Genomic DNA, 58,221 nt, shown 5'->3' with positions numbered 1-58,221 from the left:
TAAGATTTCATACTTCATAACCCGTAACTCTTAATTCATGCACTTATGAGCCAAAAAAAAGTAATTAGTTACAACAGTGAGAGCGCTCATCCTTCCTCCTCCATCATGGCGTAGACATCCCTTGTATCAAACTGGGAAGCATGAAAGCCTCAGCAGTCCAGCTAGTGTTGGATCCACTTCAAAACCTTTTGGGGCAAGCTGATATTCCAGCTTGGAGGTTTGGTCCTTACTGCTTCCACGAGTGAGCAGGTTCTGAGGAAACTGCCAGACAAAAGATGATGGCTGCAGGAGACAGCAACCCACAGGTGATAATGGCTGCATAATGGCCCTTTAGCTCTTTCTGGCCACCTGGCCTGCCTACACAGCACTCTCACTTTGACCTAATGGCGCTGCTCCCAGCATACATCAGGCCTTAGCACGAGCTGTGTTAGCCAAAATCTGAGCAGGAGTTGAGCGAACAGTCACATGAAGGCAGAACTGAGTTGTCCAGGCTCCAGTGTGTTTTTCCCCCAAGTTTCTTTGGCACAGGAAGATCATCAAAGTAGCTGCCCCAAGGACAGCACCCGGGTAGGCTTTCTCGTGCAGCTCATCTTGCCACTTCAGACACGATGGTGGCAGCAAAGCTTTCAAAGTGGTACCAATTCCATGGCACTTATGCATCCTGCCACGGGTGGCACTGTGCATAGGACTCTGTGGCTTTAATGGCCCAGCTTCCCTCAGCCTTCTCACATGCTCCATCTGTCGTCTCCACCCAACTGACAGCTGGTGCTCTTTTCTTGCTGGGAATCGCTTTGCTGTGCATGGATCTGTTATTCCCAGTTACTACTCTGGCAGCAACTCTGCTTGTTCCTCTGTGCTTACATCTCCTTGCTGCTAGCTCTGATATTCTTTAATTGCCTTGAACTAATGGCTTCTAACTCATACTGAACCTGCTTCTTCCAAGCCATCTCATTAACAGACATCCTCAGTTATTGCCTCTGCCAGTGAATAAGCTCCACGTGTCACCCCCTCCAGAAATAGTTTGAGGGGAGACTAGACAAGCATTTGGACAAGACCTCTATTAGGCATCCCTGAACAAACAAACTACAACAGCCTCAGGAAATCCCTGGCATGCAAATCGTTAAAATCTGGGAGAGCATTACAAAGGAGGAATTATACACACTCATGGCAAATGTGACTTTCCAGTTTTCATAGGATCTCAGTGCCCCCTCTTCTCTCTTTCCCTGTGAAATCACCCCATCACACCCAGAGTCTTCCTTTCTCCCCCCAGTTCATCCCTCTTTATCATGTTCCCAAAGTCCACAAGACATCAGTCACCGTTCTCTACCTATACTTTCTCTGCAACCCTTCAACTGACTTCTTCAGCCTGCTACATCACTGACCTCTACTTACTGCAATTTTCTAGCCTCCTTCTGCTAGTGAGTCTTCACACTTTGACTGACATCCATCCCCTATACTCACAGCCTTCCTAGATGTTGTCTGCCTTTTCACTTCTGCTTAATTTTCTCCAACATGAGACCCTGGCCTATCTAATTATCTCATCCAAATAAACTTCCACACTGGGTTAGCTCTCAGTCCTTCATCCACCCACCAATCCCTTCACCCCTTTCCACCTCTCCTTACCCACAGCACTTACTTTTCTCTCTCATCCTTTTTTGTCTATCATCTATCTCCCCTTCAATTCCCTAGAAGTATCTTGCCACATAAATTACTTTATATGACAAGTCATAGAATCATAGAATCATAGAATGGCTTGGGTTGGAAGGGACCTTAAAGATCATCTAGTTCCACCCCCCCCTGCCATGGGCAGGGAAACCTTCCACTAGAAGGACTAGAAGTCCTTATAAATCAGTTCATACAGACTCCAAGATTTGCAGTGTCAGTCTTTGTATTTCATGGAAGGGAAAACTTTCAAAATAATCTGTTAAAATTTTGCTTTTACCAACCATAAATTGTCAAAGGGACATGAAACTTTGAGCACATGTTGGACTCCTCTCCATGTATGGAGGAACAGCTTGCTAAAGCTATTTTCTTTCATCTATGTTGACAGCCTCGTTCTCTCTTTGATGAGGACTTAGCTTGTATGGCTACTATGAAAAAAACCAGGAGTGACTCATCTGATCCCTCTCCAGATACCTGCAGTGTAGGTGTCCATATTTGCTAATTGTCCTGTATAGCCAGTCTAGAAAAACAGCCTGTTTTCAAGTTTTGTTCCTCTGATCTATTTTAGACACCCATTTAAAGATTAACTCAGGCACAGTTAATCTTAATGTTAATGGTCATTAGAGTTAATGGTCAGCAGAAACCTTGGGTGAGATGGAGGCTGACCTCTAATTTAGGACCGCAGAGCTAGGCTTTTGCGTTTAGTCAGACTTTAAGAAAACCCTCGGGTATGGACTAAAGCTCTCAGTGGCATGAAATACAACCTGCTTCATGTCAGCCCAAATCCCATCTTCCCAATGCTTCAGCTGCTTCACCGGCTCCCAGACAAAAAGCTAACAATCACTAGCATTGCCAAACATGGTACTTGATGTCGTATTATCAGTGAAGATGTTAAAAAACTACTTTAGAGGTTCTTGTTACTGATTTTGAAATTCTTTGGGAATGGACTGAAAGACCCTCTTGTATTCTGTCCTCTTGCTCTGTGACCATAATCTGCCATTACTTCCCTCCACCCTGAGCAATAGAATGAGTCAAAACTGTCTGGATTTGTGAATCAGATGGCAAAATTTCCCCTGGCACTACTGTAGGCATCCAGATTGTGGTAGCAGGAGGGCTGCAGGGGTGGAGGACCTGATGCGGGAGCAGGTGGATGTTTCCTGAAGAAACCACAGCCTGTGGAGGACCCACGCTGGAGCAGGAGAGAAGTGTGAGGAGGAAGGAGTGGCAGAGAGGAGCTGTTATGGACTGACCACAACCCACCATTCCCCATCACCTCTGCGCTGCTCAGGGCAGAGGGTAGGTAGAGGAGCTGGGGATGAAGAAGTGAAGTTAAGCCTGGGAAAAAAGGGTGGGTGAAGGGAAGATGGTGGTTTAATTCTTGTCTTTATTTCTCACCATCCAAATCTATTTTAATTTGCAATAAACTAAATTAATTTTCCTGAAGTGTTTTGCCTATGATACTAATTAGTAAGTGATCTCCCTGTCTTTAGCTCAACGAATGAACTTTTTCATCTTCTTTTCTCTCCCTGTGCTGTTGAGGAGGGGGAGTGAGAGAGCAGCTCAGTGGGCATCTGGCAGCCAGCCATGGTCAACCCACCACAATCACATTTGTGAGGGCTCATCTGGAGCACTGCATCCACTTTTGCGTGTCTTCCCCACCCTACTGTACAAAAAAGACATCGACCAACTGGCAAGAGTCCAGTGGAGAGCCACAAAGATTGTCCAGGGCTGGAGCACATGATGTATGAGGGGAGACTGAGAAACCTGGGTTTGCTTAGCCTTGAGGAGAGAAGGTAAGGAGGACCTAAGGGCTGTCTTCAGCCACCTAACTGAGGGTCAGTAGAGAAGACAGAGCCAGACTCTTCTTGGAGGTGCAGTGAAAGGGCAAGAGGCACAAGTTGTAGCAAAGGAAATTCTGGCTGGATAGAAGAAAAATATTTTACTACATAGGTGGCTAAGCACACGTATGGGGGCCCAGAGACGTCATGGGATCTCTTTCCTAGGAAATATTCCAGACTTAACTTACTAAAGCTCTGAACAACATGGCCTGCCTTTGATGTTGGCTGTGCTTTGAGGAAGGGTTGGGTGTTCAACTTAAACTATTCTATTATTTTGTTAGAATGACCATGAGCAGCATCACCTTTAGCTCAGAATGGAAAGTTCCCTTCTCTGACTTACTGACTCCCAAAGCAATACAAGCAACCTGCCAAGGGGTTGGAAAATGAAAGAAGTAACCTTTGTGGTAATATTTTATTTTTAATTATGAATAAACACTCCTCTCTTCCCTCCCTCTTGTCTGGGATAGCTCAAGGCACATCGCCACAGAGGTTTAGACCATCTTCTGATCTGTATGATTCCTGATAGACCTGAGAAATTATAATCTTTAAAAATTATTATTTCTTTATAACATAAGACTGACTTTGCAACCTGCCATGATTGTATACATGAAAGCAGTGATGTGCTTACATGGAGAGATGCGGTATGGGGACACTTGAGGATAGAGACTTTCTGGAATCGCTCTGGCAGGTGAAGCCAGGCAGAGGCACCATGACTGGTCACAGTCTATCTATATCACCTCTCTGAGAAGGACCTGCACCGATCTAACCTCTGAACTGCTTCAGGAGATTGTCTGGAGAAAGACCTCGTCATTTCAGCCCAGAAGGGAGCCTGGCATGTATACTTCTTGACCAGCAACTCCTGAACGGGATTTGCTTATACCACAGCTGGTGCTTGTGAATCTCTTTCAATTTTTCTACAAGACCTATAATCTTTACTGAGTTCATTTTCTTTAAAGCTCCAGAAGCCATATCATTACAGCTGATTTTTCACTTCAAAAGTTAATTTTGAGTCTTCCTGTTTTCTGAGGATGACCTGAGAGTATAAACTATGATTGTTACAATTGTATAAGGTTACAATTATAATTGAAATAAAAGCAAGAAATAACTTCATGCTATTGGGGGATTTGCTTTTTACAATACTGATGATGTAGTTCATTCACTGCTCAGAGACAGTGAAATAACTATCACTTCAGGAGACCAAAGAAGATGACCTAGACAGAATAAATTTTCTAGTTCCAAATTCATCAGCAATGCTATTCACTGGAGGCTGGAAGCCAGAAAAAAAAAAACAAAAGTGAAAAGAAAAAAGTTGTCTTGGACACAGATCTTTCCACGGGCCACCTTGTAAAATTTGAAGAGGAACTTGGTGTGTTTAGAGAAACAATCAGTGCACAATTCTGTATTAATTTATAATTAATACAAGTGCTGTCCTGCAAATTCACCTAATCCATAAAGTTGATTTTCTACCCTAATGAAAGTAACCCAAATTGATCCCAAACTTACATCATCTATTCAAGCTGAAGTGGAAATACCCCCACATCTGAATATATTTAATGGGATGGATGTATTCTGACCCAAAGAAGGGGCAAAGCTCATGGCTCTTCCTGTCCTGCCATGCCATACAAATAGCAGAACTTCACCTGAAGCTACTTGCAGTGATTCCTACATGCCTGTATGTCCCCATACAAGAGTTTGGCGAATGTCTAATCGCCAATGGGTTCACCAGAAGTCACCACTCCACCCAGTCAAAAGCTTTTTCTCCTCCTTTCCCTCCCTTCCCACCTGGGTATCCTAATGAATGAGGTTTGGCATCTGACTGAATTGGAAATATTGCATCTGACATGTTCTAGATATTATCTGTGCCAGGCCAGCCAGGTAAAATCTCTGTGTATAAGTTTTTACTATTTCACAGCAGACTGGTGATGTTCTGGGCAGTACATTGAAATCACACATTTAGACAGAAACTGGCTTCTAATCTAGAATATATCAAAGACACACAGTGTTAGGACTAACTCCATTTTTTAAAAGCAAATGAAGCTAGTCTCTCGAAAAGTGATTTAAAATTTACCAATCAATCCAGTAGCCTCAGTGCCCTGCAGATACTTTGTTCAATTGGATGGGAGCTGATCCAAGTCACTTGTTTTCTCTGCGGTACAATTCTTGCCACAGCAGGATCACCATTTCCAAGCAATATTTACTGTACAGTTTTTATTGCAAGAGGATGCCAGCTGGGCTTCTGGGAAATTTGGGTTCCTTCAGATTTGGGCAATTCTTGTCAAGCCTTTCAAGCTCCCTTTGAATTGGCAAAGTACTCCAGCCTCTGTTAGTGGCAAGGTAGATCTTTGCCTTTTTCATTTATAAGCTAGACTAAAAATTTCTCTAATATTTTTTCTTAGTCATAACTTTTTCCTCATGTTAAATTCAAACATGTTGAGTGAGATTGTGAGAGACTGGAAGAGTTAATGTCTCAAACATTGTGGTGGGGCAAGTTCTGCTTAAAGACAAACCCTGCGCAGCAAGGAACCAAGATAAAAAGCCCATCAGCTCAGACATCAGCAACAGGAGGGGGAGGGCATGCTGGACAGGGGCGTGCAGCTCCCTGTTCTTATAAGCTGTTCTGATACAAAGATCAAACAATGGCCACATCTGCAGGGAAGAAGTTACTCCACAAACGACCCCCAAGCCCAAAGGCTCACAAACTGGTCATTAGCCTGACGAGTTCGGGTGCCCGCCTGCAAGAGGGGCAAGGATGATAAAAGGACACAAACTGAAGCCCCGGGCGCGCAAGCCCACCGGAACTGGACCCCTTGGCTGACTGAACCAACACTGGACCCAGGACCAGTGAAATCTTTCTCTCTCTGTCTTCTTCTCTCTTTCCTTTTCCTTTTCCACAATCCCTACACCTCATCCATTTCAAGATATAAACCGTTGACCAAGTCTGAGACTAAGAGTGGGTCCAGCCGCCCCTAGGCCCTTCTCTGAGGAGGAGTCTGGAAAGCAAAGGGGTCTGCTCTGAACCTCATGACTCAACGGGAGGGATCTCCTTATTCCCTGAATTGATGTATACGGTTACCCTGGGTTACACGGTTTACAGAAGTAGTTATGCCAATTCCTGTTGTGAGAAACCCTGCCATCTACTACCATGCCTCCCCAGTTCAGTTTGCTTCTGTCACGAATAAAATCTTGAACTGATAGTTTGGTGTTGTTTCACCTTAATTTAGCCCCAGGGGATTTCGAATTAAACATGACTCCCTGGTCTGTCCAGTCTGGGTCGTGACAGAGATGTAACTCAGCTTCCTCTAAATTGCAAACCAGACACATAAAGTTCACACGAACATCAATTTTGATGCAGTCTTTGGGGAAAACCAGTTCAACTGACTGTCTCCTTTTCCTGCCTGTTTCTACAGCATCATTTGTTTTTTACTTTGAGTTCACCACACGTCTAATGAAAGCAGATACTTGTGTGCAGAACTGACAAGCTGTTTATTTATCAAATGCTAGTCCAGTCTCCTCTTCAAGAGGATTATTTGGCTTGTTGGTCTGACACTTCAATTAGAAAAGCAGCCAGACAGATACATCCTCTGCAAGTCCATATGGATATTGTAAACACTTGTTCTTGTCAAACTTGATGCCACTGAGATATCACAAGATGGCAAATTTAGCTAACATAACTGATGCCCTAATACATCTGGAGTTTTGTAACACTTGTGACAGCACTAAATGATGCAGAATTAGAGTTTACCATGTGCTCCCTATTCAATCCATGCTACATGAATTATAAACTGTTTTATAGTTCTTAATGCAATTTTTAGTGGTGAGTCATCAAAGGTGTACATGTCCTACAAAGGCTAGGTTCCACCTCTATGGTGATGCATGCCAAATTAATATTTTCAACCATGTAAAGCAAATTTGCAAGTATAAAGTAGTAAGACTGCCTAAATTTACTGCCAATTATACAACTTGAAAAAGTAAACTTGGTATCAGACATAGTAAAACCTTATTTTAATTAAAATAGGATTTCATGAGGGTTCACAAGAATTTTGCATTCCAATTCTGATTCCTAGACATTAAACAAATTAATGCTTGAAATTCTATTAGAGGTCCACCAAATCCTAGCTAATATTACTTATTTTGTTAAAGATATTTCTTTGTACAATTACAACTAAGCCACAAAGAATTAAAATTCAAAACTCATCCAAAGTTTGAAACGCCAATGGGCTGTTTGAGGATCTATTACCATCACATTTATAACCAGTGGTTGCTTTGTTGTTTTAAAACAGGTGAACGGCTTATTAAAAACTCAATTAATTTAAAGAGTAATATTTTCTAATGAGAACAAGTATAGAAAGTTTCAGGATTAAAGAAAAACAGCTGAGTAAGAAAGGAGAGGTAAGGTACAATTTTGACAGGACAATTCAGAGCATGAGGGGAATAAATCTTGCACAAAAGTCACGTTTTCTACCTTGGAGTGTGCACTCCACTCCCTCCCACCAGTGTTTACCACACATAGGAGGGTAATTATTGTTCCTGCTAATGAACCCAATAAAATAAGAAGTAAACTACTTCAAATTCTAAATCTCATTCTTTAAAGTGACATATCACTTATCAGTGTAATATAACGAAAGACATTAGAATACAGATTTCTATTTTTTGGACTCTAGATCTGGGAAAGGATTTAGATTTAACTCAGACACCACAATTTTTTAGCTATAAAAACTCAGAAGGTTTTATATCTAAGTTTAATATCCAGAACTACTCCCATCAGCAGAAGCTGGAGAAAGCACAGCTTAGTTGTCCACAAAAACCCAATCCATCTAGAAACCAGCTATTTCTCCCCTAAACATCCATCCAAAACAAGACAGTGTTGTCTGGGGAACAGGCAGGTTGTTCTTCACACTCCCCAGCCTGTGAAGGTTCAGACTGGCAGCACACAGAGAAACCCAGCCCTTAACTTGCAGCCACACTTAGCTGAAGCTGTGACCCAGTGCATGCTGTGAAACTGAAGTGCATTGGGCTTGTAGTGAATAAGTTTCTTCCAAAAAGCATCATTCATATGAAGCATGGACAGGTGACTCTAAGTTCAGGGTCAGCTCCAAGCTTGCATCAAACATCTCCCTGAAGGTTCTTTGCTGCATAGTCCTCTGCCAACTAGGACTGTTTGCACCTACTGCTTTGCTGAAGTGAAGATGTTGGAACACAAATGCTTCAGCACTGAAAATACAAGACCAACAGGGTCAGTCACAGCAGTACTTCCTAGGCAAGGTTCACTCTAGCAAACCCCATGCCTTGGAGATGACCTTATTGAGGTGAGGCGTGGAACTGCCCTCTGCTGTCACTCCTGGCAAAGATCCACCCGTCACCATCCAGGGGTGAGTCCTTCCAGGATAAGGTTATACAGCCACTCCTGTTTTCACCTAGTGATTTCGGTCCTTCAAGCCAGCCAATTAAGTTGGTTGAAATGGTGAACACTATTAGCAGTGAAGGTTTCTTCAACAGCAAGGAAGGAAGCTGTCTTATCAACTCCACTGCTGTTGTCAAAATGCTAAAGCAGCTCTGAAAACTCTGCATCTGGTTGGGAAAGCCCCTCCTGAAGCAGATGACCTAATTTGGCCACCTACCTATGGCATGATTCACCACAGCACAGTAAGTGCCTATTTCCATCAACTGTGACACAAACCAAAGGAAACAAGATCGGAAAAGACACCTAGAGCCCTAACTCACAACCCCCAAAATGTAAACTTAAAAAGACAAGCCTCATAAAGAAGGAAGAATGAGGAAAAATATCACCTGGACATACATAGAAGCTTTCTGCATGTTGGAGAGGAGTGATGGAGCCAAAGGAGGGGCAGGAGTGGCCAAAAAAAAAAAAAAAAAAATCAAGCAAGATCAATCTTCATCAATGAGCTAAATTCAGATATTACTACTGCCAAGCTGCAGTGGCTATGCCTCACACCAGGCATGCACAGCAAAGACACCATCACTCATCTCCATGCCCCAGAACTCAGAGATCTGCATCAGCAGAAAGCCAGGTGCATTTTATTGGCTCAAAATCTGACCAATTCCACATGCAAATACTGTTGCCTCCAAGGTCAGGTTCCCCACAGCAGAGAAAAAGAAGATGCAGAGACAAATACTCTCTTTAAGTAATTCATTTTTACTGAGCAAGTCTTTTTGCCATGAGGTCACAAACTAGACCTCAGTCCTTCTGCTTCACAGGAACTTCTCCATTGCTACTTTATCAGCCAGAAGCAGCCATCTTAGAGTACAATTGCCTTTGCCGTTTCTTGCTCAAACATTGCTCCTACTCCTACCTCAACTCCTTAGCAGGCACAAGCCCTATTCCTTCCAACCAAAGACCAGATCATGCAGCTGCTTTGCAACAAAAGCAGTCCCAAAGAGGCCTTGATCCTCCTGACTCCTTTGATGGCTGACCAGGGCCACCTGCATAGTTGAAAGTCTCTCCTCCTAGGGTGGATGCCACTCTGGCTGCATGCACATTCATGACCACTGAGCATCCAAAGTCATCTCCTGCACCGCATTAGAGGCAATGCTGAACAGCAAAAGACATTCGACAGCCGCTGATGGTCCCGTCTTCTGCTGTATTAGGCAGTTCCTAGGGCTCACGATGAAGCTTAGGTGACACAAAGCACTCCAAGGTAGAGATGTTTCAGGTAACCGAAGAGCAGCCCATTTAAGGTTTGAAGGCAGTAACTATGCCTTAAAACATGAGGCAAGAACCAGCTCCACATTCCTGTGGCCACCTGCACTAGGCTACAGCACTGCAGACCCAGATGCAATAAATCCCTTCGAGCACAGGAAGGAACCCAATTAAAAAGATGATGGATGCCAGGAGGCTTCAAAGCAGTAGTCATCTTCCCCGAAGTAACAAGCACTGCATCGGCCTTCTCCCCCTCATCAAGGGTTCAGTAACTGCCTTTCATTCTGGTCATCTTTGCAAGTCATTAGGTTTGCTGAAGAGCTAAAAAGTTGACTAACATCAGCACCGACAGGAGCTCGACGCGGGCTCGGTGCAGCAGGAGGGTATGACGAGCCTCTCAGATCAGTCTGGCAGTCCTTGCAGCTTTTGTATTTACTGTAGAAGCAGAAGGCAACACTGCTCTGCTGCCATTGTGCACTTCCCTGACAGGTACTGCAGGTCACCAGCAGCATTGGAAGATGCTGCTAGGAACAGTGTTTGGCCTCCTCCTGGTGCACATGGGTCCTGTGCTGCTTCTGCACTAGGTCCATGGATGCTTTCAAAGGGAAGGAGTTTGGGTGCACTGGATTCCTGCTGGAGTTGTCACGCAGCCAGGTTTCCACAGAGGACCGATGGATGCCGATTGTGATAATAGATTACTCTAGAGACCTTACATTTTTCATGTCAAAAATCATTTTTATTTCCTTTAAAACCAAAAAGAGTACCTACAGTGATTAAAAACCCACTCCACTGCCCCCACCCCCACCAAAACCCCAACCATAACAAAGATAATTGACTAATCCAGCCTTGTGAAACTTCACAACGAGACATTGCAACAGAAGGGTAAATTTTTACATGTGGTACATGATAGAAATAATAGCTACCCTACAGTTCTAGAGGGATTAGCCAACAAGGAAAGTTATGGTGAAGGAAGTTGTACATCAGCCCTAACTCAGTGTGAGATTTTGCAACGTTGCCCTTAAAATGCATAAGAAGTCCCATTCAAGTCATACACACAACCTTACAACGGGCTGCATTCTGCTGTACCTGCCCAAACTGGGGACTGCAAGCACAAACTGTGAACTTAAAACCACATCTGAAAACCCCTAAGCCTCTGTCTCTACAAGACAGGCAAATCATGCTTTTAACACTAATGTGTGAACACATTAATGTGCATATATTCTTCAACTGATACTTATCTGGCATGTTGGAAAGACTAGTATTTATCCTTAAGATTATTTATACAGATGCATGAACATCAAGTGGATTTGAACAACGCTATAGCAACATGTCCTATCAAAACCAGTGTCATGGTTTAACGCCAGCTGGCAACTAAGCACCACGCAGCTGCTCCCTCACAGTGGGATGGGGGAGAGAAGCAGAAGGGTAAAAGTAAGAAAACCCACAGGCTGAGATAAAGACAGTTTAATAGGTAAAGCAAAAGCTGCGCACGCAAGCAAAGCAAAACAAGGAATTCATTCACTACTTCCCATCGGCAGGCAGGTTCAGCCATCTCCAGGAAAGCAGGGCTCCACCATGCGTAACGGTGACTTGGGAAGACAAAACATCATCACTCCGAACGTTCCCCCTTCCACCTTCTTCCCCCAGCTCTATATGCTGAGCATGACGTGATATGGTCTGGAACACCCCTTTGGTCAGTTGGGGTCAGCTGTCCTGGCTGTGCCTCCTCCCAGCTTCCTATGCACCCCCAGCCTACGCTCTCGCAGCATGAGCAGAAAAGACCTTGACTGTGTGTAAGCACTGCTCAGCAGTAACGAAAACATCCCTGTGTTATCAACACTGTTTTCAGCACAAGTCCAAAACATAGCCCCATACCAGCTACTGTGAAGAAAATTAACTCTATCCCAGCCAAAACTAGCACATTCTCCACCCCTTATTCCATACCATGTACGTCATGCTCAGGTCTCACACTATCCAATACATTCTCATTACCCACTACCACCCATCCCATCCTTTGATACAATAACACAGATATCATTCCCTTAGTCTATGGACGACCCCTGCGAAATGTCTGTAAAATGTCCATAAATGTCCACTGAGTTCATTTAGTCCATGACTTTGGGCTCCATCTCTTATGGTGGTTCACTAAGGACAGGAGGGGTGCTGTGTTGCATGGAATTACTGGGCACCAAAGCCAGCTCAGGTCAGGTCCCTGCTGCACTTGCACTGCTTCTTGTAAGGCTTGTCCTCCATTGGTTCAGGTGGTTCCTGCTATAGTAATTCCCCTAACATGCAACTCAGATCCCGGGTTACAACAATTTAAATGTATTTCTATTGAAGTCTCCACTCTTGGTCTCTTTGGACCAGACCATAGGGTTTAACTTTGCAACAAACTCCTCCCCTTGCCCCTGCTCCGGCTTAGACTTATCCACAGACAGCAGTCCCTTAGGCGTGTACCTGCTCCAAGTGGAGCCTTATCTATGGGCCACAGCCTCTCCAGAGGTATACCTGCTGTGGCGTAGACTTATCCACAGTCACTTTGAGGTGCACCTGTTCTAGTGTGGCCTTATCCGTGGGCAACAATGCCTTCAGAGATATACCTGCTCCAGCATGGCCTTATGCACAGCCACAGTCCCTTCAGAAGTAAACCTGCTCCAACACGGCCTTACCCATGGCTGCGGTCCCTCCAGGGGTGTACCTGTTTTGTCATGGGCTTATCCATGGCCACGTGCTTTGAGGTGCTCCAGCATGACCTCATGAACAGCCACGGATGCTTGAAGGTGTACCTGCTGCAGCGTGGAGACTTACCCACAGCCACAGACGCTTTGAGGTGTACCTTCTCTAGCATGGACTTATCCTTGGGCCACAATGCCTGCAGAGATATACCTGCTGTGGCATAGACATAACCACAGCCACAGACGCTTCAAGATATACGTGCTCAGGCATGGACTTATCCACAGTCACAGATGCTTTGGGGTGTCCTGCTCCCGTGTGGACTCATCCACAGGTCACAGTCCCCTCAACTCGAGTTCACACTGGAGTTCCAGCCTGTCTGCTACAGCAGCACAGAAACAGCAGCGATGCCCTGGCCATCTGCCAGCCCAGGCGCATTGCCATTGCTGTTATCAAAATGTTCCCAGGCACAGCAGAGTAAGATGATAAGCAGTACAGCAAACAGCGAAAGCAAAAAGCAGCCACTAACAAGCACTAGACTCTAATAGACAGTGAGACAAGCAAGCCCCATGCAAGCACAGGAGCCTGCCAATTAAAAGCTAAACAGCAATAACAGCTATAAATTTGATCTAGCGCATTCCAATCAAATCTGTCGTTATCTCAAACCCTTCAAGCCCCACTTGGGCGCCAAAAAGCACTGTCATGGTTTAATGCCAGCCGGCAACTAAGCACCACGCAGCCACTCACTCACCTCTCTCACAGTGGGATGGGGGAGAGAAGCAGAAGGGTAAAAGTAAGAAAACCCATGGGCTGAGATAAAGACAGTTTAATAGGTAAAGCAAAAGCTGCGCACGCAAGCAAAGCAAAACAAGGAATTCATTTGCTACTTCCCATCGGCAGGCAGGTTCAGCCATCTCCAGGAAAGCAGGGCTCCACCATGCGTAACGGTGACTTGGGAAGACAAAACATCATCACTCCGAACGTTCCCCCTTCCACCTTCTTCCCCCAGCTCTATATGCTGAGCATGACGTGATATGGTCTGGAACACCCCTTTGGTCAGTTGGGGTCAGCTGTCCTGGCTGTGCCTCCTCCCAGCTTCCTATGCACCCCCAGCCTACGCTCTCGCAGCGTGAGAAGCAGAAAAGACCTTGACTGTGTGTAAGCACTGCTCAGCAGTAACGAAAACATCCCTGTGTTATCAACACTGTTTTCAGCACAAATCCAAAACATAGCCTCATACTAGCTACTGTGAAGAAAATTAACTCTATCCCAGCCAAAACCAGCCAACCAGTCACCACTTGAATTTACCCAACAGCTGCAACAAATGGCTTGTAAGCCACTCACATACACACAATTTCATTCAAAATAACTACACTAACAAACACATTCAAGATACGACACTTTTCTTGGAGGTCAGTTCACAATAAGAGGCACCATTTGCGGGGCAAAGTACTGTGTACAGTTTGTCCAGTTCAGCTGGCCTCTGGCTCTCCCCTTTTGCCATTTTTCGGTTCCCAATGAGTAATCCCTGATGGGATCTTGGTTTGTTCTGTCATCCTGGCTACTTTTCCTTTTGATACATTTTCTTCAGAGTGGTCACGCTTTACCTTCATTTCCATTGGGTCATCCGAATCATCTATGGCAAGAAGGAAAGAAGAATTAAAGTTTGCAAGTCCTTGTCCAATTTCAGTGCAACAGCCCGCAATGACAGTAGCAAGCAAAGTTACAAAGCATGCCAGAAAATGCTTCTGTTTACATGCAACAGGAACAATACTGGGAATAGGGGACTCTGGTCCCCTAGAATAGGGGACTTTGGCTTTCCCTGTCTCCCAAGAGCAATCACAACAACATTTACTCCCCTATACCGCAGGGTTTGTGGGAGAACTGTCAACATATATTGGTTATATCTGGAAGGTACCAACGTGTAACCTCCTGGATACATTAGTATGCACAGGATTGGAAACAATTAATTCCTTCTGTCCATAGCAATTGGGGCAAGAGTACTTAAGACTCCCCTCAGCTGCTGCATGTTGGATTTCTGTAATATATACAGAGGCTGCTATGGCATACTCTTAAATACAAAAGTGTTGCTTCACTTTCCTTCCTGCAGAGGATTCCTCTGAGGCTAAGAGCTCATCACAGGCCCTAGGATTTCAATTTTAAGAGCACAGGTGCCATATAAGTGAAACATCTGTGTGATTGAAAATACCTAATGAATTCAAGCTCCCCCAAAGTTGGAGTGTTCCAGTCTTACCTCATAACTACTGGTTTGTCATGCATATGCTTAACCTACTTAGAAAACAAGGTCAAAAGGTAAATTTCTTAGAGCAGTTCAGCTCTCAAGGGCTTTCCGCTCATTAGTGGTCAGTGGGAATCTCAAATAATTCCTGCTACGGGGCAGGGTAGATTATGGTAAAAAGGACGAACAATGATGCTCTGGTTCGCAAGAGGCATGGGCAGAGCTGCAGAGATTTCTGCACCTTGGAGATATACCTCGCAAACCTGGGGGCTGGGGAGTCCGTTTGTGCAGACCTACGGAAGGTAGAGAAGGTTTGCTTTTGGGAAGGCATTCCTCCAGCAGGCACAAGCAAGTTCCCATCCTGCAAGAGCAGCCAGAAGGAAAGGAACACTGCTCAACCTCTGGTTTCCCATTTTAACAGTTACTAGAAGAGCAGCACATGGTGTTGGTAATCAAGAGGAAAGGCATCCTGGAAATCAACACAAAATCAACCACTAAAGCTGGTGACAGCCTCTGCAACACAGTACACTGAACATCCAGTGCTGCAGCACCTCTTACCTCTCGTGAGCTGGGCTGTTCTGTACTGTTCCTCTCTGACCTGTTTCATCAGCTGCAGGTTGTGGTCGCTGGCTTCCTTGTGGTTCACCATTGGGAAGGGGTAATCTTGACCTGGTGCAACATGGAGACAGCAGCTTTACAGAGCTAATCAAGGATGTTTCACTGGATTTGCACCAGGGCAAATGCTTGCAGCTTTTCTTAAAATAAATGGCATCTAAGACCAAATGACCCACTCTTCAGAAGTGCCTATTTCTCTCCATCAAAGAGTAAGAGTTCCCATTTAGACATAAGCTTTTAAGAGACTTCAAAGATGCATTAGAGCAAGCATAAAAGCACAAGATGTTCAGGTACTATTTAAAGACAGCCAAGCATCCCAGACAGAAAAATACAAAAGCAACAGCTCAGAGTGATCCAATAGTTTTAGGACATGAAGTTGAGGCAAAAATATGTACTTTAAAATTAGACTCCAGTAAAAAACTTTAAAGGAGAATTGACAGAAGGTAGACTGCTGAATTAATCCACTTTCAGAAGATAAATGCATGACTTGTGTTGGAAGTGTGATGCTTCCATCTCACGCATGTAATTATTTTGGACAGTTAGCAGCAGCAAAATCCTTAGCAAGCTATTTGAATGAATTACCTATGATACACCCTGCTTGCTTCTGCTCCTCTTCAGTTGCTGTCCAGGGCTCATAGATGTACTTGGAGGGAAAGTTCTTTAGTATAGGCAAGTATTTCCTACAAAACAGGAATAATATGGGGTTTTATAATCCTGCACACAAATATTCATGCATTTAAGACAAGTGTAAACCAACCTATGCCATATTAATTCTTGGTGATCATATTGACACTACAATCCATGGGAAAGTTCTGATTAATTTTGCACAAAAGAACTGTTTTTATGCTCTGAAACCTCAATAGGGTGATACCTTCCAAAAGTTAATTTTGCAACATAGAATAAATGGGTTGATTAAAATATTCCTTCAGTTTTTAGTTCATCCAAAATATTTTGGTTTTTAACATTTTCACTGACATTTCATCCTGAACTTTAATAAATTTCAAAAACAAACTCATTAAAAAAATCTAAAAAATTCTTACAGTACGGGAAAGTAATTCTCTGTCCCACTCTGTCAGGTATGTCAGCACAGGCTTCCCCTCGACAATACCCAAAGCTAGACAGGATGTGAGGAAGAGGAGATGTGGGGAAATGGAGTTATCTGCTCAACATCAACACAGTCTGCTCCTACCACAGTCAGCGGTAAAATCACCCACTACTTATGAGAAAGCCCATCAGTACCTTATCGAGAGATAAGGAAACTGAGACTCTGAAGCAAAGAGGACCCACTCAGAGTGGAAAATAAAACGTAAGTGTCTGAAATTAATCAGACCACCTACAAAACCAAGAAACACAGCACAGCCTGGACCAGGGGGATCTGTGAGAAGTTTTACTCAAGTCCTTTAGAAAAAAGGAGTCAGCCGGGTGAGCAAACACAGTGCTGGAGCCAACAAGCGCTCACAAAGCAATACAATGCCCTGCTCAGTCACCACCTGTGCAACCATGGGTATGTCTCTCTGCTTCTCTGTGCCTCAGTTTCCTTATGTGTTAAATAAAATCATTCCTATGACTCCTGTTTCACAGGTGTATGCATTTCAAACAGACCGAGTTCATCAGCTCCTGCTGTAAGAGGAGCCAGGGAAGCTCTAATGGAGCAGACAGTGCCATGCTGTGCATTGCCCTACCGAATGTACTGTCCCTCAGGGTCTGTGCGCTTCCCAAAGCGGATGGGGCAGAAGATCCGCGTGTACTGGTGGAAGAATGCACTGGCCGACAGCCACATCCAGTTCCCTGCATTGATGCTGTAGTCAGCATCTAACAGCAGCTCTTCAAACACCTGCACTTCAGGGATGGGAAGAGAAAGAGAGAAACACCCCTGAAATGGCTAAGCTGCAAAAAATAAACAAAAACAGGCTGGGAGATGAAAGGTGAAGCTTGCAGCTAAAAGCACAGCACCATGCTGGTCTGGGCTACCCTTCTCACGGGGCACACAGGGAAGGCTCTCCAGCAAGACAGTTTGCCAGAAGGAAGATAGGGCACCCAAAGCCCAAATGTCTGGCTTTGAGGCCTGCTGTAGACTAAGCAGGTCTCCAATATCCTCATCATCCAAAAATCATCAGGCCTTAGGGATGGGAATGACCTCTCACTGCTGCAGCGAGTGCAGCAGGGCTCAGACTTGAGCGAGAGACCATGAGATTTCTAGCAAGGCTCAGTAATGAAGCACTGCTCTACAGTACCACCTCACACTGCCAGGCTCACGTTTTGTAGGGGGGTTTCTCAAGGTTTCTCAGAACCGAAAAAAACAAAAAAACAGAAGTGAACCTTCATGCCCTCTTCCCAGCTGATCCAAAGGTCCCCCCGCGTCAGGAAGCAGGCGACAGCGTGCCGAGCAAGATGATGGATCCAGCCTTCCTGGCGCAGCTGGGTCATAATCGCATCGATCCATGGGAACCCTGTCTGTGCCTGCAGCAGAAAAGAAACATCAGCCCTCCCACTGACAGTTTCATTACACTTCTTCCCTACACACTGCTGTAAGTCCCACCTCAAATAGCCAGCAGGGACCAATCCCAAGGCAATAGAAAAACTAAACTGAAACACAGCAGTTGTGGCAATGCATCTTGTTACCATTTTCCATTTGTGGCAATGCATCTTGTTACCGTTTTCCATTTGTGGAGCCGCTCAGCATCCTCATACCAACTGATCTGAAGGCAGATGGGGTTCCCAGCCATTTTGGTGAAATTTGGTGTTGCTGATGCCACCGTATAGAAGAATTCCCTCCACAGAAGCTGCCCTTGAAGCGACACCGGGGGCAGAGAGTGATGCTTGGCCTGCAAAAGACAGATGAGGTGAAAGCTTTGGTTCATATACACTATTGCAGTCTCACTCAGTTTGTGACTGTCAGGCCCATAAAATGAAGATTAATCTAACTACACTATTGGCTTCATGGCACTTTACCATGAAAGCTAAAGAAATCAAAGATCTGAAGCAATGCTATATGCCCAAAAGCAAAGCTGAACTCTGTTAGACCTCAGTGTTACCTCAAACATTCTCTATCTACCTTCCAAAATGGTGTCACACTGGGATTTCTTAAACTAAACATGCATTTATTAACATATTAACTGCTTGGCTAGCCGAATTCAGGTGCCTCAGCCACGTCTCAAGAGATACTCTTAAGAAGGAGGTTCAGGGTTTCTTGGGTTGGTTTCAACCATACTTTTTCTTAATAATCAAACAAGTTTTCAGAAGTTGGTTTTGGCTTATGCTATAGTTAAAACTTGTCTAAGATGTAAACAGATGCTTTCTAAAAACAAAACTCCTTGAACAAGCTAAACCAATCAAAAACTTCACTTAAACATCAGGCAGATGTCTTGAACTCCTTGAATTTTAGGAGGGTTTTCCTGGGCTTCCCTGCTGCTTCCAGGTCTCATTGCTCCCTGTTTCTCATAGTTCTAAAACTTAATGGGGAAAAGCTGTATATAGTCACAGGTGTTTCACACAACATATAAAGCCACTTCACAGATTTCACAGGACACAGTGAGAAGACATTAGCAAAGTAGCATTTTTGTGATGCACCAGGTCTCTACCAAGATGATCCGAGTGTTAAATCCCAGCCTCGTTAAATCCCACACCAGACACGTGAGAGTGCTAGATTCACTTAACTATGACCAAGTATTTTCTTACCTGAGCATAAATGTTTGACAACCTATAAAAAAAGGTGCGAACTGACAGACAGCCCATACTGAAATATGGGCTCAGGCCTGTGGTGCTTGGAAGCAGCGAATTTGGGATTGTTCTCGGTTTAGTAAAACTTGCCACCCAGCCCTAAAATGAAAACAGAAATCCAGGTTCAGGCAGTACAATGTGACACATGTTCAGCTAGTGAAACAGGGACAAAAACTCTTGGCAATTAGCTTCTGCACCACAGAGGCCTGTTTGATGTCACACATGGAAAATACTCCCACTGCCCATCCTCCCCCAAATGCCACCATCAAGGAGAACAAAATCTTGAGACCAGGCTGCCATCCTCCTCCAAGATCTCCAAATACACAGACATCCTCCAAGCCCAACATCAAGGCCACATCTCACCCGTGGGTGCTGTGAAGCTCTGCTCTTCCCAGAGAGCCGGGTGATTTTGTAAGACAGGGAACAGCTCTCTAGGTCCAACAGCACTGCACTGAAGATCTTTTCCACTTTATGAAATTGGGAGTGGGTAAAGCATCTGCTTAAAAGCAGCCGGCACCAAGGCAGGCTTGGCTGCCAAGAGCTGAGCCCTGGCAGTGGAAAACTCAGCTAGAGCTGGAACAGGACCCTGCAGCTGAGCAGCTTCTCGAGGTCCAGACACAACCACACATAAAAGGAGGACACTAACCTCAGCCCACCTAGAGCCACCAGCATCACCCATGTAAAATCAAGGCTGACCTGGTCAGTCAAGTGTTGCTCCAAGCGCTGTAGCCCTTCGGTCTCTCCTCCTCTCCAGGGAGAGAGGCTTGCCGCAGTTATCTTCAAATCCACAGGGAGAGGCACCCTGTAACACTCAGCCAGGCCCAGGTCAGGGGGCCTACATTTCCTAATGTGAAAGAGAGGCCTCTTTCAAAGAAGGAACCGGAGCCAAAAGAGGGAGGAAGACCCCTGCCCATTGGCTCTGTCACGGCACAACCAGAACACAAGGGAACAAAAGCACAGCCAGAAACCCCAGGCTGCACTTGGGGAAGAAAGAGCTCGTCCTGCAATCACTCCAGGTAATTCTAGCCCAAATTGAAGGAAAAGGAACAGACCCACAAAATTACAGTGCTCAGAGCAGTCGGCTGCAGCCCCCACAGCTTAGACGTCCCTCTCGCTTCCCATCTGCTATGTAAGACTCAGAGGCACCCCCTCTCCAGCTTCCCCCAGCTGCCTCATCAATCCCAGGGAGGGAGCTAAGAGCCTCCTCAGATTCTAAACATAATTATGGAGCACTGGTGCTGCCTCCAAAGGCCACTCCAGCTCCCATGCCTCTGGGGAAACGTTGCTCTGGGAGACATTTCATAGGGAAGGAGGCAGATCAGCTCCCTGGGCCGCCTCCCCAGCTGCTCCTTCCTAACCAAGGTGGGGGCTCCCCAAGCCCATGCCTCTGAGCAGTCCCCCCACATCTCTTCTGCAGCCTCAGCTGCTGAGGCTTCCCCAAGGCCTCTCCCCACTGTGAGGCTGAAAGAGCATCAGTGTATGGTTTTTTCTCCCCTGTAAAACACAGAAGAGGAGGTTCAGGGAAGTGTCAGTGGTATGCAGACTTCTCAAAAAACACGAATGAACTCAAGAGATCAGTAGAGCTCTTTCTGCTTACCTAGAAAAACTGAGCTCAGCTCTGTTGCAGACACCTACAGAAGGGACCAGTGCAGCTCTCAGAGCACTGGCATAACAGAGGCCTGCTGGGAAGCATGTGAACCACTTATCTCTCATCATCATTAAATTGAAGTGCAAATAAACAAATTAGCGTAAAAAGAAAAAAAAAACAGTGCAAGAAAAAAAAAAATAGGAACCAATATATCCCAATACTTACATGGGTCTTATCATGGGACTATCCAAGAACAAGATTCGGGAATTAATGGGATTCCCCCAAGATGGGAAGACCTAAGCCTAGGTTACTGACACAGAGTTGAGGTCACACAGGAGGCACTTGACACAGAAGCCCCAAGTATCTGCAGTCCCATCCCCAGTGGCCAGCTCTCTCCTACCCCAACCTTACCTCCCTTTGGATCTGACCTCTCCTCATGCAGAGCTAAACATACGACATCCTTGAATCTGAGCTTCTTCTCAAGTCCTGGGAGACATGAGCTCGGTCCCTCCTTCCCATACAGCAGAGGGGAGGAGAGAAGAGATTTAAAGCCAGAAGGGAACAGTATGATTATTCCACCGAAATTCCTGCATAAAACAAACTATAGTGGTTCATCCAATTCCTGCCCTAAATCTTGATTTGAGGAAGCTAGAACATGCCTTTGAGAAAAGATCTGTACTTCCTTAGTCATTCCTCTGTGAAACTTTTATATACCTTAAAAGTTTGTCTCAATGTGCCTTGCAAAAGCTTAAGTCTTTGGACCATGCCACCTCTCATCTGCTCTCCCCTCCTGACAGCAGAATCACATCCTCTGTACATACAATCGATAAACCTCCATGCCTAGAAGTAATGCAACGTAACATCCAAAACACACTGTTATCATTTGGCCCTGGCTCTTCTTTTGGGCAGAGAAAAAGGACCTGCAATGTCCTGCTGGCTGGCGGTTACTTACTGGAAGTCTTCAGCTGTAAGGTTTCGTACAGGCACCTCAGGGTCACCGAGCAGAGACAGAATGTGAAGGAACCTCTTGTATGTTAATGGGGGAGTCCCACTGTTCAGGTCCAAAATCCTAAATAAAACAAGATCACTTTTCACCATAATATAAACCAAGAAGGAAGCTGGAGCTGCCAGTGGTTAGGAAGTTGACAGCACAGGCTGGAACAGCCCCAGTTCATGCAACTGAATGCGGAAATTACAGATTTTACAAGTAAAACTTCCCTGGGTGAATGTACATCCATCCCGAGAGCAGTCTCTCAGGACTTGAGACAACAAACTTGGAACCAGGATGCCAGCCACGGCTTCAACTGGGCAGTTCTGTACAGCCAGACATAGCCAGGATGGCAGAGTCCAAGGTGCAGGACACCTCTGGGGCTGCCAGGGGCAGACTGATCACAAAAAAAAGGTTCAGGGCAGTAAATAACTCTTCTATGTGACCAACCACCTGTGCAAACAGACAGCTTGAATTCAAGACGGCAAGTCACATACATCCATTCATTTACATAAATTAGGGGCTTTCCAGAATTGGAGTGTTAAGGCCGTTTTAGCTATTACTGATTACCTCCCTACTATTAATTTCAGTATCTTCAGTCATTCAGCTCTGCATAACAGCTTGGATCCAAGTGTATCCAGACACCAGTGAAAGCTGATTAGAAAAATTTTGTTAAATCTGACAGAGAATTTATATAAAAGTCCTATTAAATGTGTTAAAGAATTTCTTCCATTCTGTTTAAAAGAGTAACTAATGTTTTTAAGTGAATTAAACTGCCCAAAAGGAAAAAATTAACAAACTTTTTAGCCTCAAATCACAGCCCAACATCCTAACATCTGTGCAAAATCTCTTCTGTTACTTCCAGCAGACCAATGCACAAAAATTCTCCAGCAAACAGTGCCATGTTCATCTCAGTCCAATTTTCTCAAAAGGAACACATTAGGATCCAGAAAGACCAAGATATTTGGCCTTTCCTCCCTGATGCTTGCTAAATCTAAAATAAACCTACCGTTTGGTATTGTAAAGACTGTGGCCCACCAGAGAAAGCACCTCAAACCCCAGCTCTTCTCCCAGACGTCGTATGTTGGCCTCCATCTCCTTGTAAAATGGCTCCATCTCTGCATCCAGAGTCACTTGCGTGATATTCCACTTCTGGATGTGATCTCTAAGAACAGACTCGTACTCTCCTTGAATAACCAGCAAGCAAGAGCCCAGCTTATACAAGTTTTTCTGGAGATCCTCCAGGGACTGCAGCAGAAAATGCCACCGCAGGGTTCCTATGTGCATCACGGACGTCATGAACTTTCTGTCCAGGATGTAGACAGGGTAGAGGACCTCCGAGCACTCCAGCGCAGCCAGCAACGTTGGGTTGTCGTGAAGCCGAAGTCCCTTCCGGAAAAGATGAATGGTGCGATGTGGCATCCTGTCTGTTCTTCTCAGACCTGCTAAAAGAGGAAGGGAACCCTTAGCTTTTGGGATACACAACTCCTATTAAAGAACAAGGTCAATTAACAATTAGAAAAGGAGCTCCAAACAGCCCTCAGCACTTCTTACTGCAAATCTTTTCTGCTTTTTGATAAGTTTTTGTGAGAGAGAAAACAGAAACGGGACCAAGCCACTCTCCTCAGTCTCCTCAGCCAGGTCCCACCATTCAGCAGCAGTATCATCACCTCGTTCCACAGAGAACAGCTTCTTCCCCAAATGAGTCACGCAAGTCTTTACATTAAATCCCTAGATTAAATTACATCCCAATAGCACTCACCAGAACAAAGGAATCAAAACAGACAGAGCAGCCAGACCTCCATTTACTGCAAAAACATTTTATAACCCCACAGATGTGGCCATCAGCAAACCCTTCATATATCAACAGTGAGAAGATGATTTCAAGGAGCTCTGCCCCTGTTCGTACAGAATGGGCCGCAAGGAGAACAACTCTGCAGGAGCCCTCATCTCATCAGAGACCTCATACAACACTGGCTCTGGCAGTGAAAAGTTTCTGGATTTCAGGAGGAGACATCTGAAAGACACGAAATGTTTCCTCACAAACAAGACTGTTAAGGCTTCAAGGTGAAACAAGGGAAAACAAAGCACAGCCCAACCAACACTGATACAAGAGCATAATATCTCAATTCATCAGTTTGCCATAGTTTTTATCCATCTTTCCTAGCCCCAGGAGACCTCATGGTGCTTCTAAGTGTCAGGAGAAAAGCCCTCCTCTCTCCATAGCAGAGCTGGGTGGTGATAACTGCACAAAACTACTCTTATTTCTAAGCTGGGGCTGATGTAAGGATTAGCAAACATTCATTCCCCTTTGAACTGCTTCAGCTGAGTTTAGAGGACAGGCAGGAGGGCTGACCTTAGCTCTCAGTCTGGGGTAGCTCAGGGCACAGTCTAAGAAACTGCTCCACAACTGCTGGCTGCTCTGCTCACGGGGTGATGGACTCCACAGACGGCAGCAAACAGAAACAATGAGCCCAGCTGCCACCTTGTGTCTGTACCAAACCCAGCAGCATCTCCCCAGCTTGCTCTCTCCCACATAAAAGGGGGGAAGCTCAACACCCATCTCCAAGGTGGGACCACACCTGCTTCTAATTTCAAGCATTACCACCCAGAGAAGAATTAAGAGATTAGGGATTAACAAAGAACCAAACAACAGTCTCTAATCCAGTTCAGCTCCTCCAGCCAAACCGCTCCCCTCACACCCTCCCAAATGGCTGCAACAGGTGGCTCAGCCCCTTGTCCCGACTCAACTCACAATCAACAGCTTTACCAGCCTTGTAAAAGATGATCTGGCTTGCCCTGTTCCCAAAAACACTCATCAGCATCACCAAGACAAACCCAGCGCTCCCAGGCCATGACACAGACCGTTGCAACCCCCCCAAATAAGCGAACCCTGCAAACTAGCAGAGTCGCGAGCACTGGGCAGCACCGTGCACAGTCGAGCACCGGGGTTTGGGCTTTGCAGGGTGCTCTGCCTTGCACCCCAGCTCGGGCACCGCCCTGCCCACACGACCTGGGAGAACAGGAAAAGCAAGGCGACTCTCCTGCTGCTCAAGGGAGCACCCAGCTGGCACTTTTGGGTAGCAAGCCGTGCAAAGGGTGCTAGAAGAGTCCCCTGCATCCCGTGGCAGGAGCACAGAACCAGCCTGCACCAGCTAGCCTCACCGAGGGGCTGCCCTGAGTCGGGGGCTCCAAGGCCCCCCACAGCCTTTGGGGCCATCCCAAGCCCTGTGGCCCCACGCGGTCTGCAGGGCCACCCCGAGTCCAGGGCCTTGCAGGCCCATAAAGCCCATAGGATCACCCCAACCCCAGTGCCCCTTGGCCCCAGGCAGCCTGTGAAGGCTCACAGCCCCACACAGCCTATGGGGCCTCCCCATATAGCCTATAGGAACACCCCCATCTCAGGACACAGCCTACAGGGCTGTCCCAAACCCAGAGCCCTGCACCCCCACACAGCCTATGGGGTCACCCTGAGTCCAGTGCCCCATACAACCTATGGGGCAACACCAAACTTGGGGTCCCACACAGCCCGTGGGGCCACCCCAAACCTGGAGCCTTCCAGCCCCACACAGTCTATGGGATGGCCCCGGGTGTCCTGGGGAGAGGCCCATGCCACCCCTTCCAGTGCTGGCATCCCCTGCAGGGCAAGTGGGGCACAGCCATGGGGAGCAGGGCCACACCAGGACAGGGACTGGAAGGGACTGGGCACAGGGCAGGGGGACCCCAGGCCAGGGCTAGCAGGGGCCGGGTTTAGGAGCAACTCTGGGGATCCCAGTGCAGAGGACTGGGGGAATCAGAGCTGGTCGGGAGCAAGGGTTGCAGGAAAGGGGGCTGGAGCATGCTGGGGAGGGAGGGAGCCCAGAGCCGAAGAGGTGTCAGGGCTGGGTGGGGAGCTGGGACCCACCGCTGGGTGACAAGGAACACAGGGGAATCACTGATGCAGGCCTGGCAGCACTACAGGCCATGTCAGAAAGGAGGTGGTGGCTCAGCACCAAGGCACTGCATCCTCAGACACTCCTGCCCTGTCAGGAGGAGGAGGAAGATCTTCCAGGGTGATCAGGGGAAGGCGGAGTAGGCACTGTGTTGATCAACTTTGTGTTGGGATTTATCCACCATCACTCTTCTAACTCTCCATGATCTGGTGACTTGTGGCCATTCACCCAGCAAGGTCAGGCAGACTCCTCACGTCTGGATTATGTCTGTTCATCAAAAATCAACCAGCACAGGCAGAAAATTCACCTTGCACCTGATACATCCCTGCACTTTGGGAGAGGTACACCACGACGGAAAGCAGGGAAAACCCCAAATAGGACAACTGGGCCTTACCTCAAGGGTTACCTGGCTGACGCTCCAGGGTCTTTACAACATATCACCCCGAAAAGAGGATGCCACACAACTGCTGATCACGGCTCTCCTGCTGGTAAGCATTTCTCTTCTGCAAGCAGAGATCTGCTGGAGGGATGCAGTGGTCCTCAGAGCGTCACCATCCAAATCTAAATGCGCTGCTCCTGTTCCTACAAGCATTGGGAAATTAGTTACCCAGGTTTAAACAATCCTAAATACCATAAATATGTGCATCGAGGTGGATTCTGCATCAAAGACGGTCTGAGCGACTCGAGGCTTTTGTGTAATTCCTGAGGAGGAGGATCGCAGCCAGCTCACTGCCTTCCGGTCCGCCACCCCTCAGAGCCGGCAGAGCAAGATGGGGCACGTAGGGACTGCAGCCCACAAGCTAGGAAGGAAAACATTTAACAGCTTAATTTCCTCTGCAGGCACTCCTGATGTGTGTCAAACCACAGATGTTCTCCTTGGCTAGAAACCTGTCCACTAAGAAGTGATAGTAATGCAGTTATAAAGCTTTAAATACAGGTGTCAGCCACCTGGAAAAGCAGCCTCACAACTGCCCTCTGAAACTGCGGTTTGGGCTTTTGAAGTGGAGTAATTGTCACTATTAAGTTGTTTAACTGTATTCTGATTTGACAGGCTTAAGAACAATTCCTTATTTAAGAAGAATCCCCATTTTTTGCATTAATTTGGTTACACAGTCCCAGTCTCCACATCCAGCCAGCCCTTAGGCTGCTGTTGATCTAAACCCTCTGTGTTATTTCTCTTGTTCTAATAGCTTAGGTGATAAAGTGCTATATATAGCATCTGATACAAGAAAATGGCATTTTAAGCCGCACCAGGAAAAGAGGCCCAAACCCACCCCCCAGCTCCCCGTATAGGGGCTTGGCCGGCTCTGCCCCCACAGCCCTCGGGGGCCCGGGGACCCCTGCCCATGTTGGGGGACGGGCCGGGGCCTTCAGACGGGCGGGGAAGGGACGAGGACGGGAGCGGAGGAGGCGGCCCCAGCGCCAACCCCCCGGCCCGGCCCCACGCCTCCGCCTTTACCTCCTGCCCCTCGGCCCGTAGGCGCAGCGGGCCCGGCGTCCGGTTGCTCCCGGAGTCCCGCGGCGGCGGGGGCTGGCCCAGCCCCTCGTCCCGCGGTGCCCGGTTACACAACGCCGGCCGGGGGAGGAGGGGCCGGGCCAGGCCGAGCCGCTGCAGTTACGCAAGGAGCCGCTCGGCGGCGGGGAGGGAGGGGGGGGGAAGGATGGCCCCCATCGGGGCCCTGCCCGCGGAGGTTTAACGCGCTTTGGGGCCGGGGGGCTGGGGCCGGGGGCGGCGGCCAGGAGCGGCGGCCGGCGGCGTCCCATGGCGGCGGCGAGGCGGCTTCGGGGTCCCCTCAGGCCCCGCTCCCCCGCCGTCCCGCCGGCGCCCGCGGCTCGCCCCTCACTGTCTAGGCCACGCCCATACAGCGGCATTTTATTAAAGGGGCGGGGCTTGTGCTCCCGCCCGCAGGCCTCCTCCAATGGCAGCGCCCCTCCACTTCGAATTCGAACGGCGGGGCTGGGAGATAGCCAATCAGCGCCGGCGTGGCGGGCTGTGGGGTGGGGCTGCCAGCGAGGCGTCCCCCCTCGTTGCTAGGCGCCGGGGGAAGTCCCGCCTCCGCCGCGCGCCAGCCGGGGTCGCCTCACGCCGCGGGTGTGTGGGGGGGGGGCGTTAAACCGGGGTGCGGTTGCTCTGGGGGGGTATTTACGCTGCGGGGGGGCAGGTAGGTAGTCCGGGGGAAGTAGCGGGGTTGTTCCTGGCGGGATTCTGTGAGGCCGGGGGATGTTAGGCCAGGGGAAGCCATTCCTATCCCTGTGAGGGGGCAGTTAGGCCCCCGGGGAGGGGGGGGGGTGTGCAATCCCTGTCCCCGTGTGAGGGGATAATTAGGGTGAAGGAGGGGGCCCTGTCAGGGGAAGGGGGTGAAACTCCTTCTCTGTGGAGGTAGCCAGGCTGGGGGGGTGTAGCTAGACCAAGGAGGGGTTTGGTAGTTGGTTTATTTTGCGCGGGGTGGGGGACAACACGACACGACTTCTGGTCTGTGTGGTGTTAATTGTGCCCGGGGGGGGGGGGGGAGGCAAGGCCTTGGGGGGGGGTGTAGTTAAGCCAGGGAGGGGTTGTCCCTCCTTAGGGGCGCGTGGTTGGGTCTGGGGTGGGTTATGTGAGCCAGGTCTCCACTGTCCCTCTGGGGTAGGCTGGGAGTGTTCCCTGTCCATGGAGATGTGCAGGGCAGAGCGGGGGCAGGGGGGAGGAAGTCCCTGCCTTGAGGGTGTCAGGACATTCCTGTAGTAGGGAATATCTCATCCCTGAGGCAGCTTTGGGTTTTCCTGCTACACAGGAAGGGAGAGCGGGGTGCCTTTGGTGTGGGAAGAGGGTCCCTGGCTGCTGGAGGGAGGGGGCACTGGTGGGTGTCCCAGTCTAAGGCACCTCTGGGGGTAGATGGCCCCAACTGGGCAATGGGTACCCCTGTCCATGAAGGGACAGTGTTTCACCCTGAAGGGACGAGGGTGGCCCCAGGGCAGGTGTTACAGTCCCCTTAGGGGTGTGGAGCCCGGTGGTGGACTGAGAGGGTTTATTAGACTCACCTGGGGACAGAGGGGTAGGACTGGTTATAAAGAGTGAGGATTTGGTTCTCCTCCTCCAGCTGGGTGTGAGAGCAGCTCCAGGAACAAGCTCCTGAGACTGGTTATCACATCAGGATAACAACTTGAAACCCAGGTTAATTCTCCTTCACCCCAAAAAAGTCTCAACATTAAGTGCTGTTTTTTAACACCTCATTTTGCCAGCAATAAAATCCAGTCTGTCCAAGTTTCAGTACAATGCAGAGAGCATCGCGACTGAAGAGGGAGCTCTCCATCTTGACCACAGAGCCACCTCCAGGCATCACCTGCTGGCAAAATGAAGACCAGCTAGATGACCTACGAGCACGTATGTACTTCTCTGGTGGGACCTTTCTACAAGTAAGGGCTGCATTAAAGTTTGCTGCTAGGTCTGGATTCTCTGGGTGGTGTGTACTTTATAAGTTGCATGGAAGTGTGGAATTTTAGGAAAACGCTTAGGGTTGTTTTGATTTAAACATAGCTTGACCTACGGCTCAGTCAGTCTACGTACGGTTTTGATTGCCGTGGGGTGGAACTGGTCACAAACAAGACAACTTTTTTTTTTTTTTTTTTTTAATTCCTGGATCTGAGCAGTGTTAGAGTTCTGTAACTGTGGGTGGTGTGTGGAGACTGTTGAACAAATTCAAGTGATTTTGAATGTAATGCTTATGTTTTAATCTTGCTTTTAAAGAAATTTTAGGAGGTGCAGACACACCATATGAGAAAGGAATATTCAACCTGGAAATAGTTGTTCCTGAAAGGTAAGTGAGCAATGACATCTAGTTAAGCAGCTGATGTACTGCTTCCATCAAATATAACTTAACTGATGTAAGATATTTGATATAAGTGCTACCATTTTGGTCTTTCCTTTAGCCTCCCAACAAAGAATGTCGTTGATAAGGTGAGAGCCTTCATTTAAGGAACATAATTATTATTTCCATTGGCTGATACACTTATTTCATGTTGGGCACCCTAAGATGTGTGATTAACAACCTAAAAGCACTATGATAAGATCTCTACCTTATCATATTGTCTCAGACTTTCTGGAAAGGAGCTCGTTTATGAGTAGAAAGCTTCCTATCGCATTTGCTTCTTTGTGGAAAGCTACCCAGGAGAGTGCTAGTCGGACACAGCTGAAAGCATCAAAGGCAGAGCACTGCCTTCCCCAGAAATTTGTGGGGGAGGATGTCACTTAGTAGATGGCCAGGAGGAGGAAATGATGGCATTGCTTGGGTGATGAAGCAACTGTCATACAAATATAAAAATATTTTTTTGTTTCTTAACACTTATCCCTTACAGGTACCCATTTGAGCCCCCGAAGATTCGCTTTCTGACCCCTATCTATCATCCTAACATTGACTCTGCTGGAAGGATTTGCCTGGATGTTCTTAAATTACCACCAAAGGTAAGATAGCGCTACTTGGGCATGGGTAAGTGAGCCTGAAGAGGATAATGAACTCCTTATCTTTTTCTTGTAAAAGCCTTATTGAATGTCTGTTTGCTACTGACTTATTTACATAGGAGCATGGGAGTAAAGTTTTTGAGCGGCATGTCCTTTGTTCAGAGACTAGAACATGACCTTCTTTGTTCCATATAAGTTTTCAAGGTTTTAAGGACTGGAGTCAAAAGGCATTAGGTGGCCCTGTGAAAATGGGCAACCCCCATAGCGACCCAGCGGAGATGCGCAGGATACAGCCTGTGGTTGTCAGTCAGGCTTCCTTGGAGAGGCCACGGCCTGGGTGTTGAGAATGGATCTGGTGTTTTCCATGGGGGATTAGGTACTCTAAGTCCTGAGGCAGCTTGTGGGCAGGTTGGGTTTAAACACTGTAAGTCCTGAGGCTTCTCTAGGCAGCCCGTGGGCAGGTTTCATTCTGCTTAACCGCTTCTCTCGCCCTGTTTCCTTGAAGGGAGCGTGGAGACCTTCCTTGAACATCTCCACGCTGCTGACCTCCATACAGCTGCTGATGGCGGAGCCCAACCCTGATGACCCTCTCATGGCAGACATAGTACGTGAGCTCCTCTTCCTCTCTTGTGGCCATGGGCACAGACTGGGAAGGAACAGTGTGTTAGATTTAGGCTGTGCTTCCACTTCACTCGCTCTGGATTAACACGCTAGCATGTTGTGTAGTTTGATCTGGATCAGACCTGGGGGCATGACTGCGTTTCCCTGAAGCAGCTGGGGTGTGCGGTACAGGGTGTATGCCAGCAGTAGAAAAGAGACGGTGAAGGTCTTCTTTTCAAGCCTGCCAGTGCAAACAGCAGTGTGCATTCTTCAAGCAAATGAAAGCAAGCAAAATGAATTTTATACTTCATGCCGCATGCTTGTAGCGGTTTTGGTCTGGTTCTAGGAGTCCTAAAGCCAGACCTTAGTCCCAGCTTCTCAGTGTGATGTTTGTATTAAATCTCTTTGTCTTGCTTGTTACATTTAGTCCTCGGAGTACAAGTACAACAAGCAACTGTTCTTGCTCAATGCCAAAGAGTGGACTGAGAAATATGCAAGCCAGCAGAAAAGGGTAAGAAACATGCTCTGCTTTCTCAGCTGAGCATAGCTCCATCTTTGGGAACAGTCTTTCTTGTCTCGATTTGCCTTTCACAATTACTTTGAGCGGCTGTCTTTGGCAGCATTTTCTTTCCTCCCCTTCTGTGTTTTGGATCATTAGATTCACTCCTTCCAAATAAATGTGTTCATTCACAAATAATTGCAGTGCTCCTCAAGAAGAAGGAAGGACGAGTAAGACTGAAGCCTGATAAAACCCTTCCCCAGGGATCCTGCAGCCCTGTTTCTTTCTCAGCTCTGTTCCTACCAGACTCCATGTTCTGCTGTGGTTGTGCCTTATGCTCAGCTACGCCTGTTCTCCACCTGCTCATCCATTCACTGACTAGTCTTTCTAATCCCCAGCAGAGTGCGACCTTCCCGCCATCACCCTTCTTTTCCTGCCTCCGTTCTGCACCTTGACTCATCTCACAGAGGAGTCGCATAAAAATAAATCGCACTTAAGCAGATCAAAACCTGTCCCCAAAAATCAGTTATGTTCGGGCCTTATCCCTTACCTGGGTGCTTTCCCTCCCTGCACCCAATTCGGACAGCGTGCTTTCCAAGAGGGGGATGTCTCCACCTGGAAGCCCCATGAGTGGTGCTCACTACTCTGGCTCCCAACGCATTTGCAAGTTAATTGTGTGGGTTGTTAAAAGTGCTCAGGGTGAAGAGATCTTTACAGCAACACACTTAGCACCAGAGAGACCTGCCTCATACGTGTACGTGGTACTTCTAGGCTCAATTGTTATCCTGCTCTCCTGTCATTCCCCCTTCCTAAAATTTCCAGCAGTGGGAGCAGGATAATTAAGGGTCACTGTGTAAAAGCTGGAAGCACGGTCAGTTCTGATCTTCGTGGGAGTGCAGAGTGTTCCAAGGTGTACGCACACAGAGCTGGGAATGCACAGCGGTGCTCAGGGCTGTAAAACTCAACTATTCACAGCCATTGCTTTTATTTCTTGTCTTATCACAGGCTTCCAAGCCTTTGGAAGAGAAAATAAACCAAAGCGAAACAAGTACCACCAATGACTCGACCACACAGAAAAGAAAAGGGAGTAGTATCAGCAAGAAGGAGAAGAGATCTCGCCTGGATTCCTAAGTGGTTTTTGTTGTGGCTGTCACCTTTGCTTTCACTGTCCTTTTTTCTTTTCACACAGTAGGTATACCTAAATATTTTAACCAATATGTAGCTGTAGCAGGCTTTGTTTTTCTATTTCCTAGGGGGGTTTGTGAAAAGTTCCATTATATAAGTAAAATATAAAGCTTTAATTTATATTTTTCTGTTTTGTTATGTGGAGTATTTGGAATATTCTGGAGAAAAGGAGAATCGGAAATAGTGGTTCAGCTTCTGCTTTCCAGCTTTCTCTGAGGAGTGGGAACAGCACCAAGTGTTTCGGCTTCTATGTTACTGTCCCTGCTTCAGAACAAACTGAGAGCAGAAGCTGAGCGACAGACACATTAGAGCTAGCTTGTGGAAATTCTTCTGTAGTAAAGGCTTCCTTTTCCTTGTAACATCAAGGCTGCTAAAGGATAAGTCCGTCATTAAGACTCCTAAGACTCAAAACTCTGGCTCTCTAGAGCAGCCTGTTTGATTCCAGTTGCCGCTTGGACCATTTAACAAGCCCTGGGCTAGGTCTTGACTCTGTTGTGCCTCCAGGAGGTGGCCAGTGAAAAGCACCAGCTGAGAGGGATGGAGAAAAGCCTGGAGGGTGCCTGGAGGTTTGGGAGCAGGATGGGTGTGGAAGAGAGCAGAGGCTGGGGAGGTGAGGTGCAGGGCAAGAAGCTCGAGAGGATGAGGAGGAAGAAGGACAGTTTTTGGTGGTGCGACAGAGCACGGGAGGCAGGACTCCGTCACCAGAGCTGTTTAACTGTGTGAAGACCGATGGCAGATCACAATGGGAGTGAGTTTGATGCTCAGCCTCCTGCTCTGCATGGTTGCCTGCAAGGAATTTAGCCTGCCTCCCATCCCTGCTCTGAGAAAAGTGAACCAGGCCAATCCTTACATGCCTGCTGGAGCAGAGACAGGACACGGCAAGGCTCCCGCCTGCCTGGGGAAGTAATCAGAGTGCTGAACTGGAGAGCTGTGCTCTCACATGCAAGGAAATGGAGTGTCCTTGCCTGCTGCTGTTTCCAAAGCCCTTGGCTTGTCTCTGCCACACTTCGTCCTGCTCAGTCAAAGTTGTAATAAAGGCAAAAAGCAAAGAACATGGCAAAGATCTGAAATGACAGGAGTGGGGGAGCAGGTTAGTCCCCCGCTGCAGGGCTGCACTCGCGCCTTGCTGCGGCTGCTTGCTAAAATCTGAGCTGGAAGACTAAAGAACCGCTGTCCTCTGCTCCTGGTTTAATTGGGCGATGGCTGTGCCCCCTCGAGGGGCCGCACGCCAGCTGTCCTGACACCATGGGGGAGGAGGCCCCTGTCAGCTTCCTGGGGTCTGCAGAGAGCTTGCTGAGCAACACCCTCCCCCTCCAGGGCCTGTGGAGCAAAATACCCCCCCACACCCAGTCCTTTAACCTTGCTCATCTGCAGCGGGAGGTTGGCTTTATACCCTGAGACAAGACCCGCTGTACGTGTACCCGCTTTCTGGGTGTGATTGTGACAGCTAGAGGCTGGGGGGGGGTCCAGCCTGAGCCCATTTGTGGTCCCTTCACCCACAGAGCACCCTCCTGGCAAAAAGAGAGCCCGTAAGAGGTGACCCGCTGCCTGCCCTGTCCCTTCCCGTCTGCCCTGTCCCCTCCAGCCCCACTCAGTACCTCAATGCCCAGCACGGCCAAGCTGCAAGTCCCAGGGACAGAGATGTACTTCTGCAGGGTCCTGCCGAAGGTGGAGAAGCAGCCCTGGGGGGAGAGGGATGATGGAGGGGATCCCTTGTGCTCCCCACGGCTGCAGGGAGCTCAGAGGGCGAGATCGGGGGGCGGGGGGAGGGCACCGTGGTGCCAGCTGGGTGAGCTGGGGACTTGGGGAGTCACTGGGCTGCAGAACCACGGGCGGGCAGCGTCCCAGGCTCCTGTCCCCGATGCTCAGGGGCAGAGGGTGCTGCTGCCCCACTGCTACAAGCCTGGGAAGTGCTGGGGAAGCCGGGGACAGGACGGGGACCCGGCAGGGTCATGTCCTACCTGCTCGTGGATGTAGCCGGGGCTCCTCTCCCGGCACTGCTCCCAGCCCAGCAGCTCGCCCGCCTGCAGGAGCCCATCCCGGGTGCAGCATGCCTGCGGCCAGGGTGTCCCTGGGTGCAGCTCCTGGAAGAGGGAGCCATTCCCAAAGTCTTCAGGTCCTAAAACGCCACAACAAGAGAACTGAAATAGAAGGGAAATGCCATCAACACGCTGTCAAAATGGGGGGGACATTGCGTAGGGAGGTGATGGAGGGAGGGGGAACAGCTCAGCATGCAGCTCGGTGTCTGTCTGGGGTGCATGAGCCCCTCGCCTGCGTTCAGGTTCACAGTCAGCAGGTCCTGTGGATGCTCCACACCCCCCCACAGCCCACCAGGAGCCTCCCAGCTGCTCACCGTGACCATGAGCGTGTTCCAGGCAGTAGAGAAGACCTCAGGAGCCTCGTCCCCATGGTAGTTACTCCGCAGCTCAGACAGGAAGAGCTCCGGCTGGATCTGTGGGATGGGTGCCGTCTGTGAGCACTGGGGGACCGGTACCAGGGACAGGGCTGTGGGGGCTGTGCACCCACCCTAACCCCCCCCACCCAGTGCCACACTGGCCAGGGCGCCCTCTCTCTTTGAGGGGATGTGGGGACCCACTCATGGTACCCACCCACACGGTTTCAGGCTTGCATCGGGGTGCTGGTGATGAAGGTGAGGGTGAGAAAGGACATCCCTGCACCAGTCCCAGTCCTCTGGGGGACTCAGAGCCGTGATCCATGGCATGACAGAGGGAGGAGAGGGGCTGGCCATGCCGGGCATGGCGTCAAGGCATGGGGACGGTACCTGTTTCCAGTGCACCAGGAAGAGAACAGCCCCAATGAGCTGCGTGATGAAGACGAGGCTCACGAGGATGAAGAACTGGAAGGCAGTGGGATGAAGGAGTCAGAGACCAGCCCGACCCTGTGGGCAGCTTGCTCCAGCTATTCCTCCCCTCCTCTGGGGCCAGCCCTGCCCATGCCCTGCGCCCCTGAGACCAGGGGACACGGGATGAGTGTGCAGGTCCTCCTGGGGACAGATGCCACATCTCCGAGCACCATGGCTGCAAGGCAGAGGGTTAAAAACAAGCACCAGCTGCCAGGGTCTGGAGATGCCAAAGAAATTGTGGTGTCGTGCTCAGAATGGGGTTTCTAGCCTTCACCATGGAGGGGGGGAAGCTTGGAAATGCCATTCGGGACAAGCCAGCAGCCTCAGAGAGAAGTGACCCCGCTCAGTGGCTTTACAAAATCCTCTGGCCCCTAAATTGAAAGAGTCACAAGGTGGGGACTGGGTTAGGGGGGCTGTTGAGAGCTGACAGGGACAGGATGGGGAACACTGGGCTTCTGGCTCCGCCGGGGACACCCCGCATCCCCCAACACCCTCCATCCCCCGGCTCCTTGCATCCCGCGAGCTCCTGCATCCCACAGCCCCCTGCCCGCCCAGCTTCCCACATCCCGCAGCCACCTTCCCACCCATGTCCCCCCACTCACCACCAGCAGCAGCGGCCGGCTCCGGCGCAGGGCCCCGCAGCACCCCAGGAAGCCCAGCAGCGAGAGGGCGATGCCCACGGCCAGCAGCAGGTAGGCACCCACGCTCAGCACAGGCTTGGCAGCCACGATGTCCTGGAAACCAGCCGGGTCCACGGCCACCCAGACCCCCACGCCCGCCAGGCACGTCCCCCCAGCCTGTGGGATACGTCGCAGTTATGGGGTGCAGGGACCATCCCCAGCCACCCCACGGGGACGGGGGATGCTCTAAACTCTGCTGGGGTCCCCTCCCTTGGACTGGTGTCACCCACCCTCTTGAGCCAGCCGGAGACATCACACCCCGGGGACGGGACCCCTCCACCCCTCCAGCCCGCCGGGCCCAGGCGGACTCACAAACACCAGCACGTTGAAGATGAACATCAGGTACTTCATGCAGCTCAAGACACCCATGGGGACGCCGGAGCGGGGGACACAGCAGCGTTCGTCCCTGCAGAGGGGAGAGCAGAGCCCTGGCCACAGACAGCCCCAACCTCTCCTGGACCACCCGGCTCCAGCGGGACATGGGGCTGCCCCCATCCAGCAAGCAGCCCCCCAAAATCCATCGCCCATCCCCCACCATCTCCTGCTGCACCCCCAAAAAGCCCCAAACCCCATGTCCCCTCCAAACCCCACCACCACTCACCCCGTGGGTGACCCAGGCGCCTCCGACCTGCCCCGGCACTGGCAGCGCCTATTTAATGCCGGGAAGGTTGGAAGATCCCCCCCATCCCCTTCCCGGTTGAGCAGCCCCCGAGAAATCCCTTCCAGCAGCAGGGGCATGAATGATTGATGGGGAACAGGATCTGCCATTGTGCCGGGCGGCGGCGGAGGGCAGAGGGGAGTCTCCGGCCCTGGCTGTCGTTAGCGGAGGTAATTAAACCTCCGGGCAGGGAAAGACGAGCCGGACCCAACAGGCTAAGGGCGACCTTGGCCATCAATTATTGCTGCCGACATTTGCTCTCCGGTGCTGTCGGCAGCTGGGGAAGCCCTCGACGGCCTTCCGTGGGGAGCTGCGTGCGTGCGAGCAGGGTGGTGCCAAGGCGGCTGACGGCCACTGGGGACAGAGGGACAGGGACGGATGGACGGACGGACGACTGGGTCCGTCCTTTCTGGCCTGGGTGCCCCTCAGGACCGCGCTGGCCTGGTCATGGGGCCGCGGCCACTATAAACACAGGCCTAAGGGCGGCGCGGGCGCGGCCCTCGCTCCGCGGGGGTCGGCCCCCCCCTCCCCGCTAAGGCCGCGGGGTGCGGAACCCGCCGGCTCTCCCCGGTCCGGCCGGGCCCGCCCGCCGCCATCACGGGACTCCCGGAGGTGGCGCTCCCGGCGCTGCGCGGCGCCCCGCCCCTAGGGGGCAGCCGAGCGCCCGGCCAGCGAGACGCGCGGCCGGGCTAGAGCGCCTCCCGCCGGCACGTCAGGTGGGCGATTCGCCCAATCGCAGCGCCCGGCAGCCAGCGGGGCGCGGGGCGGGGTGGAGGGAAGAGAGACAGACAGCGGCTGCGGCCAATCAGAAAGCGAGACCCGCGCGGCGCCCTCCATTCCGTCCCGGGGGTGTCGTCGTCGCCGCGCGGGGCGGGGTTTCGCTACCGGAAGCGGCCCGTTCCCTCAGCGTCGTTTCCGGTGCCGCCGCCGCCGCCGCCCAGCGCGGGATGTAGCGGCCGGTGAGTGCGGGCGGGACGGGACGGGGGTGTCCGAGCGCTGCCCCCTTCCCCCTTCCCCCTGCGGGTGGCGGCGGCCTTAGCCCCAGCCCCGCCGGTGCCCCGGGGCGGGGGGCCGGGTCCGCCTGTGCCAGCCCCCGGGGAGGGCCCGGCCTAGGGCGGCCGTCGGTTCCCGGTGACTCTCTTCTTCCTCCCTCCCTCCCCAGCGCGGCGGCACAAGGACGCGGAGGGACCTGCACCGGCTGCCCTCGGCCACCAGGACCGACCCCGCCGCCCCCATGGCGTCCCGCAAAGCCTCCGCCGCCGGGCAGGGCAACGGGCTGGCCGCCGCCGGCCGGGAGAGGGCCCACCTGGAGCTGGCCGAGCTGGGGCCGCTCCTGGAGGAGAAGGGGGACCAAGGAGCCGCCGGTTCGGCCAGTGTAAGACCTTCATCCACCCCTCCCTCCCCGAGCGGGCAGGCGGCGAGCGGGGCCCTGGCTGGGGTGGCTGCCGCGACTGGCTCTGCTCCTCCGTGCTCAGCCTCTCTGCTCCGTCCTTGCGGATTAACCTAGGAATTTGCCCGTTATCCCATTAGTGGCTTGAAGGATGCAAGCCGGCCGGGTGTGTTTTGCAGAGTCCCGAGTCTAGTCGTCGCTTTGTGTCAGTGCAGAGGCTGTGAGATGTTTCGTTACCCGAACGCTGACAGTCTGGCTGGTCCGCGCCCTGAGCTGGCCCAGAAACTTCTCCTGTCGTGCAGGCGTGGATCTGTGATAGCCCTTGTGCAGAGACGTCAGCCGAGATGCGCTGTGTCTGCACGCCAGCGCTGCTGCTTGGAGGGAACGGAGTGTTCTCAGTCACCTAGCTGTTCTGTGGCCCTTGGGGCTGGAAACTACCTTCCCAAACCTGCTAATGGAAAAGGAGAAGAGAGGGAGTTGAGCTGGGACGGGCAGAGTGTTCCCAGCCCGGGAGGGTGCTGGGGCAGCACTGCCTCCGCTCTGTGTTGGGCTGCTAGTAGGGGTGGAGGGCCAGGTTTCCTGGCTGGGCCAAGTGGCTGTTCCAGCCTTGGTTGTAGGGGTGAAAACCCCCCACGGTAATCCCACCATTCAACAAGAATAAATCTGGGATTAGCCTGCCTGAGATGGTTAAGACAGTAGTGTGTTGCATAAGCGGTGGTGACCGGCAGGTGCTGCCTGTCCCCTCGGAAAGGGATGACGCCCCAGGTGCTCTCAGAAGGGACTCGCCACTCTCCACACGCTGTTCCTCCTGTGGGCAGGGATGATTTCCTCCCGGCGTTTCTGCCTCTAGGCTGAAGACCCGCCATGCCCAGCGGCCCGTGAGGAAGAGGAGGAGGTGGTCCGTGTGCTGACTCTGCCTCTGCAGGCTCATCATGCCATGGAGAAGATGGAAGAGTTTGTGTATAAGGTACAGGAGCATGTGGTGATCCCGCAATCCTGATTTTGGAGAATGAGTGAAGCCTGGATGCCCCAAGCCCAGGGCTTGGGGTGGGGGGCAGGGGCTGGGATGCGTCGCTCTTTTCTGGGTAAAGCTCCCAGGGCTCTGTGCGGCTCTGCCGGCAGTCTGCTCTGGCTCTACTCCCAGCAGCATCTCCCAGGAGCAGAGTGGGAAGGGGATGGCAGTGGATCGGAAGTGCTGGTGGGGGGTGGTGGTTGTGCCCAGCCATGCCGGATGAGCAGCGACCCGGGGAGCAGCCCCAGTGTCTCTGCAGTCCTCTAACAGGGACCGGGAGCACCAAGCACCATTGCTGGTTTCACCCAGTGCCTGCACTCATGGTCAGTGTGGTTTGGTAAGCTGTGGCATCGGCTGAGGGCCAGCCCAGTTCTGTTGCCAGCCAGGGCGCTCTCTTCCCTGACCAAAATGGGAGCTCCCCACTGTAGAGAACAGCTGCTTCAGGTGCAGAAGGGTTAAACCTGAGGGCGCGAATCCCCTCTGACTCACTGAGCGTGGGGAGCGCTCTGCAGGATGTGCATGGTTTGAGGGGTCCTACAGGGTGCTGATGTTGCCAACGCTGAACTTCCTCTCCCCAAAGAGCCTTACGGTACCTTGTCAGCCCTGGCTGGGCTTGTTCCGAGTGTGATTTTAGGTTCCCGGGGTGAGCAAACCTGAACCTTTGGGCTGGCTCGACACACTGGGGGCCACCAGCACAGCTTGGTGTGTTGCAGGTGTGGGAAGGGCGCTGGCGCGTGATTCCTTACGATGTGCTGCCTGACTGGCTGAAGGACAACGATTACCTCCTGCATGGCCACAGGCCTCCCATGCCGTCCTTTCGAGCCTGCTTCAAGAGCATCTTCCGAATACACACTGAGACGGGCAACATCTGGACGCACTTGCTAGGTGACTGAGGGGGGTTGGTAGCCCTCGGGCTGAAGGTGGGCTTGGCCCCCATGCACAGGGCGGCCTTTTACGGCCAGGACTTGCTCAGTCCTGGGGTCCTCTCCATGCCCAGAACCCCCCTGTGAGGATTGCGTACCCCTGCCTGATCCTGTGCGTGCAGGCAGCTCTGTCACAAGGTGCCCAAGAGCTCCTGGAGCTCCTTGCATGAAGGGAGACCAGACCACAGCGGGGCCCCAGCACTGGGCTCAGCAACCGTTTGTGGCTTTGCCGACGCTCTGCAAGAGTGGGATGGAGAAATGTGTCCTGGCCAAAACAGGAAAGCCTCAGAGCGCTTTCCTCTGAAACCCAGGGATGGTCAGTGGCTCTTCACCCTGCGCCTGACCATTCCCTTGTCCCCAGCTCCGCTCATCTGCGGTAACAACAGCCTCAGCTAATGGCCTGCTTCCAGGCCAGCCCCAGGTGCGACTGAGCACCTCTGGGTGCACTGCGAGCAGGATATGTCCAGGGCCTGCCTTGCAGAGCACAGTCAGGGCTGTGTTGCTCCTGGCTCTTTGCTGAATTCGTTCACTTTCCTTCAGCCTGACTGCCCATTTGGTGTGTTCCCTGCAGGTTTTGTTTTGTTCCTCTGCCTGGGGATCCTGACCATGCTGCGGCCCAACATGTATTTCATGGCTCCTCTGCAGGAGAAGGTGGTATTCGGCATGTTCTTCCTGGGAGCAGTGCTGTGCCTCAGCTTCTCCTGGCTTTTCCACACTGTCTACTGTCACTCAGAGAAGGTCTCGCGGACTTTTTCGAAGTGAGTCAGCACAAGTGGGGTTGTGTGGTCTCATAGGAGGTTTTGAGTTCTCACAGCGCTTCCTCTTGGAAAGTGCCACATTCCCAAATGTTTTATCCTTGGGGGAAGGGAGCATTCACTGAATCCAGCGTGGAGCTGAGAGGGAACCACAGCTGGGTCCTGGAGGGCTCTGCCCTGTGCCTGAGAATCTTAAGTCTGCCAGCTCAAATGCCTTCAGGTGGATGATAAAGACAGGGACCCTGGGAACCTGCAGCTCCTGAGGGAACAGCCTTTGTGACCCTCGTAGCAGTGAAGGGAGGAGGGGTCTTGGTCTCACTGGGCAGCCATGGGACACCGCAGTTTGGCAGTTTCCAGCTTACTGGATGCTTTCAAACACTCTGATTTGGATCCAGTTTGGACTGAAACCAAATTGAAAGAAAACAAGCAGGATTCCTGGCAAAGTGGAAAGGCTGGGCAGTGGCCAGTGCCTCTCCCCGAGGTTGGTGTGCAGGCTGCTCTTAGAGTTAAGCTCACATCAGCCTTCGTGGCACAGACAGAGCAGTAGCAAGGCTTTCAAATAAGATCTTGCTCACGCAAGTCTGTCAAAGGCATTTACTTGGGTGCTGCTTGCTGGGAAATCCTGCCAATCCCCTTTGTACAAACCCCAGAGATCCTGTGGGATCATGTCTGCAGAACAAACTGTGCTGCTACACCCTCAGCAGAAATGTCCTCGCATACCGGGGAAGGCACTTGCCACGGCTGCCATGCCAGTGGGAGTAACGCAAGCAGCTGTGTTTCAGTGGTGAAATGGTTCCTGGATCGATAGATCAAAAGCACTTTACAGTGGAGGATAATAGTCAAATCCATATGCACAAGGACTCGTGCCCGCCGTGTCCTGTTGTGGTGGTTCAAGTGCATAGCCCTTCTCATCTCCAGCCAGCTCCTGTTCATCCCCTGTGCTCCTGCTGAGCTCTGCTGGGATCCCCAGGAGCCGTGTACGTGCACAGGCCTTCTCCTGTCCCATATTGCATTGATGAGACCGGAGTGCAGCCCTCCTCCCCTCTCTGGACATGCAGCTTCGCCCGTGGGGCCGTAGCTGCCTGTCTGGCCGTGGTGACTCCACTTGGGTGCAGACAGGCTGGAGGGTACTGACACACCGTTACCAAGAGGATGCAATGAGGGGGGTGGATTTGGGAGCTCACCTGTGACTCTCTGTCCTTGCACCCTGACTGCAGGTTGGATTATTCAGGAATTGCACTGCTGATCATGGGGAGCTTTGTCCCGTGGCTCTATTACTCGTTCTACTGCTCCCCGCAGCCAAGACTCATCTACCTCTCCATCGTTTGTGTCTTGGGCATCTCTGCCATCATCGTTGCTCAGTGGGACCGGTTCGCCACCCCCAAGCACAGGCAGACAAGAGCAGGTAGGAGTTCTCCCTCCTCACCCCAAGTCCCCAGCCCCAGGAGGGAGCTCGGGAGGGCTTCAGGGATGGACTTTGCGAAGATCCCGTGGTGGGATGGCTCTTCCCATTTGGGAAGAGCTTTCAGCATCTGCAGAATTCATTACCCCAGAGCACCACACTGCCCTGCAGCAGCTTCTGGCAGGGAGAGGTCTTCCTCCTCTCACTGTGCTGGGGATTTAGATCCTCTGCTGAGCAGGGCCTGAGCTCTGCCTGGCACTCAGCAAGCTTGAGGTTTGGAGCAGACAGCCAGCATTTAAAAATAGCCCTCTAAGTGGTGGCTGGGTGGCCTGGGGCTGTGCTGCGCGAAGCCGCCTTCTCCGGGAAGCGGTTTGGCAGCGTGAACCTGCAGCTCAGGAAGAGGAGGAAGAGGTTCCCTCATCATCTGTCCCCTGCCAGTTACACGCTGGCACGTACCTGCCTTCCTGGAGGCTGCAGGGCGAGGCTGCCTCCAGCCCGCTCCACATGCACACCCCATGTTGCCCCTGCTGCAGCCTCTCCAGATTAAATCTGCCTCACTGAGCACCGCTGAGTGTGGAGAAGCACCTCTGCCCACTGTCACCTCCCAGGGGGTCTCCTGCAGCAAAATGTCTATCGCAGCAGCATCTAGCTACCCTATGAGAGATGATGCTGAGCTGGAGGCCGGGCAGCACCACTGGCGTGTGACCCACAAGATCCCCTCAGAATTGGGCAGGGGACAGCGTGGGACTGTCAGCCCCACCGCTCCCCCACGGCAGCACTGGTGTTGGTGTGCTGGCAGAGGTCCCAGCTGCCAGCTCCTGGAGAGGGCTGCTGTCCTCCCCAGCTGTGAAGCAAGATCCTGCCGCGAGTACAAGCCGCAGCCTCTCTGGGCTGGTGTCTCACTGTGATGCTGTTTGCTCTCTGCCAAACTAATTAGATGCCAGAGCTGAAAATTTCAGCCCTGCTAATTAGCACCTTCCCATTGAGCTTCAAGCAGCTTCACTGAACAAATGACTTTGGCAAAACCTCTCTTTGAAGGGATGGCTGGGGTGGCTGCGTTCCTCGTGCTTGTGAGGCTTCGGTGCGATCCGAAGGGCTAGCACCTTCCAAAAGGGCCGTTCCCGTAGCCAGGAGCGGGAGCTGCCGCAGCCCTGCAGCTGTACAGAGGACGCATGTCTGCATGGCGAGCTCTGCCCAGTGAGCACTGGGGATCAGCAGTGGTTTTGATGAGAATGTAGAGTTGTAGATCCCTCATGTTGTGAAGGATAGATGCCATGGGGGTTGGGTAATCCAGAACCAAGTGAGGAAAAGCTGCTGGTGCCTCAAGGAGCTTCCGTTTGCGCAGGATGAGGGTGTAAGGGGAGCAGGCGGGGAGCAGCAGCACCCTGTCCATGCTGCTCTCCCATTTGCTGATCTCTCCTTTCCACTGCAGGCGTCTTTCTGGGGCTGGGGCTGAGTGGCGTGGTGCCCACCATGCACTTCACCATTGCCGAAGGGTTCGTAAAAGCCACCACCGTTGGCCAGATGGGCTGGTTCTTCCTCATGGCCGTGATGTACATCACGGGTGCGGGGCTGTACGCCGCCCGCATACCCGAGCGCTTCTTCCCGGGCAAGTTTGACATCTGGGTGAGTGTGGGGACGAGGTGGTGAGCAGGGTGCTTCGGGGGGGGCAGCTGTGGGGTTGGGGAGGGGGTGATTGAGGGCAGTGAGCTCTGAGATGAGAAGGTGGCTGGGAGTGTCCTGGTGCACCCCAGTGCACGTGAGGGCAGACAGACCTTGAATGGCTGCTGCGAGCAGGCAGGGCAGGCTAAAGTACAGGGTGGAAAATGCTACCTGGGAGCAACAAGGGGGAAAGAGCAGAGCTCAGAGGACAGTCCTGGGGCAGTGCAGAAGCAGCGAGGAGGTGTTCCCGGTGTTGCTTTTGTCCCCTTTGGTCTGGTCTAAAGGGCTTTTTGGCTTCCCTGCAGTTTCAGTCGCATCAGATCTTTCACGTGCTCGTGGTGGCTGCGGCCTTCGTCCACTTCTACGGGGTGTCGAACCTGCAGGAGTTTCGCTACGGACTCGAAGGGGGGTGCACAGATGACTCTCTCCTCTGAGAGAACCTGATTTTAGTACAAGCTTCCTAAGTGCTTTTTAAACTCTGTCTTTGCTAAAATCAAAGGAAGACTCAAAATGGTTTGGGGTTGTTGGTTTTGTTTTTTGTTTGTTTTTTTTAAGAAAAAAAAAAAAGAAACAGAAAAATTCTTTAGCAAAGTTGTCGACCAAATCCTCACCCCCTTCCCCGCGCACTTCACTGGGGCTGAGGGGAGGTGCTGCGGCCTCACCTCCTCCAGTGTTTTACCTGCACCAGGGTCCTCCGACCTTCCCAGGCATGCTGATTTCTGAAAGCAAAGGGTGCGGGTACCCCGCTCCTGGCACAGCTGAGCACCCCCTTCCTGAGCTCACTGCCGGAACAAGCAGAGTCACGCACTACGAGGCCGAGGGCCAGAGATTTTTGCATATCCCTTGCAGCAGAGCCGCCTTGCTGGGGGCAGCTCTGTGGCCCCCAGTGCTGCTGCCCAGGGCACAGGCACAGATTTATGTAATTTAAGTTTTAATTGTCTTTTTTTGTTTGTTTGTTTGTTTTCCTTGACAAAGTAATGTAAACATAAATGAGAGAATATTTAATATTTAATACTAAGCTTTAAAAAGACTTGCTGCCACCGCAGTGTACTCGGCTCCCTTGCTGTCTGTGGTAGTAAAGGAAGGACAGTGTTTTAGGGGAATGTAGAGCTGCTGTAGCTGATTGAAATAAAAAGGTCAATAGTTCAGTGTCGTGCTGGTGGTGTCTGTCTCGTTTTTTGGGGTGCATGTAGAGAGGAAGCTGCTCGGGGTCTGGGCTGCTTTGGGGGAGAGGGCTCTGAGCACCCCGCAGGAGCATGTCCCCTCAAAGGCTGAGCAGCAGAAGCAGCTGTGAGGGGCAGCAGGATCCCTCCTGCCATGGCAGTGAGTCCGGACAGCCGCAACGGCTGAAATAAAACACAGGAAACTCTTGGGTGTTGTGGCGATGACAGAGGAGGAAACCCTTCCCTGGCTGGGCAATATGCCGCTGGGCAGTGGGGCCTGCTGACTTCCCTCCTGTGATCCGCATGACAAAGGGCTCTCAGCTGGTCAGAAAAGACGCTGCAGCCCGGCTGGTGTCGGGGGAGGGAAGGATGACAGACACCTTAAATCAGAGGCTTCTCAAAGTATGCAAGAGTGACTGTCCAGCACAGACGGTCAAGGGGGATTAGAGGGGAAGAGCTGATCTGAGTAAAGCTCAGCTGAGGCAGCCAAAGCCTGTTCCCTTACAGAGGAGCAAGGGAGGAGGGCCTGGCAGGGCCGCCACAGCCGGTCACCGGTGGCACGTGTCCCAGCTATCCCCTGCAGGTCACTGCTGCAGGGAAGGGTTGTGTGGTGGTCCTTTTTTGAGCTGTTCGGATGTGGCCGAGCTTTGGGACAGTGAAGGCAGGACCTGGATGGAGCCCCCAGGGCATGGAGCAGCAGGTTCCCCTGCTGCAGACCAACCTACAACAGGTCCTGCACAGCCCCATGTCCCACCCTAGCCAGAGTCTGCGCCCAGACAAAGCAGTGGTGGGAAAGGTCACTCAAGTGCTCCAGCCTGCTGCTTAAATAGGGGCAGATGACTCAGCTGAGTCCTCTCCCCTCCCAGCAAACCCCTAAGGACAACTCAGCAGTGCGAGAGCCAGGACAGAGAATGAAATCCTCAAGCTGCACGCAGATTTGAACAACGGCCGAGTGCTCTAATCCTACATAAAGAGTATGGGAAAACATCTAGCGATTAACACACAGATTTGGATACACAGGGGAGGCTCCACAGAGGATGAGAGCTGAGCGTAGTTCTCTCTCAAAGACCAGAGACTCACCCACTCCGCGGCTGGGGAGCACTGGCTGAGTGACACAAATCCAGAAAATTGTCTTTCACATTTGCCCAAGGAACCAGGTAAGCAGCAAAGCAAGACTTGCCTTCATGCACACACACAGTGCTTTTGTGCTTAGGGTTTGAAAATTACACACCAGCAGCAACTATATGAAACAGTAAGGTACCAGAGACAGAAGCCCCAGCAGTCCTGGAGCCGTTCTAGGACAGGCCAGGGTGTTGAAACAGGAAAATGTCACTTTTACAGGGTGACAGGACATAGGAGATGGTCAGGATCCCGCACGTGCACGCATGCTTCGTACAATCCTAATTCACCCATTTGTGAATGGTCTCATTACTGTGACTGTTTCAGTGTTATTTTCATCCTCTCTTCCTACTACATGGGTCTGACTTAGTTTCCTGACTGAGTGCAGAGATCGAGCTCCTTCCCAGGCAGAAGAAAAGGCATGAAGCGGCTCAGATAATATTACTCAAGTCTTTTTGAATACAGATGTTCTATCAGGAACTGCCAGCAAGCAATAGTATTAACTAACAACAGAAAACATCACTGGATATGATTTTTTAACTGCTGACAAGAGGGAACATGCCTCCACAACTGGAGTTTAAGAACAAAAACATGGAGCAGATGTTTCAAATCGTGTTTAGGACTGGATCTGAGGTGAAAAGGCAAAAGGCTGTGCTGGCAGCAGGCATGCAGATGCAATGCTTCACCCTCCAGCCCCACAGGCCTACATGTTTTCTGTTGGGGACTCCTACGCACATCTCACTGCACTGTTCTAGGAGGGGAAGCTGTCTGTGGTGTTCCCCTGCTGCGAAAGCCACAGCAAGCAGCAGCAGAGGTGAAGAATTAGTTTGCTGCCACCTCCTCCTAAAACGGGCTCAAAGCCTTGTGGGTTTAGAGGAAGGCAGAGGTATGCTGCAGCCTGCGGATCCACAGAAGGCAGATTCTGCTTTAGCCGAAGAACTTAGGCTGCACTTAGGCAGTAGCATAGAAAACAAAGAACAGCAGTGAAACATATATTTTGCTGGAAGTAATTTTCACTGGCTTGCACATTCTCCCAGTAATATTCACTTTAGGAGTGGAAAACTGTGTGGAGATGAACTCTTTTCCTTAAGCTGAAATATGTGTAGCAACCTAAGTCCGATGGGGAAGAGGCTAAATTCCAGCTGTGTTCACTGTGGATGGTCAATGCCACATCCCAGGGAAGACTCCAAAGACTTTCACTTCAGTCCATGTCCAAAGGACGACAAGACTCCATTTGGTCCTTGTCTTAAATCTCCATGTATTCTATCATGTATTAACATTACAGCAATGGAATCTATCATGAATAAATAGATTTGTCATCTTCTAAAAGTTCTCCTGTGCAGCTTTACACTGACAAGTGCTGAAGGTCCTCTTGGCATGGTTTGTGTAAGAGACTACCACTGGTGTAAAGACATACCGCATCTTGGTCCTCCAGCATTTTAAATTACAGCTCAGGTACAACGTGAACTAGGAGAATGAGGATAATCACTGGTATTGTCTGTAGTCACCAAACGGAGAGGGCTGCAACTGGGAGGGGTCATCTGAAAACTGAGGGCCTGTGAACAAGGCAAGAGAAAAAAGGCAAATAATAATTACTAAAAGACAAGAGATTCTTGTCACTAACAGCGCAAAACACATTCACAGCGTTTTTGTTTGTATAAATCCCTCTTAAAATTAAGCCAATAACAAGACTTTACATTTGATTTTTTTTCATTCAAAAAAAGTTCAAGAGCTTTACACGTTGACAAGAGCCTCAGCCCAATAAGGACCATATTTTTATCTCTTTTACTAACAGGGAAATGAATCAGAGCAGTGAGAGGGAAGGAAATATTTTCAGTCACCTAAAGGAGCTGGAAACCTATGCCTTATTGCCCTTCAGTTGAACTTAGCCACTCTGTAAAGGTTTACCCACGGTAACTTGCCTGACAATAAAGCAAGCCAGTGAAATGGAACAAGTCATTGTGGAGTCAGCTTCCCAACTCCTCTTACTGACGTTCTGCTGGCGGGAAGCAATACATTTACTGTATGCCAATTCTAGAGAGAATAAACTGTAACAGACAGATGATACCCTTTCTCTAAAGCAGATTAATTTTAAAATGTCTTTGGATTAAGAACAGAAATTGTTATAATTTAGATTGAACAAAGAACATCCGTGAACAAACCTGAGAGAGGAAGCCTCTCAGGAATTAGTGGCTTGCTACTAATCCTTTCAACACTCGTGCTCTTGTCTGTATTCCACCCAAAATAAGGTGGGGCGATAGAGGTATTTTTGCACAGGCAGGTATTTACACAAGTGGTTACCGAGTCGGCTAACTGACACCTCAGCTTGCGTTTTACTTAGAAAAAAACCCAAAGGGATGTAGTTTTTGAAGCAGTTTAGAAAAATAACACCACCACCACCCCTCTTGGAAATCTTTTATCTGTATCTGCCTGCTGATCTTTATCACCTCATTTAAACCAGGGTTACCCACACATTTGCACACAGACCATAGCTAGCCTGCCGGCATCATCCCTCTTGCCCAAAACTTGCTGCTTGCTGTTCCCCCAAACCGGTTGTGTCACCCACCACTGATTCAAATACTGCTGCCACCACCTGACAGGTTGTGTGGTTGCATCAGGGGACCGGGCAGAAGACAGGGACAGCGGGACATCCCTGCTTTCAGCCATGCAGTCTCCAGTCACCCAGTGGGAAGGAGCTGATGATGCTCTTGTGTCAGCAGCAACTGTGCAGCTCCTCCCTGACTTTCTGCAGCCTTACAAGCTGGCAACTGGCAGAGTAGATTTACTCTGTGATAAGACCGATGACTGGAAGAGGTACATTAGTAAAGACTGCACTATAAAAGCCTTGCGATACCATAGTCTGATGGCTCCTTACCGTTTGAAAACTGTGTGGAGGCAAATCTTGTTAACAGAATACCAGCTCCTTCAATTAAAGCTAGGAGAATTCCTCCCATCGCAGCAGATCCGACCATGGCAACAGGTCCATCTAAAAATAAAAAGCACAAAACAACACTTTTTACTTCTTTGATGCATTACTTTGCATATTATAGCTCTCTTTCTTTAGTTATAATCTCTCCTATAAGCAGACTCAGAAGCAGTAATTTTGCATCCATTAAGCCTCATTAGCATCACCAATAAAAGGATAATTACTGGGCAACTCCCCCCCCTCTTCCTCAAGGAAACAAAGGAAGACCGGTAATGTCTGAGAACATAATTATTACTTTCATCAGCACAGGACAAAAGTTTCAGATTATCTTTCAATTTCTCTGAGAAAGTAAATTCCAGTTTGGGTATCACAGACTGTTGCTTCACTGTAACAATAAGAACTATACATTTAGAATACAGAAGTTTTTCAATTCCATTTTCCTCAGTTTCTTACTTCTTGCAGCTAATATGGCTCCAGTCAGGGCTCCGCTTGTGATTGAATTCCAGGGATCTTCTTTCCCTCTCATTCTGACCATACTGCAGTCAATCATGGAGAAGAGACCTCCCCAGACAGCAAAGCTACCTGTTAAAAAATAAACAAAAAACAGTTTAGAGAAAGCAGACAAGCCAGCCATGCTGCACCCATATAATCATGAGATGGTCTAGTATGAGTGTGCTTGCTTTCAGACATGGAAGTATACTCAAACCCACAAAGAACCAAACATAGCTTAAAATCAATACTGTGAAAAATTCTCAACTTGCCAGGTGACCACACATATTGCACATGCATGTACATACACATACATTCTATATATACTAATCTCACTAATCTATATTTAATGACAGGAAGCTTATCAAACAGTAATTATAATGGAACTTCCATTCTAATAAAGCCAGATTAGCTCAGGGAACTTTCAGATTTTTCACTTGTTAAACACATTTCCTCATAGAGAATGATGCAGAGTAATTTCGCACCTTATCCTAATCCTGCTTCTGGCATCTCAGAAGATCGGTGCTGGTCAGTATTATATGGCAGATGCAAAGAGACTGCGACAGTCTTCAGAATGCAAATTCTGAAGTTTTTTAACAATAATGTGTATTATAAATTAAAAGAAATATTGATCTCCAGACTCATTTTGGGAAAACTATTATTTAGAGTAAGTTCAGCCCTCCTTAATTTGAGGTGTCTTAACACCTTATACCAACTTAATAAAAAACAGGAGGTGGGATACCTCTCTGCACAGCCACTACAGGCTGCAGCCATAAAGCCTTTTCAGTCTGTGGCACCGATTTCTTTAAGTAGTTCTGCTGCAGTTGATGTTCCCGTGCTCAACACCACCCTCCCATTTTCTCCTTCTGTAATGCATTAATTCAATTTGCCTGTCAGAATGGCATAATGGCACAGCACAGTGCGTGACCACAGTGTGACCTTTAAGAGGTCACCACGTCATTTTGACTCAAGCTGCAGTTTTGTGATTTTTAGACTTTTACGTACACTTAGAAATGACTGAAATTTACCTAGCTGACCTCAGGGGAACAGTCTGAAATCTTACCCAAACCCACCCATCCACTTCATTGTTTCTCCAAGCTTGATTATTTCTTTTCATGAGTCAGTTTTGCTTATTTTAAAACCCTGGGCACAAAGCACAGGCCCCCAGACAGCTCTGCACAGAGCTGGTTAAAGTATGACAAAATTATTAACCCTGGCTTATCACTCCATGAACACAAGCACGCTTCCTCCACACCTAAACTAATTCTGGATGCACCAGAACTGTATTTACTCATTGCTTGGACCCTGCTGCAACACAGCTGGCCCACAGCACAGGTGTCACTGCACTCGTACCACGTTATATTCCCAAACTCAGTTATCTACCAACAGCCAACTGACTGCAACAACAATACAAAATTAATTACCTCCCAGTTGTGGAGCTCTTGTTTTAATAGCTGTCAAACTTCCCCGCAGCCGGTGGTTTACACCCTACAATAAAAGAGAAACAGTTAAAATAAGAGTGAAGTCTTACAGCCAATCTGACTGTACATAGCAAAAACTTGCCACAGGCCCAACATATTTCTAAGCTCCCTCAACAGCTGTGATCAGGAGCTGACAGAAACTGCATTTTACACATACTTTAGTATTTATTACTCCCTTATAATAGACCTGTCAGCTACAGAAATGAATTACAGCCATCAGGCATTAAACAATTTGAGTTCAAAGTTTGTTTTGAGTGGCCTAGCGGGGATTGAGACATTTAAAGGAACACTTTTAGCAAGATAAGCATATTTATTTTGCACATGTATCATTTCTTTGTTCCTATCTGATGCCTGGTCACTTGACACAGTTTGCACACAGGATACCAGTGGAGCAAACAGCAGCATCAGGTGCAGGTAACCGCAGGGAGCAGACTCTGTCCATGGAGAACAGGGAAATCTACCCAGAGGAAGACTGCCACAGTGCCGCATTAGAGGAAAACTGCATGCTGTTATATTACAATTCCATCAGTAGTCTATCTATTCTAGTACAACCACCTCAAACCTGTCGCAGATGCCCACAGACCAGGAGCACTGTGCTCGGCTGGCAGTAGCAATCTCATTAGCTGTCCCACATTTAGTCATTCCTGCTGGTCAGGTGGAGTATTTAGGCCTTGTCTCATCAGGTCAGTCTCTGTAGCTAAGAGAAGCAAGCAATTCAGCTTCTAAGTGTAGTGCTGAGCCTTCCAGAGCCTAACACTAAGCATGTCATCCAGGAGCCCACAGAAGTATGACTAGATATTTTCCTACACTTTAAGAAGATTTAAAGAACATACACCCAAGTTATATTTTCAATAAAAGCACTCAGAAGTGTGGACAATAAGTCTTAAGCAAAATTAAGCACGTAGTTAAGCATATAATCCTTTTCAAGTTAAGTGTCTGCAGGATCTGACTAGTTTGGAAATGGTTATTTACAAAACTTACCTCAAACTGATGGCTTATTAAGAAATTTTAGGCAAATTGCCACATAGTAACACCAAAATACACTCAAAAAAAACCCCTTTTATATGGAGCCAGAGAAATGTTTTAAAGTAAAGTAGAAATTGGATCTTATTTTATCAAATGTCTCTACAACAGGTTTATAGTCAAAATTTTGCAGTAGAAATCCTGAAAGTGAAAAGTGACTTGCATCAGCTAAACTTCAACTTTCATGTTTACGCACACGTCTGCATTTAAACAAAACCTGACTATCAAAAAAATTCAGCTAATAAAAAACGTTAATAATTAAAAAAGAGATTAATTAGAGAAAATAATACCCCCTAATATAAATCTGAAGGAGAAAAAGATTCTTCCTTTGAGTCTTTCCATTTCTTAAAAGAAAGGGAGAGGGGGTAGGCCAGAAGAGGAAGAACAGCCCAGGCTTCACACCTTTACGTGCAGACAGAACCAAAGGCTGATCAGATCAGCTGAGACAGTTATATTCTGCTGCACCCTCCACTTCCCCATCCTGAGGGAGTTGTCCCTCAGTGAGGGAGGGCAGCCGGCTGCCAGCATTCCACTGCTGCCATCAGATCAAACAGTGGGAAGCAGAACTTTCACCCAGAAAGATGAAGGACTCATGTGGATCCTGAGCCATTCACCAGATGTACCCTCCTGGTTTGGATTAATGACATGCAGGCCATTAACCAGCCCCACTCACTGCACAGGGATTTCTTCTCCTTTACCTTCGGCTGGCCAGATTAACTGTTGATGGCCAGAGAAAGGAGGACCGCACTTTGAATGCATTCTCAAATGACTTTACTTACCACTGGGGAATTTCTGAACCCCTTGATAGCTTGGAAAATGCCACCTCCTATGGCTCCCATCGTGAAAGCACCTCCGCAGTCATCTACTATCCTCCAGGGACTATAAAGAAAAACAAAGATGAAAATACTAAATTCCATCATGTTCAACTGTAATGGATCCACCACTCATGCCCTGAGTGCATTCACATTGGAAATTCACCATCAAAACATGTGTCACAGTATCCAAAACTGGCATGAAGATCAAGCCTGCCAGCTGTATTGTCTCACATCCAGCTTGCTGCACAGACATCAACAAAACAGACACACAAGTAATATTACAGCAAAACAACTTCAACCTTTGCCGACAGTCTACCAACCCGTCTCCCTAGAGTGGTAAGCATCAAATTATACAGAAGAATTGCCTGAACTCCTCACACAAGGCAGAGAAATGTATTTCCATCATGGAAAACTTCTGCAGAATTCCAGCTCTGTCCTACTTCTGTAGCGTAAATAGCTTTAAATTTACTGTTCTCATTCTTGTCTTGACCTACAGAAAACTTAGGTGGCAAATTCCATGAGACTCATTTCACAGCTGGCACAAAACACCACTTTCCTGAATTACTCATGCTTTTCATTAGTTCTGATTATTGAAATGAGAGACTTCAAAGTCATCTTTTGTTAAACTGGAAAGATTTTTCCTGATGCATCCAGGATCTTTGAAGTTCATTCAAACAAAACACAGATCTAGTCAGAGGTCCAGAAGGCCACGATTCCTGCCTCCAACAATACAGCACATCGAATGTTTCCGACCAGCGAGCAAAGCTTTGCAACAGAAAGAGCACCTTCCTCGCAGCAAACACTTTCAACACCAGTGAGATAAGCTTTAATTTGGGGTTCAGAACTGCTGCCAAGCACTAGAGCCTTGTAACTCTCTGCCACTAAACTGAACTCCTAAACCAGGTGAGCACTAACCTGCTATTAACCTCTGTTGCCACTGCTCCTCATTTCAAACCATAAAATAACAAAGTTATTTTCGTTCTTTCATCTTATACCAAAATCTTACAGCTGAAGCCAAGCTTCAGATGATTATAGCTCCTGCACTGGTAATAATCACCAAACCTAGCAAAAAACAGACTACAGCAACATGCAGGGTCACAAAACTGAACACTATGGCAAGCTCAGTGTTCACATTAGCAAATCACAGATATGAGCATCGATGTGCATTTCTGATTTCACTCTGAATTTCACGTTTCTGTTCTTGAGGACTCCCTACAGCATCCAGCTCCTGCACTTGAGAATACATCTTCATTGATCTGTTTTGAATCTGCCACTTTTCTACTTCACAGAATATGCTAATGCTCTTCTGCTGTAAGGAGTGAAAAACATCATCGCTCTTCCCCAGACCCCTCGCTGTATCACATATTTTGTCATGAGGTGGTGTTTTTTTTCCTTCCTGAAAAAAAAACATCTAAAATTTGTAGTCTGTCCTCCTACATGTTCTCCCAGGCTTCTCACTTTCATGACCTACTTCTGAATCTCTCCCTACCTCCGCAGACGCTTTAATGAGAGAGCGCAGCCAGCTCTGCACACCTTCTAACCAAAGGTAAATTGTTGTTTGCACACATGGCATTGTTCGCTTTCTTTGCTTTTGCATCTTGGCATCGCCTGGTTGTTCCAAACACACCAGAACCCCACCCAAATGTCACCACCGATCTTCCCCAGTGACAGCGACATCCAGGTCCCAAACCCACACTGATTCAGAAAACAGTGGGAGGATTGTACATTATCCCACCACGCATCACCCTTCTTTTTTACTGCCCTACCTGTAACATGCTTTCATCTCATACTCCTTACAAATCCCCTCTAGCTTTGACTAAATTAAATAATTTAGCCCTACTTCACATTTTATTTTCCTTCCCCTATTTCCTACATTTAATGATCAGGAAAAGGTTACAGGCACACTGTTGTCAGAGATGCCAAGATGAAAAGCGACTAAGTCTTTCTTCTCAGGGCTTTTTTTGTTGTTTTGTTCTTCTCCACATCTCCTGTCCAGATTTTGATCTACTCTGTTATGAATAAAACATCTCATCACAACTCTCTTCCTTCGTTAACTTGCTAACAATGATCTTGTTAAAAGGCTTTCTAGAAATCTAAATAGATTATGTAAAGTGGTCTTCCTTTACCCACAAGGTCAAAGAATTCCAATTTAGCAAATCATGACTGTTCTTTACAGAAGCTTCGTTAATTAGACCCCAATCACAGAATGCTTTCCTAGATTTTTTTTCATCTTTAACCCTGCTTCAGATGTCAAGCTCATTAGCTGTTACCTTTGGGGTTCTTAATTTTCCTTTTAAACCACCCTCTAAGCCACTGCAGAAGCAGCTTTTAAATGAGAAAACGTCTTTGATACCAGCACAGCCATTTCATATGTCAGCTCCTTTGAACTCCCGAATAGACACCGTGTGCATCTGAAAGCCGACACAAAACACCCCACAGTGCCTGGCAGTGCTTGACCTCAGCAGAGGAAAGAATCAGAAGAGAATAAAAGAGATTATTCCATTATTAATTTGGCATTTACCTACGAGCTTAATGTTACTGTTAATTGTTTCCCTGACTTTAAGGGGAGCCCTCACACTAGGGAAATGAGGTGCTCACTGCTACATGCAAGATAAGGTCAGATCCCTACTCCCGATAGCAACCAAGATCGCTTAGGGATATGGAGAGCAGAGGCCAGGACTTCAGGGCAGCAACGTACCGGCTCAACTGACAGGAGAGGCTGAAGATACCCCACAATTCAGATACATACACAGAGGGAGCTGTGGTGCCTTACAGCACTGTTTGGCTTGATAAAAAGAGGAGAGGGTGGCAGGGCCAGCAAGGCGAGGAAAGCTGGCGGGCGCCAGGCCAGCTCTGCCTGCCCATTAGCCAAGACCCTCGCTTAGAGGTGAATCGTCCGCCTCCAAGCTCCATGGCTGCCCGCAGCTCTCCTAACGGCCGATGAACCACGAGAGTCAGAGGCCACTGCATTTTAAATAAACAAAGCTGCCTTTTCTCAGCGCCAGCCTGACACCAGCTTTCCTGCAGAAGGAGCAGCACTTCATCCTCGTTGCCGAACCATCGTGACATACCAGCCTGAACAGCCTGACCTCTGCCTCCCCCGTCAGCCGTTCCGGCCGCTCCCAGCACATATGAGACTACACAACGATCCATGATCCACGCTTCTAACAAAGATGACTGCGATGGAAATTACAGCAAGGTTCTACAGTGTCACCTTCCAGTGAGGTCACACCGCTCCCAGAAACAGTGGTTCCCAGGGGGCTGAACCCCCCTGCCCCACGTTGCTGGGGGGGGGGGGGGGAAGGGAGGGGAGAGAGATAAGGGGGTAACCAGCAGCAAAATGGGACAAAACAGTGTGGGGCCCCCAACAGCCCCCCTACTGCTTAGCAGCAAAACGTCCCTATTGCATGACCCTGCTGAAGGGAGAATGAGATTACCTGGAGCCCACAGCAATCAATAAATAAATACAATTTATTTTGCTACTGTCCCAAACTTTGTGGTGTAGAAAGATGGAGCTGATGTTTATGGAGAAACTTAAAACGTGGCAGCAGAGCAACCTGCAAAGCTTCTGGAAAAGCCTCGCAAACAGTCACCGGTCTCTATTTGCAGAGGCGGGCAGCACACTGCATACTTAATCCTGTGCCTAGGCTTTCATTTAAATGGTTTGTTACTACAAATAAAACCTTTAAGTTGCAACCAGCGAGGCTGCGACGGTTTACAGACACACTGCCGAAACACGACGTGGTTCAGATGCTGCCAGTTCGGCGGTAAGGCTGCCTGCGCGGCCCGGCCGGTGAGCTCCCGCCTCACGGAACCGGGGGAAGGAAGGAGACGGGCAGAGTCACCGGGCGCTGGGGACGGCCCTGAGGGGGCGAACCGCCGCCCCACCAGGGAGCCTCTGCCCAGGGGCTGCAGTCCACAGAGGCCCAGGCCCGGCGCAGGCCTCAGGGCCTAGCCGTCACGCCGGTACCTTCCCCGCCCCCGCCTCAAGGAGGCCCCGCCGAGCTCGGTAACCGGCGACGCTCTGGCTACCCAGGCCCCAAGTCACCGGCAGCCCCGGCCGGGCCTGCGCGGCCGCTGCCCTCAGCCCGGCCTCCCCCTCAGAGGGGCCCGGCCTCCCCCTCAGAGGGGCCCCACCAAGGTCAACCCACCCCCCCCCCCCCCCCCCGGGGAGCGGCCCCGGGGAGCGCCCCGCCCCGCCCGGCCCGGCCCGGCCCGGCCCGCTCCCGCTTCCTTCCCTCCCTCCCTCCCACCCACCCCTCCGCCGCCGGAGCCCAGGGCTGCCGCGCGCGCGGGCCGCTCACCAGGGCTCACGCGCGTACTCCTCCATCTTCTCAGGCGCCACCGCCTTCGCCCGCCTTCCCCCCCCCCGCGCGATTGGCTCGCCGCCCCCTGGCGCCGGCCAATGGGGACGGAGGGCGGGACTAGGCGGTGGGGAGGGAGGCGTGCGCGGAGCTGCCTGCGCGTGCGCCGAGCTGCCTGCGCGTGCGCCGTGACTCCTTCGCCCCGCCGCGCCAGGGGCTGAGTGGCCGCCGTTCCGCGGGGCGGCCGTCCCGGGGCAGGGCCCGCCTCGTCTGCTGGGCCCGGCGGCCCCGCTCCTGCCGTCCTCGGGCGCTGCGGTGGGCGCCTGTCCCTGGGCAGCGGGAGAGGGCGCTTCGAGGGGGCCCTCTGAGGGCTGGCTGTGGGTGCCCCGTGGGTGCGGGTCGGGGGGCTAAGGAGAGACTCCGGTGCAGAAAAAAAGCATGTAACGCCTCTGTTAGGGCTAGGCCCGCGTCACGGCACTCTGACAAAGGCCTGAAAGAAAAAGCGGCTTTTATTTAGCCCTCGGATAAGTAGCGCCTGTGGTAAAAGCGTGAGCAAATCTGAGGGGCAGGCAGGGTTCGGCTCTGCCCATCCTTGAGACTTCAGGCAACTGATCTGTCTGTAAATGCATCCCAACAGAAAATGCTGGGAGCGCCCTGGCCGTGGAAGCGGAGGAGAACCCGGCTGAACCGGAGGAGGACGCCTGCCCTGTGACGGAGGCGTCGGTGCAGGGCAACATGCCCATGCTGAGGGCATCCATCCCACCGGAGCTGCCGAGACACTCGGGAGCAGGGCCCACCTCGCTCCTGATGCTGCTGAGTCAGCTGGGCTGACCTTGAGGTGTCCCTGGCGACGCTCCTGTGCGCCGGGCGGCGTGGGCGAAAGCTAGGCTTTGAGGTCCCCCTCAAGAGACAGTGCCTGCG

General features: G+C 50.0%; 5 protein-coding genes across 14 annotated transcripts; 2 read left to right on the top strand and 3 right to left on the bottom strand.

Moving 5' to 3' along the window:
• Positions 1-14,171: 14,171 nt before the first annotated feature.
• LOC115335179 (cryptochrome-1-like) lies at positions 14,172-27,657 on the bottom strand. 7 transcript variants are annotated; one of them, XM_041119858.1, is made up of 13 exons: positions 27,373-27,505; positions 26,308-26,495; positions 23,744-23,998; positions 22,991-23,426; positions 21,946-22,062; positions 20,102-20,249; positions 19,364-19,504; positions 18,340-18,510; positions 18,005-18,145; positions 17,368-17,519; positions 16,268-16,365; positions 15,629-15,739; positions 14,172-14,467 (listed from the first exon to the last, which is right to left on the bottom strand). In XM_041119858.1, the coding sequence occupies exons 4-13, from the start codon at positions 23,401-23,403 to the stop codon at positions 14,304-14,306; spliced, it is 1,656 nt and encodes a 551-aa protein (XP_040975792.1). In that variant the 5' UTR covers positions 23,404-23,426; positions 23,744-23,998; positions 26,308-26,495; positions 27,373-27,505; the 3' UTR covers positions 14,172-14,303. The 7 variants fall into 7 exon arrangements, with proteins under 7 accessions (XP_040975792.1, XP_040975793.1, XP_029856377.1 ...); XM_041119859.1 differs by having other exon boundaries at positions 26,320-26,495; XM_030000521.2 differs by lacking the exon at positions 23,744-23,998 and adding an exon at positions 15,325-15,431 and having other exon boundaries at positions 14,381-14,467; positions 27,373-27,657.
• Positions 27,658-27,937: 280 nt separating this feature from the next.
• Positions 27,938-32,755, top strand: UBE2T (ubiquitin conjugating enzyme E2 T). Of its 2 annotated transcripts, none has more exons than XM_030000550.2 (7): positions 27,938-28,005; positions 29,136-29,277; positions 29,641-29,710; positions 30,249-30,354; positions 30,857-30,955; positions 31,379-31,462; positions 32,456-32,755. In XM_030000550.2, the coding sequence occupies exons 2-7, from the start codon at positions 29,169-29,171 to the stop codon at positions 32,579-32,581; spliced, it is 594 nt and encodes a 197-aa protein (XP_029856410.1). In that variant the 5' UTR covers positions 27,938-28,005; positions 29,136-29,168; the 3' UTR covers positions 32,582-32,755. The 2 variants fall into 2 exon arrangements, with proteins under 2 accessions (XP_029856410.1, XP_040975761.1); XM_041119827.1 differs by having other exon boundaries at positions 27,972-28,005; positions 29,165-29,277.
• An 85-nt stretch (positions 32,756-32,840) lies between these two features.
• On the bottom strand, positions 32,841-38,560 carry LOC115335185 (tetraspanin-18-like). 3 transcript variants are annotated; one of them, XM_030000534.1, is made up of 8 exons: positions 38,464-38,560; positions 36,491-36,584; positions 36,101-36,295; positions 35,418-35,492; positions 34,989-35,087; positions 34,597-34,754; positions 34,234-34,317; positions 32,841-33,699 (listed from the first exon to the last, which is right to left on the bottom strand). In XM_030000534.1, the coding sequence occupies exons 2-8, from the start codon at positions 36,545-36,547 to the stop codon at positions 33,543-33,545; spliced, it is 825 nt and encodes a 274-aa protein (XP_029856394.1). In that variant the 5' UTR covers positions 36,548-36,584; positions 38,464-38,560; the 3' UTR covers positions 32,841-33,542. The 3 variants fall into 3 exon arrangements, with proteins under 3 accessions (XP_029856394.1, XP_029856392.1, XP_029856393.1); XM_030000532.1 differs by lacking the exon at positions 38,464-38,560 and adding an exon at positions 36,780-37,561; XM_030000533.1 differs by lacking the exon at positions 38,464-38,560 and adding an exon at positions 36,780-37,561 and having other exon boundaries at positions 33,539-33,699; positions 34,597-34,776.
• ADIPOR1 (adiponectin receptor 1) lies at positions 37,679-45,126 on the top strand. The gene is made up of 8 exons (XM_030000530.2): positions 37,679-37,795; positions 37,999-38,211; positions 39,077-39,193; positions 39,952-40,123; positions 40,733-40,919; positions 42,134-42,321; positions 43,751-43,944; positions 44,286-45,126. The coding sequence occupies exons 2-8, from the start codon at positions 38,071-38,073 to the stop codon at positions 44,412-44,414; spliced, it is 1,128 nt and encodes a 375-aa protein (XP_029856390.1). The 5' UTR covers positions 37,679-37,795; positions 37,999-38,070; the 3' UTR covers positions 44,415-45,126.
• A 1,193-nt stretch (positions 45,127-46,319) lies between these two features.
• TIMM17A (translocase of inner mitochondrial membrane 17A) lies at positions 46,320-57,418 on the bottom strand. Its single transcript, XM_030000551.1, has 6 exons — positions 57,301-57,418; positions 52,961-53,060; positions 51,102-51,165; positions 49,642-49,770; positions 49,138-49,248; positions 46,320-47,818 (listed from the first exon to the last, which is right to left on the bottom strand). The coding sequence occupies exons 1-6, from the start codon at positions 57,324-57,326 to the stop codon at positions 47,748-47,750; spliced, it is 501 nt and encodes a 166-aa protein (XP_029856411.1). The 5' UTR covers positions 57,327-57,418; the 3' UTR covers positions 46,320-47,747.
• Positions 57,419-58,221: the final 803 nt, after the last annotated feature.

The sequence above is a fragment of the Aquila chrysaetos genome, chromosome 24 (assembly GCF_900496995.4).
Source record: "Aquila chrysaetos chrysaetos chromosome 24, bAquChr1.4, whole genome shotgun sequence".
NCBI classification, from domain to species: Eukaryota; Metazoa; Chordata; class Aves; order Accipitriformes; family Accipitridae; genus Aquila; species Aquila chrysaetos.
This window is presented reverse-complemented; position numbering and strand designations above follow the sequence as displayed.

What these genes read in the sequence shown, in the direction of transcription:
- LOC115335179 (XM_041119858.1), bottom strand. Translation starts at nt 23,403, where the DNA reads ATGCCACATCGCACCATTCATCTTTTCCGGAAGGGACTTCGGCTTCAC. An exon ending in GCTGGGAAGAGGGCATGAAG is followed by an intron (nt 17,520 to 18,004) that starts GTTCACTTCTGT and finishes CCTGAAGTGCAG; the next exon opens with GTGTTTGAAGAGCTGCTGTT. An exon ending in AACAGCCCAGCTCACGAGAG is followed by an intron (nt 14,468 to 15,628) that starts GTAAGAGGTGCT and finishes TTCTTGCCATAG; the next exon opens with ATGATTCGGATGACCCAATG.
- UBE2T (XM_030000550.2), top strand. Translation starts at nt 29,169, where the DNA reads ATGCAGAGAGCATCGCGACTGAAGAGGGAGCTCTCCATCTTGACCACA. An exon ending in TTCTTAAATTACCACCAAAG is followed by an intron (nt 30,355 to 30,856) that starts GTAAGATAGCGC and finishes GTTTCCTTGAAG; the next exon opens with GGAGCGTGGAGACCTTCCTT. An exon ending in ATGCAAGCCAGCAGAAAAGG is followed by an intron (nt 31,463 to 32,455) that starts GTAAGAAACATG and finishes GTCTTATCACAG; the next exon opens with GCTTCCAAGCCTTTGGAAGA.
- LOC115335185 (XM_030000532.1), bottom strand. Translation starts at nt 36,946, where the DNA reads ATGGCAGATCCTGTTCCCCATCAATCATTCATGCCCCTGCTGCTGGAA. An exon ending in TCCTGGTGCACTGGAAACAG is followed by an intron (nt 35,088 to 35,417) that starts GTACCGTCCCCA and finishes CCCATCCCACAG; the next exon opens with ATCCAGCCGGAGCTCTTCCT. An exon ending in GGAACACGCTCATGGTCACG is followed by an intron (nt 34,755 to 34,988) that starts GTGAGCAGCTGG and finishes GTGGCGTTTTAG; the next exon opens with GACCTGAAGACTTTGGGAAT.
- ADIPOR1 (XM_030000530.2), top strand. Translation starts at nt 38,071, where the DNA reads ATGGCGTCCCGCAAAGCCTCCGCCGCCGGGCAGGGCAACGGGCTGGCC. An exon ending in GTCTCGCGGACTTTTTCGAA is followed by an intron (nt 40,920 to 42,133) that starts GTGAGTCAGCAC and finishes CCCTGACTGCAG; the next exon opens with GTTGGATTATTCAGGAATTG. An exon ending in CGGGCAAGTTTGACATCTGG is followed by an intron (nt 43,945 to 44,285) that starts GTGAGTGTGGGG and finishes GCTTCCCTGCAG; the next exon opens with TTTCAGTCGCATCAGATCTT.
- TIMM17A (XM_030000551.1), bottom strand. Translation starts at nt 57,326, where the DNA reads ATGGAGGAGTACGCGCGTGAGCCCTG. An exon ending in GAGTACGCGCGTGAGCCCTG is followed by an intron (nt 53,061 to 57,300) that starts GTGAGCGGCCCG and finishes TTTTCTTTATAG; the next exon opens with TCCCTGGAGGATAGTAGATG. An exon ending in AGCCATATTAGCTGCAAGAA is followed by an intron (nt 49,249 to 49,641) that starts GTAAGAAACTGA and finishes TTTTATTTTTAG; the next exon opens with ATGGACCTGTTGCCATGGTC.